The sequence below is a fragment of the Wolffia australiana genome, chromosome 5, assembly GCF_029677425.1.
Source record: "Wolffia australiana isolate 7733 chromosome 5, ASM2967742v1".
Taxonomy (NCBI): Eukaryota; Viridiplantae; Streptophyta; class Magnoliopsida; order Alismatales; family Araceae; genus Wolffia; species Wolffia australiana.
In genome coordinates this window covers 16163333-16235421 of record NC_135839.1, presented here as the reverse complement: position 1 = coordinate 16235421, position 72089 = coordinate 16163333, and the positions used below count along the sequence as shown (strand labels likewise).

The 72089-nt window shown below is 44.0% G+C and overlaps 1 protein-coding gene and 2 pseudogenes across 3 annotated transcripts; 1 reads left to right on the top strand and 2 right to left on the bottom strand.

Annotated features, from left to right (window-relative positions):
- Positions 1 to 40783: 40783 nt before the first annotated feature.
- Positions 40784 to 42215, bottom strand: LOC144703777 (BURP domain-containing protein 3-like). Its single transcript, XM_078576037.1, has 3 exons — positions 42040 to 42215; positions 41851 to 41959; positions 40784 to 41750 (listed from the first exon to the last, which is right to left on the bottom strand). The coding sequence occupies exons 1-3, from the start codon at positions 42073 to 42075 to the stop codon at positions 40933 to 40935; spliced, it is 963 nt and encodes a 320-aa protein (XP_078432163.1). The 5' UTR covers positions 42076 to 42215; the 3' UTR covers positions 40784 to 40932.
- A 3980-nt stretch (positions 42216 to 46195) lies between these two features.
- On the top strand, positions 46196 to 47698 carry LOC144703062 (BURP domain-containing protein 6-like; annotated as a pseudogene). The gene is made up of 3 exons (XR_013581468.1): positions 46196 to 46444; positions 46525 to 46633; positions 46734 to 47698. The product of XR_013581468.1 is annotated as a BURP domain-containing protein 6-like (transcript).
- Positions 47699 to 65138: 17440 nt separating this feature from the next.
- LOC144703414 (BURP domain-containing protein 6-like) lies at positions 65139 to 67149 on the bottom strand (annotated as a pseudogene). Its single transcript, XR_013581527.1, has 5 exons — positions 67104 to 67149; positions 66780 to 66839; positions 66338 to 66429; positions 66150 to 66258; positions 65139 to 66049 (listed from the first exon to the last, which is right to left on the bottom strand). The product of XR_013581527.1 is annotated as a BURP domain-containing protein 6-like (transcript).
- Between the last annotated feature and the right edge of the window lie 4940 nt (positions 67150 to 72089).

The following is a 72089-nucleotide window of genomic DNA, read 5'->3' as shown; positions in this document are numbered from 1 at the left end:
AATCATGCGTGATACCTTTGACATTGCAGTGGGAGCTATTCTAGGCCAAATAATTTACAAGAAGCCGGTTGCCATATACTATGCAAGCAAAACTTTAGGAGGAGCATAGGTAAACTACTCAACAACCGAAAAAAGATTTGCTTGCCATTATTTTTGCCATTGAGAAACTTCAATCTTATCTTTTAAGTAGTAAAATAACTGTTTTTCAGACCATGCTGCTTCAAAGTTTTTACTAAATAAAAAAAACCAAGCCTATATTAATACGGTGAATTTTACTTTTACAATAATTTGATTTAAAAATCAAGGAGAAATGTAGAATAGACAATACAATAGCACATCATCTTTCTAGATTGTCCACAGAATTATCCATGCCTATCCATGATGAATTTCCTGATGAATGCATATTAGAAATTCAAGGTAAAAAGCTTCCACGATATGCTCATAATGTAAACTTTCTTGTCACAAGGTAACTATCTAATGTTTGGGATATTAATGATAGAAAAATGTTTTATAAAGATATTCATTACTATTACTATGATGAACCCAAACATTTTGAACTAGGTGTTGACCATGTGTTTATAAGATGTGTACCCTAGGAAGAACAATGGAGTATATTAGATGCTTGTCATTCTTCTTTATGCGGCGGACATTATGCCCCAAAATTAACTGCATTTAAAATTTTAAAATTGTTGATTCTTTTGGCCAAGCTTATTCTCTGATGCTTTTAAGTTCTGCTCTAGTTTTTTAAAGTTTCAAGCTGTATTAAATATTAAAAAGAAAGATAGAATGCCACAACAGCCCATATTTGAAGTAGAAATCTTTGACCTATGGGGGATTGCCTTTATGGGATAATTTCCAAATTTAGATGGACATGAGCACATCTTGATGGGAGTAGATTATCTATCCAGATGGGTTGAAGCAATACCTACTAGGTCAAATGATCATAAAGTAGTTCTTAAATTCATTCAACAACACATATTTTGTAGGTTTGGCTGTCCTAGAGCAATTATTAGTGATAGGGGAAGTCATTTCAATAATTCTCAATTCAAGACCATGTTAAAGAAATATAGAGTTTAACAAAGAATCACAACCCCATATTATCCACAAACCAATGGTCAAATTGAGAATTCAATAGGGATATTAAGAAAATTGTTAAAAATATTATTCGTCCTAATGGTAAGGATTGGTCAAATAAGCTATATGATGCTCTATAGGCATATACAACTGCTTATAAAACATTCTTCGGGATGTCTCCTTATAGTATTGTTTTTGGTAAGGCTTGTCACATTCTGGTAGAAATAGAACATAGAGCTTATTAGGCAGTAGGGAAACAACGTTTGTTGCAGATGCACAAACTCTAGGAGCTAAGGAATAAAGCTTATGAAAACTCAATAATTTATAAAGGCAGGATAAAGCATTTTCATGACAAGAACATTAGCCGCAAATATTTTCAGCAACATCAAAAGGTATGGCTTTATAATTCTAAGTTGAAGCTTTTTCCAAGAAAGTTAAAATCAAGATGGGATGGAGCGTTTACAATTACTCATATATATGAAAATGGAGCAATATTCATTTGTGTTCCTAAAATAAGGAAGGAGTTCAAAGTAAGTGGCATGCGGTTAAAGCCGTATGATGAAGCGGAAAATCTATCACCACCTACAACAACAACATTGTAATGACCGATTACATCTATTGAATAGGATTCACCAACTTAGGACAAGGATTCTCTATTTTTTCTTTGACTCCACTTTACTTTCGCAAGTAATGGGAACTAACCTAATTCCCCAGTTTTTCATTTTGTTTATTTTGCTTTCACTTTTTAATTTCCAGGAATAAACAAGATGAAGCACGACTCTTACACATGACAACAAGATGTCGGCTCAACATTAGTAAGTTTTCAAAAATCAAGGATAACGCCTACGCAGGTTTGCAATTCTTAACTTTGAATTATGTTTATATTCATATCGATGCATTGAGGACATTGCATATTTTTTTGGGGGGAAGAACATTTCATGCTTTTAGAACTGCAAACCTTTGTTTGGATTGTTACGTCATAATCTAAGCATTGAGGGGGTCTTTGTCTCATAAATCCCATTTACAAATCGAAACCCGCATTTAGGAGATCTTATTCATCCATTAATCTGACTTACATGTGTAGGGAAGTTTCACTTCATAGCGCATCATGATCATGCAAAGATGAAACAAACTGTGATTTTGGATAATGTGGGAGTCAATTTCCAGATGGCTAGGGTATCTAGTGGGTGTGTAGGCGGCAGGAAAATCGAAGGATTGAAGCACTATGACACAAAAAGGTTGAGAGTTGAGTGAATTTAGGATCTCCACCACTTCACTGAGCCAATCCTACTTTAACGTTTTATTCTTTCATTGTGTCAATCCTATTTTAGGGTGGAAGATAGGCATTTCTCAAGTATTAAAGCACAGAATTTGCCTTACCTTGATTCTCCATCCACTTGCTCATTCCATATGCCATACACCTTGACATTTCTTTGAACGTTTTTCTTACCCACAGCCTTTCATGGATGGTAGCCATCTCCCAAGCCACTCTATCTCCCTTTCTACATGATCATCCACATAACATCTTTATCACCACTTCTGTATAATTTTTCTCTTCAACTTATTAGTACCTCCTCTTCTCTTCCATGATTTTACATAATACCCTTACTAGAGTGAATGATTACCCTCTTCTTATACACAATGCTTTAGTATGTTCTTTATCCATTACCAAAAAAAAGAAGAACAAGAAAAGGATCCTCAACTTCGAGAAAAACCTGAGGAGAAAAAAAAGGATTGTTTTGTGGTAGGCATGCTAATACATCAATTTTGATACAAGATATTGCTCATTGAATGTAGTGAGGCATCGTACATGATTTCCTTTCTTTCTATATCCATCTCATTCATCTAAGTCTTGGGAGAAGGCAACATGAAATGATATTTCCATTATGAAACCATTCAGTCCAAATCCATCTCCTTTCCTTGAGGATTCCTTTATTTCCGTTTCTGAAGTAAACCTCATCACACATATCTCCTTAATACAGAATTTGATATTTGGTGCTAAATGGGAGGCGGAGAATGTCTAGTTTTTATCATAAAGTAGGAGGAAACTTAGGGGAGAATTTTAACATAAAGTAACCGCTACCTAAAAGAGAGTGACCTTGATATGAGAGGCGAGAGGTCCACCACTTGAAGAGTGTAGAGAGGAACCCTTAAATCATAGTGTCAAATCTGGAGACAAGTACATCTTTCTATCTCAAACCAAGAGGGATGGCGCACATATTCGTGACAGTGTGGAATCTAAATTGTCAAGGCGAGTTCCTTTTGAGCATGTTATTGATATATCTAACACTTCATGAGGATAAATGAGGATTGATGGATGAAGAAGTCATCTAAAGTAGCAATTGTATATTGCTAAGGGACAAGCAATAATCGAAGGAGGGGGGATATGATGACTTGCAAGTTATAATGTTAAAATGATGTATATTACATTACATACATGTGTTTTATTGGCCAAATTTACATGTTATCATACATAAATGGACATAATTATTTGCACTATGCTTTTATGATTGTTTCTAATTTTTTAGTATTTTTACATCGTATTTAACCTCAGTACATTGAAAAAATATTTTTTATAGGGCATAAAATAATACATAGCTGGAGGTTGCTAAAGGCTATACTAATTTTATGGATTCTTTTTCCATTTTATTTAATAATTGTTTGACCATTATTTAGTCAAGGAATGAATTTTAGAATGAAAATAATATATTTTATGAATCAAATATTATTTCAAAATATGATTTTTAATTAAATTTTAGGAATCCATGTCATTCGCCCAGAAATTTGGGTGAATGATTGGAAACGACAAAATAAATTTTTAAAAGCACATTATGGCATCGTAATGCACGATGCCTTAATGAGTGAATATGTGTTGAATAATATGGCTCGGGCGATGAGGTAAAGGCACTATTTATTTTTTTGTGTTAGCTTTTTCGTGCAATAAATGCACGCAGAGAATCGATCTCCGCATGCATTTATTTAAAAAAACTTTGGCATAGACAATGATGGTGGAATCGATAGCCGCGTGCACTGATTGCATGCGGAAATCGATTCTACAAAAAGTTATAAAAAGTGAAAGATTCCTCTTGTGAGGAATCTATTAGATGCTTGCATTGATTGCACACAGTAATTTTCTTTATTTTAAAGAAACAGGAGTGACGAGGGCGACGTGGCATGTTCTAAGCCGCTGAAAAGGCATCTCCTTTTGGCAATGTGTGCAGCTGTGGAAGCGCACAACGACGTGTGAGAACACGATCCGGGGCCAGAAAAGTCAGGGCAGAGAATAAAAAAAAGGAGCATTTGAACTTCTGCTTGAACATTCTAAAACACAAGACATGGGACTGATGTACATGCCCTTCAAGTTGATTTAAATGGTGATTAGCATTGCATTAGATTTTCATTCAAGATCTGACTTTTAATCCTTAGTTCTATTTTTATTTGCATCCCATTTGGCATTGTAGATCTCTAGATTAGGATCTAATTTCATCTTTAATTCATGTTCCCTCAATTTCTTTTACTTTCTCTCTCTAGGTTAATTCATCTACTTTCTCTGTCTAGATTTAGAAATTGATTGTTTGAAAATTTTTTTGAAAATTCATCAAAAACTTAGTCCATTATAAGTCCAATTCAAAAAATCCCTTTCTTGATTATTAGTTTCCAATTTTAATACATCACAATTCTCTTCCAAAATCATATTGATTGGAATATTGTTAATCTGAATTAATCTGATATGAGAATCAAAATTATCCTATCTAGAGTGTCTTGACCGAAAATATTAGGATCAAAATTAAGCTTCTACTTAATTTTGATTAATTATAAACAAAATTAAACATCATAAAGGTATATTAAATGCCAAAATTAATTAATTTTTAAATTAATTTATTTTAAATCGGATAAAAATTCTTGCTTTGTGCCTCACTTTGGTTTGACCCATTGCATGCTCTATACATAGGCTTAAGTGATTAAGGGTTATTATAAATTTTATTCCGTAAGTCTAAAAGTGAAAATAACGAAATATTTTTGATACACCAAATTTAGGCTTATTAGTAACCCTAGAGTATCCACTTCTATCTTCCATAAAAAAGGAATAAATCCCTAGTACTTCACAATTACTTGATTATACATTTCACTTCTTCCGTGTGTTCCAGTTGAATTTGTACATCATTCCCAATAACTTGAATGTCATCCACAAAATAATCATCGAGTGTTTACATTCCCAGTAGTCTTATTATAGACAAAAGTTTGTGCTTCGTTCTTAATGAATCCATAAATCTGATAGCCTATTCAGATCTATGCATCTTTGCTATTTGGATAGGTTATTTCAAACTTCATTGGGAGCATAACCTTCTAGTTTTATCATATACACTTCATCATTAAGGATTTCATTGCACAACACTATTGACATCCATTTTGTAGATTTCATAGTCATGATTTCAAGGTATGGGAAAAAGTATTACAATTTACCTAATCACGACAAAAATGATAATATTAGAAAATCATCATCTGTTGACATTGAGGATAACATTTCACCACTAATCTCGGCTTGTATGTTTCAGCCTACTCATGAACACTTATTGTTTTTCTAATGACCCATTTACACTTGATGGGTACTGCACCTGCATGAGGGACAACCAAGTACCAACTTTAGTGTGGGTGCATGGAGTAAACTTTTTAATCTATTTTATCTCACTAGTTTCTACCAGTCAGAATCTTGAACAGATGATTGCCACCCTTAAGTTGTAGTCTGGTCTGATGCAAGATGACTAAGGGAATGGACGACTGGGATATGGGTATGACAACGACGGGTGGGATGTAGGACGGGGTGAGGGAAGAAGGATAAAATGAACCGCAAATCCACACGATCGAATTCAAAAACTCAAAGCCGATGAGATAATGGTGGTGCAGCCCCGTTCCTCGTCGAGGGTGGGAGTAGTGTCTTCAACCACCGCGACGATGCTGAAGCACCAAATCCAATACTCGAATTCACGTTCGCGGGGAAATCTCACGAAAACAAGAATTTTGGGAAGTTCCATAATCAAATCAAAATCTGTCGGTGGTGGAAGAACTCCCGCGGAACACTAGACGAAGAACACTTTGACACCAAAGAGTTCAGGCGTACATCGACACCGTAGTGCGTGAAGACGCTGCGGGTAATTCAGTCTGTGACGAGGCTGGGCGATCCGGGCGTTGTATGGCCCACTAGATGAGAAGATTTGGACACTCTAGGCGTTGAGCGGCCCTAGCGAGGAGCGTACCGGTCGAGTGTTGAACGCAGACGGAGGGCGAATGAGCAGAAGCGGCTGAGCGCCTGAGGGCACTGGCGTGTGTGGCACCGGTGGGGCGGGCATGCGCGAGCACCGACAGTGCTGGCACGCGCGAGCGCCAGCAGGGCAAGCTCGCGCGGGCGCCGGTGGGGTGGGCACACAAGGGCGCCTGCGGGGCGGGCGCGCACAGGCGCCAGCAAGGCGGGCGCGCGCAGCGCTGGCGGCCGGCGCAGCGGGCGGCGCCAGCGGCGGCGCCGCAGGCGGGCGTCGCGGGGTTGGTGCGTGCGGCGCGGCAGGCTGGCGCGTGGGTCGGCAGGGCTGGCGCGCATGGGATGCCGGCAAGGTTGCACGCGCGCCAATGGCGGGCTGGCTGGCACGCGGCGCCAGTGGGGCAGGTACGCGCGCGCGCCGGCAGGTTGGCACGCGATGCGCTTAGATGGACTGGCGCGCGCGCGCGGCTGGCGTGCTTGGGCGCCGGCAGCGCTGGCGCGCGTGGGGTGGCAGCAGGAGGGCTGGTGTGCGCGGGCGCCAGCAGGCTGGCTGTTGTGCAGGGGCACCAGCAGGCGGGTGCGCGCGGGCGCTGGCAGGGGCACGCGCATGTGGGCATCAGCAAGGGCACGCGCGCATGGGCACCAGTAGACTGGCACACACGGGAGCCGACGTGAGAAGACGCTAGAGGAAGATATGGAAAGAAAGAAGGAAGAGAGGAAAGGAAAGAGAGGGAAGAAGAAAGAACGAAGGAAGGGAGGGGGAGAGAGGAATGGAAGCGGCTGCCGGCAAGACGTGGCGCAGTCAACGGCGGCGGCGGCGGCAAACTAGAAGAGGGAGGAAGAGGGAGGAAGAGGGAGGCTAGGGCAAGTCCTCCAAGAAGAGTTAAAAGAAAATTCAATTCTTGAACTATGATTTGCCTACCTGTTTCTTGAAACATTAGCCTATACATATAGGCCTTGGAGGAAAGAGAAAATACAGTTAAAAGAAATAAAAATAAAGACGAGTGACGTGACAAGCGACATGGTTTCGTGTCACATCAGGGGGCAATTCTGGATCTGCATTTGGCGACGTGTCAAGACGCATGAAGGGGCGTGCGTGGGTGGAGACGTGCTTGATGCTGGCGTGTTGACTTGATCCGTTGACGATGGCTGCATGTCTTCAGCGGTCCTGTTGACTTCAGATGACGGTGGTGACGCGTCCGGTGTCGATACGTTGACATCGTCGCCACCAATTCCCCCAGGGTGCGAAGAACTTGACTCCGTCGAGTAAGCATCAAAAGACTCCAGCGGGGTCACCAAGTCGGGGCGCAGGCAAGCCAGGTCCTCTTATGTGATCCACGTGTCGTCCGTCGACGATTTGCCCTACCAACGAACAAGAAACTTCCCCACCGTCCCACCTTTGGTGAAGGTGATTACTTCGTCTAGTATAGCCTCGACGTTCTCTTGCCAATCAAAAGGCTGTGAGGGAGGGGGGGACAAGTAAAGCTTACTCACCGAGAAGTGATGACTCTCAAATATGCCATAAATAATTAAGGATTCTCTGAGCATCAAAGTGTCATTTGCATACATTTAATCCATAATAGTCATATTTCATGCACATTATTTTCCCACTTACTAACCCCACTTGATTCTCTGAATCAAGTGGATTAGATCTCACTTATGGGATTTATGAGTTCAGATATGGATCAAGCATCAAGAGGGCTGCATTTGATCAAGAGGAGCTGGCAAAAAACTATAAGGAAGAAAAAGCCCTAAAAAAATCTCCAAGAAGCACAAATGAAAGAAACCTATAAATAGCCTCTTGAGAGTGCATTTTAGGTTGTCCAGAATTTCCACTTGAACAGGCTAGGGCTTGGAGAAGAAGAGTTCTGCACCCTCCAGGAGCTGATGAGCATTGGAGTTGGAGAGATGGAGCAAGCTGAAGAATAACTTGGGCTAGACGACCTCCACCTTGCCGCAAGGATCGTGACACAAGGACGGAGCGATTCTCAAGTTTCAGTAACTGTGTACTTCTCTCCCTATACACAATCTAAGTTGGGTTGGAAGAAACACTCCAGTGATCTTCCAACGATTCCAATTGATCTTGTTTCTTCTTCTAGTTTGATTTTGAGTTTACAGTTTGTTTGAATCGTTTCTTTCTTCTCATCCCTCTTCAAATCCTCAGTTTTCCCATTGCAACTTGTTCACAATTCACCTCATCAGAATCACCTAGGTCGTGCTCAGCAAGACTATGCACACCCAAGCCAGGCACAACCACGGCCGTAGGCAACAAAGCAGCCTACAACCAAAGAAATTCTTCATTGAGGATTCTGCTAAATTGAGTTTTTTTAAAAGACTGCTCTGCAAGATTTTACTGAGAACAATTTAGCTTATTGTCAAAACTGAATATTGAAATCTAAAAGTACAAACTGAATTGAACTGAATTGCTATTGTCTTACCTGCTCTCCGTGGATCGACACCTTACTCGCCCTCAGGCTATGAGGTTAACTTTTATTGTTGAATAGCTCAATTCCTCACACGACTAACCCATAATCAACCAGTAAAAAACCACCATAAATTGAGTCTATCAAGAAGTCCGAGGGTAGACAAGGGTCATTAGATGAAAGAGGTGGGGCTTTAAACATGACTAAATCCGAAATATTGAAAGTGGTGCTTATCCCCCACGTGGAGGGTATGTCGACGGCATAGGCATTTTCCCCTACTCGTTTGAGGATTGGGAACGTCCCGGCACTACGAGCATGAAGCTTAGTAGCCCGCTTGGAAGAGAATCTCTCCGGCCTAACCCTCACCATCACCATGTCACCTTCTTTAAATTCGCAAAAATGACGGTGTAAATCTGCGGCCTCTTTATATGCACTGTTGCTACTCATGATGCGTTTATGAATATCCTCATGCAGACTTCTAATATGATTTGCAAATTCATGACCATAATCTGAGACTCTAGCATGCGGTAACATGGGTATGAGATCGGTTGGTATGCGAGGAGGATGACCATGTACTATCTCAAATGGACTCATGCTGGTACAATTGACGGACGCGTTATAGGCAAACTCAGCACGCGGAATGACAGAATCCCAAGATTTAAGGTTGTCCCCAACCAACGATCATAATAGATTACCAAGGCTTCTATTAACGACCTCAGTCTGTCCATCAGTCTGGGGATGAAAAGTTGTGGAGAATTTAAGTTTTGTTCCCAAGAGATGCCATAGGGTTTTCCAAAAGTAGCTAGTAAATCTGACATCTCTATCCGATACTACACTTTTTGGAAGCCCATGGAGACATACAACTTCTTTGAAATAAAGCTGAGCGACATGAGAAGCATCGGATATTTTAAAACAAGGAATGAAATGGGCCATCTTTGAAAAACGATCTACAACCACCATGATAGAATCATAACGCTTGATTGTTCTCGGAAGCCCTAACACAAAGTCGATGCTCACGTCATCCCAAGGTTTCCAAGGGACCGGTAGAGGGGTATAAAGGCCAGTGTTGTGTTTAACCTGCCTGGCGAGAGCACACACACGACATTGGGAAATGATATTTGCTACATCTTGCTTTAGGGATGGCTAAAAGAACCTATGCTCTACCATGGCAATGGTCTTATCTCTCTTAAAATGACCACTAAGACCTCCAGTATGCATTTCCCATACAAGGAAATCCCTAAGGGAAGACTGTGGAACGCATAGGCGGCGATCATAAAATAAAAATCCATTTCTAAGATATACTCTTGGGTTTTAGAATTCGGGTAATTGCCTATGGTCTGGAGAATGGGAGCAAAGTCTGAGCAGTCGGGATAAAGATCCTTCATCTGTTCAAATCTGATAACTTCTACCTTCATTACGTTTAAGAGGTGGACACGTCTACTAAGGGCATCGGCCACTCGGTTCTCGACTCCCCTCTTATGTTTAAGGACGAAGGTATATGACTGGATGAATTCAACCCATTTGACATGTCTAGAATTTAATTTCTGCTGAGAATGGAGATACTTCAAAGTGATGATGCGACTTGCATCCAGCCCACACGGCAAGCCAAGGCGACGACGCGCGCACCCAGATTCAAATATCCCGGGTAATGACGTGCCATCTTCGGTTCCGTTTACTGTTTTTGCTTTCTACATTTGCATTTTCTTTTGTATTTCCCTTCTTCGTAACAGCGTCGTAGCAAGGGGAAATTCCTGTATGAGGATATTTTCCTCTCCCGTTATTGGGTCCAAACCTCTCTTCCCATTTTCATTTTCATTTTTATTTTGTAGTCTTAAAGGGGGCCCATCCAACTCTCCTCTATAAAGGGAAGGGGTGGGCGCCCTCAAAAAAACACTATTGAATTTTTGTTGAAAGAAAAAATAACGTCAGAAGTTGAAGAGTCACTCGTGAAGGGAGGAAGGAGGAAGAAGGAGGAAAAAGAGGAAGAGGAAGAAGGGAAGATCAACGGGCCCTGTCGCCGCCACCGCCGCCGTTAGACTCGTGCCGCTGCCGCCAGGCTCGCGCCGCTGCCACACCACGCTGCTTCGCCGTGTCTACGCCCCACCGCGCCCGCACTCCGCCGCACCAGCGCTGCCTCCGTGCCTGTGCCATCTCAGCATCCAAGCACGGCGCCGCTTCACCGTGCCCGCGCTCCGTCACGCTTGCACTCCGCCGCACCCACGCTCCGCCGCGCTAGCGCCGCCGTCGCGCCTGCAGCCCCACCCGCAGCCCCACGCGCCCTAACTGCCGTGTCCTGCCCGGCCCCTGGTATCTACATGGCACCCGCAATCCACAGCATGCACCGCGTGCAACAGGGACACGCGCCCAGCAACCATCGGGATTGCAGCCATCCATGCGCGCAATCCCCTTGCCGGCGCCCGTCCATACGATAGCGCGGCCACCCACCTCAGTCGTACTCTTCTGCACTTGCACCCCCCCCTTCAGACTACGTGAGTCACTATTTGCAGTAGCAGCCACCGCCCATGGCCGTACGGTGCGTCCTCATCTCGCCCGTGTGCCTAGCGTCCCGCCCATCATCGCCAGGAAGGCAATAGCCCTCGGCGTGCCAGCAAGCGTCCACATGAATGCGACCATTGGCGCCCGCTCTACTACAGTCAACGATCGCCCCATCGCCGATGAAATCGCAATGAGTGGTACCAAGATAGCTGTCACCGGACGCGACGAAAGGTACCCTACCCTGCTCTTTTCCTCTCTTATCTTTTCTAGTATGCATTCTATTGCCTCCACCGCGCTCGGGTTAGACGTAGGTGAGAGGGACAGATTGAGAAAATGACGAAGAATCAGTCGACAGTCTTACCTGTCCAGTGCGAGTCGGGTTCGCTCGTCCCGTGTCAGCATCAATTGCGGTAAATTCCCTTTTGGCCGCATAGTCGTCCTCGACCCCCCTCGGACAAGGATTGAGAGGCCGGGACTATCCAGCCCTGGCGACCCCATTGAGCCCCGGAAATGGCACTCACCGTCAGTCGGCACTTGCATGTACCACATCTAGACATTTCGCATTCCGTCATATATCATATCTATCTATTAGCATCATCAGACGACGCTCCAAACGTAGTCCAATAGAGCCCTTTTGACACCGAATCATGACCCTTCGGTGACGACCGGACGACGTCTTGATGACGTCTGGCATCACAAAGCTTCATGATCGGAGTAGAGAATGAATTCCTTAGAGAGTAAGTAATGACGCCAATGACGTAAGGATTGGTAAATAGCATAGAACTCTTTGTCATAGGTGAAATATTTGAGCTTGGTATCGTTCAACTTTTCACTTAAAAATGCTATGGGATGATTCCCTTGACTCAGTACTCCGCCAATTCCTAATCCCGATGCATCACAGGCGACCTCAAACACTTTATCGAAATCGGGTAAACGGAGGATGGGGGCTTGTGTCATCTTAAGTTTAATATCATCAAAGGATTTTTGCGCTAAATCAGTCCATTCAAAATGATTTCCCTTTAAGCACTCGGTCAGGGATGCCATTATAGTACTAAAATTAGAGATGAATCACTTATAGAAAGTGGCTAGGCCATGGGAGCTACGTACATCGTGGACGTTCCTAGGAGTCGGCCATTGTGTAATGGCATCTATTTTGGCCGGATCAATAGAAACTCATCGTGCTGAAAGGATAAAACCTAGGAAAGAGACATGATCGAAAAGAAATGAACACTTTTTGGGATGTGCATATAACTGTTCCTTTTTCAGGACCTCACACACTAGATGTAGGTGGTGAACATGGTCGTGTTTGGACTTGCTATAAATGAGGATATCATCAAAATAAACTACGATGAAACTCCCTATGAATGGTCTAAGAATATGATTCACCAAACGCTGGAAGGTACTAGGTGCATTCGACAAACTGAATGGCATCACTTTCCATTCATATAATCTATCCTTGATTTTAAACACGGTTTTCCATTCATCACCAAGACGGATTTGGACTTGATGGTAGCCACTCTTGAGATCTATTTTCGAGAAAATCCTTGAACCAGTCATCATATCAAACATATCATCAATGCGAGGAATGGGAACATAGTTCTCATGCAGTTTTTCCTTCATTTGTGGCCAAGTATCTATGGGTGCCTCTCGACGGTTGTAAATTGAAAATTCAAGGTTTTCCCAAAAGATTTTCGCTTGACCTCCTAGTCTCATCTCGGCGTATTGGACTTTTTGCCACTCAAGCATATTATACCATTTGAAATAGCTATTCAATTTCGACTTCCAATCAAGATACTCTTTAGGGTCCCTAGATCCCTCATAGTACGGAACATTGACTTTGACACTACGTTGGATTTGTTGCCAATGATTGTCATGATCCGCACAGCGGTGATCGCGAGGGGGTGCCACATCCTCGGGTGGATAAGGATCGTTCCTGTCCGGACGATTCCCGTTCCACCCTCGGTGTCTATCATCAGGCGGATAGGGATCATTCCGAGGGGGACGATTCCTATCACACTCTGGGATCCTCTCCTCCGATAGATGGTAATCGTCTCATGGCGGACGATTTCCATCGTGTACTGGGTCTCTATCCATAGGTGGATAGGGATCGTTCCGCGGTGGACAATTCCTATCTTGCCGTGGGGTTCTAGGCTTAGGCGAAAAGTAATCGTCTCGATGATTCTTATCACAGACTAGAGTTCGAACCTCCAGAGGAATCAGATTGTCTCATTTGGGATGATTCTGATTTCGACTCCCGCATCTATTCTCGGGTCGTATAGGATCATCGAAGTCATGATGATTCCTATCATGATCTCGAGGTCTGGGTTCAGGCGGGTAATGGTCTTCACGATCACGACTATTTCAATCACGACCTCAATTCTTGAGTTGATAAGTCCGCTCACTAACCGCATCGATCAAACTGGTTAAATGGTTGTCCATGTTGGTAATTCGTGTATCCACATCACGAAAACCATTCTGGACAGCGTGTAACACGCGGTCGATGTCTACAAGTGAGGAGGTTGATGGGACAGATGAGGACAACTCATGGACACGGACGGACACCTCACGACCATCTTGGGTTTTATCAGTCATTGGAGCGGGAGACTTGTTTGCCTGAACGCAGATGCATGCAATGGAGATGATATATGAATACGTCTACGATGGCAGAAGCGACTAGGCTGACACAGGTTAGGCTCTGATACCAATTCGATGCAGGATGACTAAGGGAATGGACAAGTGGGATATAGGTATGACAACGACGGGTGGGATGTAGGACGGGTTGAGGCTAGAAGGATAAAATGAACCGCAAATCCACATGATCGAATTCAAAAATTCAAAGCCGATGAGATAATGGTGGTGCAGCCCCGTTCCTCGTCGAGGGTGGGAGTAGTGTCTTCAACCACCGCGATGATGCTGAAGCACCAAATCCAATACTCGAATTCACGTTCGCGGGGAAATGTCACGAAAACAAGAATTTTGGGAAGTTCCATAATCAAATCAAAATCTGTCGGTGGTGGAAGAACTCCCGCGGAACACTAGACGAAGAACACTTTGACACCAAAGAGTTCAGGCGTACCTCGGCACCGTAGTGCGTGAAGAGGTTGCGGGTAATTCAGTCTGTGACGAGGCTGGGCGATCCGGGCGTTGTATGCCCATTAGGCGAGAAGATCTGGATGTTCCCGACATTGAGCGGCCCTGGCGAGGAGCGTGAAGGGCAAGCATTGAATGCAGACGGCGGGCGAACGAGCGGAGGTGACCGAGCGCTAGCTTGTGAGGGTGCTAGTGTGTGCGGCGCCAGCAGGGCAGGCACGCGTGGGCACCGACAGGGCGGGCGTGCGCGGGCGTCGGCAGAGCTGGCGCACGCGAGCGCCGGTAGGGCTGGCGCGTGTGGGGCGTTGGCAGGGCTGGCGCGCGTGGGGCGCCGGCATTGCTGGTGCACGCGGGCTGATGGCAGGGCTGGCGCGCGGCGCCGGCGGGGCTGGCGCGCGCAGGCACGCGCGGGCGCACGCGGCGCGCGCCAGGCTGGGCGTGCGTGGGGCGCCGGCAGGGCTGGTGCGCATGGGGCGCCCACATGAGGCCTGGTGCGCGTGGGGCGCCGGCGGGCTGGCTGGTGTGCGTGGGCACCAGGGGGGGTGCACGCGGCGCCAACAGGGGCACGCGCACATGGGCGCTAGCAGACTGGCGCGCAAGGGAGCCGGCGTGAGAAGACACGAGAGGGAGAGATGGAAAGAAAGAAGAGAGGAAAGGAGAGAGAGGGAAGAAGAAAGAACGAAGGAAGGGAAGGGGAGAGAGGAACGGAAGCGGCTGCCGACAAGACCTGGCAGTGTCGACGGCGGCGGCGGCGACAAACTAGAAGAGGGAGGAAGAGGGAAAAAGAGGGAGGCTAGGGCAAGTCCTCAATTCTTGAACTATGACTTGCCTACCTGTTTGTTGAAACATTGGCCTCTACATAGAGGCCTTGGAGGAAAGACAAAGTACAGTTAAAAGAAATAAAAATAAAGATGAGCGACGTGACAAGCGACATGGTTTCGTGTCACGTCAAGGGGCAGTTCTAGATCTGCATTTGGTGACGTGTCAAGACGCGTGAAGGGGCGTGCGTGGGTGGAGACGTGCTTGATGCTGGCATGTTGACTTGATCCGTTGATGATGGCTGCATGTCTTCAACGGTCGTGTTGACTTCAGATGACGGTGGTGACACATCCGGTGTCGATGCGTTGACATCGTCGCCACTATGGTCACTTCACCAAATGCAATATAGCAATCAGATTGCCTCATTCTTTTTCATGACTTATGTGGCCCTTCTGTATGTACTTCAACCTGTTCAGGAACTCAGCCCTTCCATAATGAGATAATATTTATGTTACATCACATAATTTCTTCAAACACAACTTAACTGCCACTATGTGTTAGCACATATTCATCATCTAGCAGCATGGCCTTTTTTACAACCAGAACTGCTTTTTCATCGATGCCAAATAAGATCCATGTGTTTATTTTGAATATTCCAAAATATATATAGCTCAAATGGTCATGCATCTTAACATGACCAAAAAAACATGTGTTCTCTATTCCCATATCTCAAAATAATAAATAAAATATGGTAGCATGATGGGATTCACAACAACCTAATAACCATCATTTAGATCTCAAAAGATGGATAATATCCATATTGAAAGAGTACAACAAGCATCACTTGTGCACTATAATCACTACATTCTACGAATAAACTTGGAATGATATGTAGAATGTCTCCTAAACTTATCAAAGATGTAACACGAAGGATGCTGGGATCAACGGCTCATGTTACACCACAGGGAGGCTGGGGACAGTCAGATTAGGCAACGGAGATAATAATGCGCACAAAAGGCAAATGATTATGCGACGATGAGAAGTATAAACCCGGTGTCAACGGACACCAACGACTACTAGGTTACGGTAATTGTTACCTGGGAATGCCATTAGACTCTTGATGTCCCGGACGACAAGTTGAGGGCTGATAGTGCAAGCACAGCTATTACTGCTAGTGCCTCCACCTTCGACACACCAACCAAGGTTGTACCAATAGAAACCTATCCCACTATACGTTACTCACATCTATCACTACTCTAACCCTAACTGTGCAAAACATTCGGAGGCACTAAAAGAAATAATGTAACACCGAAAGGGTAATTATGAGTATACCTATCTATAGGGGGGGCCACAATCGGTATATCACCTAGCGATAGGGGAAAGCGAGCGGCGCGGGTAGGTGCAACTATGGCACAAATAGGCGCAGTGCCATGGGAAAGCACGACAACATGGGTACACGGTGCTGCATGAGTAGGCACAACAGACGCGATGCTGGGCGCAGTGGTGGGCACGGCAACAAACCTGGCTATAAGCACGGCGGTGCCCATAACAGTGACGGACGCAACGGCAGGGCTCAGTGGTGTAGTGGCGCCAAGGCGCAGCGGCATAGGGCAGCACAACGTGATGGTGTGAGGGCAGCATGGTGCCGCGATAGTAGGAGATGTGTCGGTGACATGACGCGACAGGGCTCAATGGAATAGTGGTCAAGTTGGTGTGACGGTAGAGCGGTCAAGTCACTACGGCAGTGGTGATAGTTGCCCGTGGGCAAGGCCCATGCTGACAAGCACAAAGGTGGCAACTACGGGCGAGCTCGAAGCTTGCAGCCACAAGGACAATGCCCACGCATGAGCCTAAGGCTCCTAGGTGCGAGGGCAATAGACCACAGGAGAGGCTATGGCTGGTAGTCGTGAGGGTGGCGGCTAGGGGCAAGACCCCAACTAGAGGTCTCAAGGACGCCGGCCGTCTTCGGGGCCACAGTTGGTGGCCACGAGGGCGATGGCCGTAGGCAAGCGCCGCACTGTCAAAACCGAGGGCTGCAACTGCAGGCGAGGCTGTGCCTAGTGCCTGTGAGGGTAGTGCCTACAGGTTGCGGCCCCATGCAGATGCAGCTTTGGGCAAGGATGTGAGTTAACGGCGGCAACAACTGCAACAACAACGGTGGTGGTGGCAGCAACATCCATGTTACGGTTTTCAAAGTTCTTTTTCCAAACTCAAAATTGTTGTGGCAATTTCATAAATACTGGGAAAACCTAAAAAACTGAGAAAACACCGAAATAAGGAAAAAAAACTTGAGGGATCACATTTTTTCTCAATTTTCCTCTCTTTTGATTAGTACCCCCTCCCCCCTATAATGGCGGGCAAATATGGGCATTCCTCTTTAGAAATAAAGGGGAGAAGACCCAAAAAAAGGGTGCTAGGGCCCTGTAATAAGAGAGAGGCCCATAAACAGGCACACACAATGGTTGACAAACACACAAATATGTAGGTTTGTATAGCAACCCAAACACGTGCGAACAAACACACACAAACACATATGCAGCCCACATACAAAGCCTACAAACTAAGGAAAAATAAGTGAAAGATAACGTCAAACCTACTTGACCTCTTGACTATGTTGACTGCTTTGAAGGCCAGTCTTGCGCGTCCGCCTTCACTCAACCTACTAGTTGAGTCGGGCTCTTCAAAGCTAGATGGTCCCCCATCAGTCAGCCACGTATATTTCCATCAGTTACGGCCATTAGCGAATTTTTAAGGAGCTTAGGTTGCCTTATTCTACTGTCATGGCTCTTGTACTTATACTTGTGAAGTCACTAGGTTTCATAAGGTTTAATATAACCTCTAAAGTTGATTTAAGGGCTAAATTAATAATACCAAAATCATATAAAATGTATGGAAATAACATCCATTTATCATGTTATCTCCACTATGGACATTGTAAGCACCTTGTATGAATTTGAAACAAGATGGCCCAATCTGAAGGAGACACATTCTTCGTCTTATAAAACAGGACTCTATCACGTGATACATGAAGGGAAGATTACTGTCCCAACCTAGAAATCAGATAAGTACTCTTTATGAATAGTCATTTTCTCATTCTATTCTTTCAAAGAAACAGAACATCTATTACCAAATCCATCAAACTAAAGTGTATAGTGTATTTTTAGTTCATCAGGAATGTCAATGGTGGGACAAAATACTCCTATTTCTATAATAATAAAAGATAGATTATTCCAACTTGATATTGTTTTAGTTAAATTACCAAATTATTTGGTTTGCTCAAATAAGAGGAGATGTGTTGCACAAGATTGTGGTATTTTATGGGATAGAAGGCTGTGACATATTTCTCAAGGAGTGGAAATGAGAGCAAAGGAGGAGTTTCACTTTCATCCATTTGAATAATTTCCACAAATTCATTGACTATATAAAGTCTATATACTTAATGGATTCAACAAAACTACCACTTCAACAAAAGCTAAATCCTACAATATTTGTTTCACACTAACGTTTGGGGATACTTTGACCCTTAGTTTATTATCCAAAAACATTTTGTTCCCTTTATATATGATTACTTCAGATACATGTATTTTTACCTTAAGTGTGATAAATCTGATATTTATCCATCAAATCAATTTAATCTGATAGAGGAAGGAAGTATCGTGGTCGATACATGGGTCAGAAAAAAATGTTATTTCCTTTTTTATATTTTTAAAGAAACATGGCATGGTTCCTTAATATAGCATGCAAGGCACACCCAGTATGAATGGGGTAGCTGAGTAGAAAAATAGGAAATTTCTGGGAATGGTTTGATATTTGATGAATGACTCAACCCCATCTGAATCATTATGGAGTGGTGCTGTGAGAACCAAAATGCATAATTTAAATACAGTTCCTACAGAGTCACTATGACAAATGAACTGCATGTTATGCACAACTAAATTATCTTTTTAAGTTACCTGCATATGCCAAGTTGCATTATTGAACTCATGTTTTACGACCTAATTGAGAGGTGTCCAGATAAGGGAGAGATTGATCACGTTATTCACTATCTAGAGATGTCAAATACTACAGGTTATATTCTCATACACATATGACTAGAGTTCTCGAGTCTAATAGAACCATCTTTAGTCATAAAGGTTGTGTAAGTGTGAATATACTATAGGAATTTATCTTTGAATAGCTGGCAGAAGATACTAGGGAACCTCATCACAGGACATAAGATAGTGGAGATGCCCTCTTAAAGGGACTCATACATACCAATTGTTATTCCAACAATGAGTAGTATTGCACACTTAAGTGTGCAAGTTAATGAACATAAATAAGCACACCTATCAGAGACAACTCAAGCTGATGAACATCTACATCAAGGAGAAGAGGGTATCCTAAGAAGATCTATTTGACAAAGAAGGCCAGCAATTTCATCCGATTATGTGGTATAGTTCTATTTAAAAAATCTGGTTCTACAGTATATTAAGCCTATAACAATTTGATAGTCTTTAAACTCTGCAAATTTTCATCATTAATTTAATAAATGATAGAGGAGATTCAATCGGTGGACTGCAACAAAGTCAAGGAAATTTTGGACTCGTCATTTCAAAAAAAAGTTTTCTGATTGGATCTACAAGACAATGCATAATTCTTATGAAAAATATTAATGGATACAAGATTAGACTTGTTGAGAAAGGGTTTCCACATAGTAAAGGCCTAGATTATTGTGAGACCTTTTCTCCAGTATATACAAATGAATCATTCTTAATAGTAATCTCCATAGTAGCTATGGGGGTGAAAACAGCTTTCCCAACTATTGAGTTAAAGGAGGAAGTATAGATATAGCAACCTAAATATTTTGAAGTCCACGGAAAAAAGCTAATGGTTAAGTAAAAGAGAACATATCATTTCAAATTCACAGAGTTCTTAAACTTAAGAGCTTTCTGAATGCTTATATTTGAGAAGATCTACACCATATTATAGTTTGGTACATTCTCTGAAAGCTTTCTTATGTTCTAGTACCAAGAAGAAGACCACCTTCACATCCACAATGGAAGTAGAGTATGTGGATTATTTCCACACATCTTCATAATCCATATGGCTGTGGATCATCAGCCACATCTTGGAACTCTTTGCCCCAAAGAGGAGCCCATACAAATATATTGTGACAATGAAGCTGTCACAGGTTCTTCAATAACAATAAGAGGTCAAGTGCTTGTAGGCATATGTAGGTATAGTTGTTGGTTGTAAAGGGGAAGATTAGAAATGGATCATTCTCTATTGAGCATACATGGACTGGTTCAATGCTAGCTGACCAAGTCTTTTAGGCACTACAACTTGGTACACTTTGTGAACATTTCTCAAGTATGGGTTTCACTAGCTCCTTTGACTGTTGTGGTGAGAGTTAACTCTCAATATATGTATATATTCACTTGATACCATTCTGTATTTTTGATGGCGATGACGTCAACACGACTTCTGCAAACACGCCGCTACCATCAACCGACCAAGTCAACGCACCGGCATCAAGCACGTCTCCATCTACGCACACCCCATCAAGCATGTCTCCACCTACTCACGCCCCGTCACGCGTCATGACACGTCGTCAACGCCAGATCAAGAACTTCCCTCTAACGTCACATGATATCACGTCGCCTATCTTTACTTTTCTTTTTATCCTTCACATTTTCTCTTTCCTCCAAGGCCTATATACATAGGCCAATGCAGGAAGAAACATTTAGGCAAAGTTATATTCAAGAATTGAGTTTTTTCTCTTCTTGGAGGACTTGCTCTAATCCATCCCTCTTCTCCGGATCGCCGCCGCCACGCCGTCGTCGTCGCCACACGCTGCCGACCGCCGCCCTCTCTCTCTCTTTCTCTCTTCATTTTCATTTCCAGCCCCAAGCACCCGGGTGTCCTAACGCCAGGGTCGTCGCCATTAGCGCCTCAGCGCCGCGCAGACTCAAGAGCGCCGCTAGCTACCGCACGCGCCGCCCGCGCCTGCTGCGTTGTTGCCCAACACTGCCCACACCAAGTGGCTCCGGCGTCCGCCTGGCGGCAGCCAAACCACCGCGCGGGGCGCTGGCGGCCGCGCCGGGCTGGCAAGTCGCCAAGCTGCGCCCGCCGCAGGCCGGCGCCGCCGCCGCCGCGCGCCGCGGCGCGCCCGAGCCGCCGGCCGCCCACGCCCGTCCGTGGCCGCGCCCACACCGCCGCGCTGCAGCCTGCAGCGCGGCAGACACCAGCGCCGGCCACGCCAGCCGCCCGCGCCCGCAACACCGACACCGCGCGTGCACCGCCGCCGCGCCCACGCCCCGGCGACGCCCAATGGATAATTCGACACACGACACCTATTGCGTCAATGTCAAATCCCCGTCACCAACGTCAAATTTCCAGGGCCCTCATCTCGCGCGCCTGCTGTGAGGGTGGTCGCGCAATGCCGATGCGAGCGCAAGCACCCCCCATCGCCGTCGTCGAGGAATTCCCCCCCCCCCCGACACTTCGCGCGGCGCGAGGTACTCTTGAACTCTTGTTCTTCATCCAATGTTCGAGAAGTCTCCCCCAGCCCTCGGATCTGTTTAATTTTCAATGATTTGTGGATTAGGTCTTTCTGGGTTTTCCGCGAATGAGAATTCGATAGTATTGATTTTGGTCTACTACTATTTCATCGGATTTAAGTTTTCGAAATCGATCGTGTGAATTTGTGGTCTGATTTATCCCTCCCATTCCTAAATCAACCCCGTTCCTAGCACTTGTCGTCATTCCTCCCCTCTCATCAGTCATTTTGCATCCATCATCTAGCCTTCCTACGTCAATTATTCATTGAATATATATGAATCATGGCTCGCTTTTAACAAGTTGTTGGAGTCCAACTCGAATCAGTGCCATGAAGAGTATTAGTTTATCCAAAATTTTGCATATTGGCAGTTGATGTATTATGCCTTGAATGTGTATTCCTACTATAACAAGTATTTATGAATGACATTATGATTATATGACGTGTGAAATAATAATGCCCTATTGCGGTTAATATCCATTAGATTGTGCGTGAATGAGGACAAGTGGGAGATTGTTGGATATTGAACTTTGTTGACTAGCCCTGTGTAAGGGTATTACCAGCTTTTTCATCGTGGACAGTTTCATATTATGGTCCATGTCTTTAGAGGGATTTATTATTTGTCCCCAATAAAAGAGAACACATTATGGCTCCTTACATCCTATATTGGAGCTGTTCACAGTGACTTTCATGTCCCTAAGCCATTAAGGATACCATAGGCTTTATAGAACCACTCTAGACTCATCAGAAAATATCCAAGGAGCCTAGAAGGTCTTATTTCACTATCATGTTACCTAAAGGTATGCTCCTTATACCATTTAAAAAATAATAAATCCCACGAAACTGATGAAATGGATGAACCAATACATTTCTCAATGTGGTCACTCATAAAGCTATAATATAAATGCACTAATGGTTACAGATATTCTTTCCGAACATTTGTTTTTTTCACAATGAAGTAAAACATTGGATTACTTATTAAATGATGAGTTCATCCAATACATATTTGATAATATAGTGGCAATTGTGACAACACATACAAACAGCTGCAGATGTTTCCTTGAAGAAAAATAACCAGATAGAATAAATCCAAACCCAAGATACTGTGGTAGGAATGTGGAATCAACGCGAACAAGATAAGTATGTCGCCGCATAGAGACAGATAATAAGAACCTCTTTATGTCACCTGTGTGACATCAATGTCCAAGGCTCTCATTGCAGGGCACTAGCTTCTCATGTGGTGCAGTAGAGCAACTCCTCCTTGAACTCCCAAGCCAAGGGAGTAACCACCAAGGAGTGATGAAGAAAAAAACAAGGGAGAGAGAGAGAGAGGAGTAGGGAGGAAGAGACAAGAAGAATAAACAACAAAATGCACTTGATGGGCGGAAACAGATTAGGGTTCAAAGAGTATGAACACCCCTTAAAGTAAAAGAGAAATGGCCCCCAAATGGGCCCTTTCCTCACAAAGAGTCAATAGGAGAAGGAGCCGCCTCAATTCCTTCGTTCCCTCTCTCAATGGGGCTTTGACCAGTCAAGCCAGCCCTCTCCTGCATTCCCGCGGTGGGGGGACAAACGAATCCCCAACAAACTGCACTTAAGAAGACACCCCAGTCGTACTAGGTGTTATTGTCGCTTCCACATGTCACAAGTGCTCCACCTCCATCAAGGTACCTGCAACATACACCAAGTCCAAACAATGTTTAAACTTCTCCGTTGTGACAACCATCATCAACATATCAGCGACATTCTCCTCCATGTGCACCTTTTGAAGAATAATCTCCTAAGAATACAACTGCTCTTGGATCTTGTGATAACGCACGTCGATGTGCTTCAACTGTGCATGATATACCTGATTCTTTTCCAAGCAAATGGCACTCTGACTGTCGCATAACAGAGGAACTTCGCCTTGAGAAATACCGAGTTCTTTGAACAAACCTTTCAACCACAAGGCCTCCTTAACAGCTTCAGTTGCTGCCATGTACTTTGCCTCCATTGTAACTAATGGAACAAATGACAGAAGTGTCGACTTCTAGCTCATAGGTCCACCAGCCACCATAAACCCATAGCCAGTCATGGATCTTTGATTTTCAATGTCACCTGCAAAATCAGTATCAACATAACCACGTACTACAAGCAAACGCCCTTTGTTGAAGAGAATTCCCATATCAGTTGTGCCCTTCAAATATCGAAGAATCCATTTCATTGTGCTCCAATGCTCCTTCCCCGGATTGCTCATAAACCTGCTCAACAGTCCAACTACATGAGCAATATTTGGCCTTGTGCAGACCATAGCATACATGAGAGAACCAACAGCACTAGCATAGGGATTTGACTTCATTCCAGCGATGTCTTCAGCAGCTTCAGGTCTCTAAGCAATGAACAACCTGAAATTGTTAGCCAGAGGAGTATTCATTACTTTAGCATTCCTTATGCCAAACAGGTCAACAATCTTCTCAATATAGCTCCTCTGACTCAACCATAGACGACCATTCACACGGTCTCTATAAATCTCCATTCCAAGGATCTTCTTTGCAACTCCAAGATCCTTCATTTCAAATTCCCTGCTCAACACTGCCTTCAACCATGGAATCTTATGTAAATGCTTCAAATCAATGAGCATATCATCCACATAGAGCACCCAATATATAGGAGAACCATCGTCACACATCCTCATGTGGACACAACAATCAAATTTGCACCTCGAATAGCCAAAACGCACCACCAATGTGTCAAACTTCTTGTACAGCTGCCTCGATGACTGCTTCAGCCCATACAAGGACTTCCTCAACCTGCACACAAGTTTCCCTTCCCTGGTACAATGAAGCCTGGAGGTTGCCGCATGTAGATCACTTCATTCAAATCATCATGATGGAATGCCGTCTTCACATCCAACTACTCCAACTCCATTTTCTTATGTGCAACAATAGCTAACACCATGCTAATAGATGTGTGTTTCACAACAGGTGAGAATGTCTCATTATAATCAACTCCCTACTTCTAGGCAAAGCCCTTTGTGACTAGCCATGTTTTGTATGATGGCTGCTCTACATCAAAAGAGGCGCCTTCTTCTTAAACACCCACTTGCATCCGATAGTTACTTCCTCGCCGAAAGCTCCACCAGCTCTAATGTTAGGTTATTGTCCAAGGATGCAGCCATCTCTCTTTCCCAGGGCAATTTAGTGCCCCCTTGAAAGATGTTAGTTCTCTATCTCCTGCAAACAAAGAAACAATCACATAATCATCAAGACATGCAGGCGGCCTCGTCTCCTGCCTCACCCGCCTAACAGTAATGCTCTCAGAATTCTCACGGCTGATGTAATATGTAGTCGGCGGGGATCGAACAGCACGTATTACACCAGAAGGAGGCGACAAGTGCAATTATGTCTACATGATATGATGCAAGTTTTGAGATTTAACGACAAGTACAAAGAAAGAACTAGTAAAGTCTAACGATCAATTAAATGATGACGTGCGATTGGGACACAATCGACTTCCCAATGCCCCTTTGGACCAATTAGACGTGACAAGATGAGGGGTAAAATCAATTACCCATCAGCGTCCAAAGTTCCTTAGTAAGCTATTAATTTTTTACCACAAGAAAGTTCCTATCTCTCCCTATTGTGAACTATGGTCTATTCGTTAAGGATGGCCCTAACACTCAAGGCACAGATCACAATTCAACAATACTACAAGGAAATAACTAATCTGCAAGCGAAGGGGAGACGGAGGAACTTGATGGGAGTGATATCCATCTCCTTCACAGTAGAGCCATAGAGGAAGTTCCAAACAGGAGCAAGTGCATGGTAGGGCGCAATGTGTGGGCGGAACGTGAAGCACGGCTAGAATGGTGTGAAATCAGAGCGCCAACCGGCATAGTGCGACGGTGGAGTGCTTGCGGGGGCAGAGCCCGTGCGTGGGCAGGGCGTGAGCGATTGGCGGTGTGGTGCGCTCAGCAGAGATGGGGCATGCAGCAATCGCACGGTAGAGATCAGACGTGCAGCGGGCACAAGCACGGCAGGGAACCGGTGCACCGTGGTGGAAGGCGCGTATGCCAGAGGCTATGCAGCTCAGGCGCGTGCGCGGTGCGGCGTGTGTAGCAGGACGCTGGGCAGGGTGAGCATGACACGGGGGGAGGGGGGGAGGGGCATATGATAAGGCATGCAGAGGAAGTGAGCGAACACCCTCGTTTGGTCCAGCCCACATGCTAGAACTTCAAGAACGGCGTCCTAGCCATGGATGATGTTGGCGATAGAGGAAAGAACAATGATAACCCGGCAATGCGTGATCTCGCAGTGGCGTCAGTGTCTGCTATAGCAGAGATGACTACGACGATGTGGTGAAGAAAACAAATCTAGACGCTGATGCGAAGAAGACTCCAGGAAATCGTGTGTTGGATGGTTCTTGAAATCAGAACAGATCAAGAAAGCTAGATTCTTGACGGTGAGACAACCATCAATAGCGAGTAGGTGATGGCGACGATCCATGGTATTTTCATCGATGTGGAGAGGTGGCCTCGTTTCCCACGATCTACCAAGGAAAGAACTATCTGTGGACTGGAAAGAGGGAAAACTAAAGAAAAGAACTCAACCTTAGTTTTCAATTTCAAATTCCCTCTAAAACATCCTCTTGGGCATGTCGGCCTTTATATAGGGTCGAAGACATGACCAATTGGCCATAATTGGAGGGAACCGTCTCTTGACGAGCGGCCCTCTCAAAACGATGAAAATAAAACTGTTCAAAAAGGACAAGGCCCAAAAAACAATAGGCCATGTCCACAATCCGAAAGGAAATTACAATCAAAATAAACGATAAAATACGAACACGTGCTACCATATTGTCAAGCGGAGTACTTGAATGACAAGTCACGGGCGTTGGCTCGAGCAGCTCAGAGAGGTTGTTGACGTTGTTCTATGCTGGTGGCGAGATGGTCCCCCATCAACGGCCTTATTAATCGATCCTCCATTGTCAACTGAATTGGGTGGAATCTGCCCATTCTCCACCTCCTCCCAACTCCTATCTCGGACATTGCCCTCACCATAGTTCTGATCTCCTTGCTCACTAGAAGGCTTGACCATTTGATTTTCATCAAAAACCACATCCCTTTTGAAAACAATCTTCTATGCTTTCAGATCCCAAAGCTGATAGCCTTTCACTCCGTCACTATACCCCAAGAAGATGCACTTCTTGGACTTTGGATCAAGCTTCGATCTCTCAAAAGCATGTGTAAGGACATAACCGGGACATCCAAATACATGCAACATGGAATAGTCCACAAGTTTTCCAATCCATACCTCTTCAGCCACCTTCCCGTCAAGAGCAAAATTTGACGACCTATTGACCAAATATACCACCATTTGAACTGCCTCTGCCCAAAACTCGTTGGGCAATTCAGCATTCAACCGCAAACACCTTGCTCTCTTTGCAGTGGTGCAGTTCATGCGTTCTAAAATGAAATTCCGCGGAGGGATCTTCTTCATCGTAAAATGATGCCGAATACCATGCCCTACGCATAACAGATCAAATTCAGAATTTTAAAATTCCATACCATTGTCAGTCCTCAAGACCATGATCTTTATCCTCATTTGGTTCTCAACTCTTGCGCACCAAGTCTTTAACCGGGAGAATACATCAGACTTGTTTTTCAAGGAATAAACCTAAACTTTCTTATAAAAATCATCAACATAGGTAAGAAAATACGTAACACCTCCACGGCTCATCAGAACATAGGTCCCAACACATCAGCATGAATCTAATCTGTGACACGGCTTTGCCACCTTGAACGTCATCCTGCCCTGATTGCCCATGACACAATGCTTGAAAAAATCCAATTTGCAAGATCTCACCACGGTTAGCCGTCCTCGTGCATGTAGCTTCTACAGGCCGGTTTCACTCATCTGGCTTCAATGCAAGTGCCACAAGAGTGTGTTGTGTATCATCGGCTCATGTGGTGTAGGAACTGCAGATCTACCTATCACAGTGCTCCGTTCAAGTTTGTAAATATTGGCTCATAGACATGCCCCTTTCATCACAATGAGCGCTCGCTTACAAACTTTCAATACTCCATCAGGGGCCTTGATTGTGAAGCCATTCGCCAAATAGTCGAGGGAAATTCAATTTTATCGTAGCTCCGAATACTCTGATTTCTCCATCAAACATCCAAATCTTCATCATTCCAATGCCAACAACCATGCAATGAGCATTGTTCCCATGGAAATGACTCATTGAGAACTCACATAAGTGTGAAACCAGTCAGCATGACGACATAAATGATAAGAGCAACCAGAATCTAGAATCCACAAGTATACTAATTCATCAGCCGTGGCCAATGTAGACTAGACGTCTCCATTACTAAACTCAACCTTCACGACATTACCAGTGCTCGTCTCAATAACATTCGTCTTCATATTCTTAAACTTTGGACAATCTCTCCTCTTATGTCCTTTCTCATGACACTTGTGACATGTCACGGTCTTCCATGTTCCTTCCCATTCTTCACGTAAAGTGCCTCGCCATGAGTATCTTCAGCTCTTTTCTTCCGCTGATAATACTCCATCAAGGTTATAACAACCTCCTCAAGATCTGACGCTTTGCTTCCATGCAACAAGGTTATCACGAGGTGATCAAGCAACTCGGCAAGAGAAACAAGCAGGAATATCGCTTTGTTTTCATTGGAGAACACCTCCTCAATGTTCATCAAATCTGTAATCAACTGATTAAACAAATCAATATGAATTTAATATTCAGCACATTCAGCCATACTTTGCCTGAACAATCACCTCTTGAACGCCAACTTTCTCATCAAAGGTTTTGATGCAAAGCATTTTACCAACTTATCCCCAAACAATTGAGGGATCTTTGTCGCCAAGAACATGATAAAGAGCACTATCAGATAAACAAGACTGAATGGTGCTCGCGGCCTTCTGCTGATACTTTTGTCAGTCAACTGCCCTAACATTATATGGGTTTGGCACGTCCAAGGTCAACATCAAATCCTGTTGGATCAATAGATTGTACACCCGCTGCTGCCATAGGTTTAAGTTTGACAAACTGTCTAGCTTCTCAACATTAAAATGAGATGAAGACAATGCCATAACAAATCTGAGTAAAACAAACAAATGGCTCTAATACCACTTGTTGAAGAAAAATGACCAGGTGGAATAAATCCAAACCCAAGATGCTATGGTAGAAATGTGGAATCAACACGGACAAGATAAGTATGTTGGCAGATAGAGACAGATAATAAGAACCTCTTTATGTCACTAGCATGACATCAATGTCCAAGGCTCTCACTACAGGGCACTGGCTTCTCATGTGGTTCAGTAGAGCAACTCCTCCTTGAACTACCAAGCCAAGGGAGTAACCACCAAGGAGTGATGAAGATAAAGAGAGAGAGAGAGAGAGAGAGGAGAAGAGAGGAAGAGACAAGAAGAATAAACAACAAAATGCACTTGACGGCTAAAAATGCATTAGGGTTCAAGGGGAATGAACACCCCTTTTAATAAGAGATAAATGGGCCCCAAATGGGCCATTTTCTCACAAAGAGACAAGAGGAGAAGTAGGTGCCTCGATTCCACGCTCCCTCTCTCAAAGGGGCTTTGACTAGTCAAACCACCCCCCTCTCTCACATTCCTGCAGTGTGGGGGCTGACAAATCTCCAACACTCCGAGTGGATATGCCAATAAAAACCATGAAATCTTGAAGAGAGAGAAGAGGGACAAAAATGTATATGACAAACGGGGGAGAGATAAATAGAGTGAGAGTAATAGAGAGACAGAAATAGAGACACAACTACAGATAGAGAAAAGAGAGAGAAATAGAGATAGACAGATAGATGAAGGATATAAAAAGAAAGAATAATAAAGGGAGAGATATTAAAAAATGGAATAGAAAGAGATAGATAGAGAGAGATATAAAGAGAAAGAGGAATAGAGAGTGAGAGAGAGAAAGACATAGGGAGAGATATAAAGAGAAAGAAAAATGGAAAGAGCCATGAAGCGAACGACAAATAGAGAGCAAGAGAGAGAAAGACATCGAGAGAATATAAAGAGAAAGAAAAATGGAAAGAGCCATGAAGCAAAAGACAAATGGAGAGCAAGAGAGAGAAAGACATAGAGAGAGATACAAAGAGAAAGAAAAACAGAAAGAGCCATGAAGCAAACAACAAATAGAGAGCAATCAAAAGAAAGACATGGAAAAGATATAAAGATAAGATATATAGAAAGTGAGAGAGAGAAACACACACAGATAGGTATAAGGAGAAAGAAAATTAGAGAGAGACGCAGACAGACAGAGAGAGAGAGAACACAGAGAGAGGTATAAGGAGAAAGAGAAATAGAGAAAGACAAAGAAAGAGGTATAAACCGAGAGGGAAGTAGAGAGAGCTATAAAGAGAAAAATACATAGAGAGCGAGAAGGAGAAATCCATAGAGAGCGGTATATAAAGAGAAAGAGAATTAGAGAGTGAGATAGGAAAAACCATAGAGAGAGGTATACAGAGAGACAAATAGACAGCAAGAGAGCGAGAGATAGAGAGCCACAAATGAGAAGAGAACGAAAGAGATCAAGAAGCAGATGAAAAGTGAGGGACATAGAGAGAAATAGGAACGAGAGACAAGGAAATAGATAGTGGAATAAGTGATATATAAACAGCGTGAAACATACGTCGAGAGATATAGAGCACGAATGAGAAACAGTTAGAGAGAGACAGACAGAGAATGGGAGGGACAGTGATGGAGGAACATCCTAAGGAGCACATTCAAATTTATCATCAATCACGCCGTGCAGCTCAAGCCGATGCGAGGAATCCACATTTCCGATATCAGGCCTGACGTCGGTCCTCTCGGACAGTTCTATTTTACATGTTCATTTGTTTTGCGAGCGTATAGTTGTTTTATTTATTTCTACCTTTCAGAGGCTCCCCTGTATGTGTTCGGGCCTCCCCATGAATAATGTCTATCTGTTGTCTTATTTATTCACTTGTACCTTTAAGGAGGGGAGTCCATTTGACTTCTTACCCCATGAAGGACCCTTTAGGGGAAAGCCCAATAAGCTTTCCCCTTGAAAGTGCCCACTAGGACGTTGATAGTTGTCCCCCCAACCCCCCCCCCCTTCTTTAAGAAGAGGGGAAGGGTAAACGTGGCGGACAGGCTTGTTGAATTGAAGAATCAGATCTCTTTTTGTTGTTGGTAGTTATTCTTGTCTTTTGAAGAAGAAGATTTCCGTAAAAAAAAATAATAAAAAAAATTATCGCATAAAAAAGAAAATTCGCACCGAGTGTGCGAATTTTTGCATGCACAAAATGCTCTGCGCAGTGTGCTGTGCGCTTTTGTGCGGAAAAGCGCACCGCACAGCGCACTAAATTCGCACATTTAGAAGGATTTAAAAAAAAAATTAATGCAATTTGGAAAATAAAATAACTATATTTAATTCTTAATATAAGTGGTATAATTACTATGTTTAATTATTAATATAATTAATAATTAATAATTAAAAAGAATATGTTTACCCTTCTTCAAAACACAAGGATGACGGCGCCGTGGCGTCGCCCAAACGGCGTCGCGGGAGAAGACGGTGCCGGCGAAGGCGGCGAACGCGGCGGGGGGTGGACGGGGTACCGTGGGCAGAGGAGGGTGGAGAGAAAGGAGGGGGAACGGGGCGGCGCGCGTGGCGGGAAAGGGGAGGGGGGGGGAACGGCCGGAGCGGGCTAGAGGGGGAAGCCGGAGGAGGCCGGAGGGGGCGGGGGCTAGAGGGGGAAGCCGGCGGCGGCGCGGGGTGATGGGGGGGAGGGGGGAGGAGGAGGCAGTCACACTGAAAATTCGCACAACGGCAAATTTTCACACCGCACCGACCCCTGTGCGGTGTGCAGTGCGGTGGGCAGAGGGGGGGGGCGGGGGGCAGCGCGGTGGGGCAGGGAAGGGAACGGGGGTGGGGACGGCCGGAGCGGGCTAGAGGGGGAAGCCGGCAGCGGCGCGGGGTGATGGGGGGGAGGGGGGAGGAGGAGGCAGTCACACTCAAAATTCGCACAACGGCAAATTTTCACACCGCACCGACCCCTGTGCGGTGTGCGAAAATCCTGTGCGATTGACCGCACAATCGCACCGCACATCCGCCCAACCGCACGAGCGGGATTCGCTCACACGGTTTGGACCATATCTAATTTTAGGGTTATCGATCGACCCTTTCTTCTTCCCCTCACAGAGATCGGATTGCTAAAAAAACTTGCAGTTATGATTGAAGTTGTCTCTTGGTTCTAAAGGGTTCCTTCGGTGTCATCCTAGGAGTCTCCCGTTCGTTTGTTCTTTTTTCTGCATCAGGAAAGAGCAGATCGTACTTGCATCCATGATTAACTGGTTCTGTCAGTTCATGGAAGAAAAATCAATCGTGGAAAGTAGTATTTTGTGCAGTTTGACTCTCCAACCTCAGGCACCTCCGATTATTCTCCAATCCAGATCAGCGATATCCTTCGAGGAAGCTGTTGTCTCGCCAGCCGGATCCGATCCAAATCGTGGCAACATACGTCGTAGTCATGTTCCTCTTAAAGCTATTAGCATCTGTAAATTACTACGGATTACCTCTTCGACTTCTAGCCCACCGAGATCGGCCGCATATCAGTTACTTCCATTGCCGTAAATGTTCTATAACCGTCGGAAATTGACCGCTAAGGGATACTCCACAGTCATTCCAACCACGGGATATCCTTATTCGGACTTGTTGTTCCATTCTCGCCAAACCAGGCGATCCTTATTTTGTCAAACTAGTACTTGAGAAGGACAAAACCTATCGCGGATCGACAATCCTTCCCCGTTCTATTTTCTGGAACTTCAAGTTTTATACTTGGACTTTTAGATATCTCCGTCAATATCTACCGAGCACGATCAGCCTCGATTACACGTTATAGCCCACCGTTTCTCTTCTACCTTCTTGGCGTCGGGAAGAGCGGTTCTGCCGTCTGAAGTACCCACTTCCATCATCTATTGGAGCGGTCGAAGATAGCTGGTATCTGATGGTGGCATCTTGTGTCCGTTGAATACTTGCACCGAATCCAGCTGTCGAGATCACTATTGATCTCGTCTGCAGACGAGTTTTACTCGTCTCAAAGAACCAGTACTCGTCTCCGCCGAGCGGAAGCTGTGGAGCCAGCTCGGCAGGCGTCGACTCTTCAGTCAGCCCGTCGACTCTTCACTCAGACCGCCGTTCTTCTGATAGGGACTTAATAAGATTAGTTAGTAAAATTGATATATTTTATATACTCGTTAGAGATTAGATAATAGGATTCAATATAGGTTTGAACATAGAATAGGATTCAATATAGTTAGGATCAAACAGTAGACGCTCAGGATTAAACAATAAGTTTTTATAACGGTCAGGATCAAATATTGATATAGCCGTTATAACCGATGGGTCCATCGCACCGATCAATGGCTGCGATTGGGGCACCCGATCTGTTATAACGGTCAAGATTAGTTCGTTATATAAATGGGTATAAGGCACAGATCAACGGACGAGATCTGTGCCCCCGATTTGTTATAACGGTCAAGATTAGAAGTTGCATTTAAACTTTTATATCCGTTGTAAATCGTTACAACGGATATGTATATGATAACTACTTATTACTAAGTATAAATATACAACCAATGTTCCAGGAAAGACTTGCGGATTAATACAACGATCTTGATCTACTCCTGTCTCTTCTTTCTCTTCTATCTCTCCTTTCTTCTTCTACATTCTTTGCCTTCGCCATTCATTACGGTGATCCAAGAAGATCAAACAATCACTAGTCGAACTTGTTATTTCACTCCTCGTGCCTGTTCATCATCCATATTTTTGCTCAATCGGTGAACATTGCCCGGACCTCATTGGGTGTCTCTGGGACAACTGTGACTAGCCAAGTACTTTGCTGGTCACCAGGTTCATCCAAACTTTCCCCGTTTATATAGCAGTATAATTACAACTTTTAGTGCCGATCTTCGAATGCTCATTGGCTCGAGAGAATTTAAGAGTGTGGACGGATTCACCATCATCTCTAATTAGAGTGGATTCTTTGACGGCGTCTGAATCACTTGTTCACCTCAACGGTGCAGATGCACTTGGACGAAGATCGTTTCTCACCTTGTCGGCTTTCGAGTTGATTACGTGGATCATTGTGAGCCTGGCGTGCCTTGTCCCCTTCATCTCAACAACTGTTTCGACATCCCGAATCGCCGGCCTCCTTGACATACTTCTCATTGATTGTATCGCGCCAATCGCATCAATTGAAGTCGTTGCATCTAGATATTTTTGTCAGTCCCTTGTGGTGTAACACAAGCCGCTCTCTTACGGCCGTCATGTTACATCAGAGATATAGATGGAGAAAGATAAAGAGAAATAGAAAGAGAAAGAGATAGAGAAAGAAAAGGAGAGATAGATAGAGAAAGAGAAAGAGATAGAGAGAGGAAAATAGAGAACGAAAGGGAGAGAAAGAAAGGGATAGATAGAGAACGAGCGAGAAAGAGATAGAGAGAGAAAGATAGTGCAGGGGAGGGAGAGGTAGATAGATAAATAATGAGAAAGAGATACAGAGAGAAAGACAGTGCAGGGGAGGGAGAGGTAGATAGAGAAAGAGTGAGAAAGAGATAGAGAGAGAAAGAGAAAGAAAGGGAGGAAAGATATATAGTGAAAAAGAGAGAAAGAGAAATAGATAGAGACAAAGATAGAGAAAGGGAGGAATAGATAGATAGAGAAAGAGCGAGAAGGACAGATAATGAAATACAAAGACAGAGAACGAGATAGAGAGAGAGAGATAAAGAAAAAGATAGATATATATACATAGAGAAAATAATATAAGTCTTTCGCTTTCTCCCTTTCTCTTTCCCTCTTTTTTTTTCCCTTTCTTTATTTTTATCTCTCCTTCTCAATCTCTCCCTCAATATATCTGTCTATCTCTCTTGGTGTGTTTACATCTTTCTCTTTCTCGCCGTCTCTTTCTCTCTATCTTTTGCTCTCTCCCTGAGTTCTCATCTTCCCTTTTTATGTTGGACGTCGTAGGGGAGGTCGTTCGGTCGACACCGAATATGATGGTTCGGTGGCGGCCAATGATAATGGTATTGGACTACGGCGTGGTGTCGTCCAATCGGAATCCTAATGGGCAAGTATACTACGATGCAATGCAAGATGCACGGTATATGATATGTGCAAGTGCCGACTAGTGAGGAATACTGACGCCCGGGACCGAGGAAGTCGCCCGGCGGTGGAGAGGATAGACCTCTCGAACCTCATCTGAGGGGACGAGGATGGCTACGGTGCCGAATGGAAAAGCTCCGCCGGATGTTGCCCACACATGACGGGCGAACCCAACTCGTACCAAGGAAAGACGCTCAAGACTTACATAGTCCACGCTCAACCTTTCTCTCTCACCTATATCTAACCCGAGTGCGGTGGAGGCAATCAGATAATATACTGTAGAAAATAAGAGACGGGCGGTAGAGAGAGGACGTACCTCATCGGTGTCCGCGTGCTGGACTCTTCTGCATCATCACATCCAATCAAACGTGGGCGGTGTCGATGGTGGGAGGAGCCCAGGAGGGGACCGGCGAGGTATATCAGCCGGTGGTTGGGGTGGATAGACGGAGAGGTTGAGAGGAAGGCAGCAGCTGGATTGCACCCGAGGGATGGAGATTCGACTCGACTGACTACCGCCTAGAGGGAAACAGGAGGACCAGGACAACGGGGTCGCCAGCCGGTGGTCGGTGTCCCATTATCGCCCGTTCAGCGGAATCAACAGCCGACCAGGTCCACGGGATCTTCAACCAAGGTCTCCCCGTTTAACCGGGGCCTCACCCGCTCTTGGGTCGACCAGGAATGCGGTCAACGCCGCTCCCGGTCAACTCGAGGTGATCAAGGTGAGAGTAGGGCCTAGGACTCGCGCTCAATCACGACAGCCCATCGACGCGGTAGAACCGTGCCCGAAGGGTCTCCACGAAATGAGTTCCCGGTTGCACCCGGAAAGCTCACGCGCAGGTGAATCAGGGCCGGTCCCTTCTCGGTCCGAACTCTCACCGTCCGGCGTCGAAGTCGGTGATACGGAGGAAGGGACGACTGCGCCCTGGCACTGCCCGACGCCAATTGATAAGCCAAAAATAGGGGTGAATTTTACAATTTTTAAACCCCTTGTCGTTGTTAATTTTAGCTTATACAATAAATTTATAAAACCCTACTTAAGATGTGTAGTGATAAGTAAAGGGTATCGTCCAAGGGAAGCTAGTAAGTTAATTCAATTGATGATGTAATTGAATAATTTGACACTAATTAAAGTTAATTTGATCTTAAATGAAGATCAAATCACCTAAATTAAATGAGAAATTTAGAAAGGGAGGTAGGAGAGATGAGAGGAATAGAAGAATATGGGGCTCTAAATTGGCTTCTTTGATCAAAAGAAAAGGGTCAAAGGGGTCAATTAGAGATGTTGAGAGGAGAAAATTTTGATTTGTTTCGGTTGTTTCTGTAAGCTTGATAATTCAAAAATAACTACTCTATTGGATAATAAAATGGGAAATTTAATAGTTTTTTTTTAATGTGCACTTGGAATAGCTAGGTAAATCTCTCAATTTATCCTCTCAATCCTAGTAAGGGCTTGTACATGCCGCTCAAGCCAAGCGATTTAGAAGTTCAGACCAGAATCAAGAAGAACAATCAAGAAATTAAACTAACATCATCCAAAATACACCAAAAATTCAAATACAAAGAAGGAAAAAGTACCAAATAGGTTGATCCAAGCTGGAGCTCCTCTCTCTCTTGAAGCTGTGATAGAGAACCATCAAGAATGAGCTCCCTCTCACAAAATTTAGCTTCTATACTTAGGTTATATGGTCACAATTACCATTTTACCCCCAATTAGTAATTAATTTTTATGTATCAATGTAGGCTTGATCTGAATGATCCAATCATACAGATAGAAAGAGGGGATCAAGACAAGCAAATCCATAAAAGAATCATCTCAATCTAACTTCAGGATCGAAAGTTATTAATAAATGAATTTTAAACAAATTTAAGCCATTGGATTTAAATTCATTTATTTATTCATTTCTTTTTTTAACACGCCATGATGTGTCGTCCTCTCATTGGCGGACGAATTTTGAATTCTCCTTTTTGTGGAAAAGTCCTATAGAAAGCTTGGAATTGCTCCTGAACACCGCCGAAGAATAATTGTGTATATGCCCCTTGCGCATTCTCTCTTCTCTGATTTATCATAAAACCATTAAAAAATGGTATATAATTGCAATAAAACCCTGTAACTATTTAAATAATAGACTTACGCCTGCATACACGACCGAGAGCTGTTTCATAATTACAACTGAAATTTATGAAAAGCCCCTAGAAGAGTAGAAATTGCTTTAAAACTCATTTTCTCATTACAAATATATCCTTTTCCTCTTTAAAAATTCATTTCTCACTTAAATAAATCTCAAAAAATCCAATTAAATCCTAAATAAATTCTACAAATTTCCATAAAATTCTATAAAATTCAGTATTTCATCCCCATAAAAATAACTATTTCAAGCTCAAATAAATCTCAAAAATTCACAAAATTAACATGAAATTAGGGAAAATCAGAAATCACTTGGAAACATTATATTTATGTAAATATATGATAACAACCCCATTTTAAGCTCTTTAAATACATAAAATTGTGCTAATAGCATGAAATAAAGACTGAATTGAGGGGGTTATCAGCGGGGAAACAAGAACAGAGGCCGGGAGGAGGTCCACGGCGAACAGGGAAGGGTTGGTGGACGAACAGTGGAACCAGGATTTTGTGGTCCGCCCATCAATCGCAGGTGGCTTCTAGGATTCTCTCTTTTGTCCCCCTTCCTCTTCTCTTCTCCTTCTTCTCCAAGAACGGGAACCTGTGCTTTCTCAAAACAACGATATCTTCAAAAAAACAAGTTCCAGAATGTTAGGGCACCCATCCTTTCCTATTTATAGGGAAGGACATGAATGGGCCCCTAACAAATCAAAAGAGAGGAAATAGGGGGTTTTAAGACCCATTAGGTGAAGAAAAGGGGAGGGGAAAATCCTTATAGAATGGATTTCCCCTCACTACAGCATGAAATTGATAGGGGAAAGAGATAAAAATAAAAGGCGAGAGAGAGATAATACTGGTGATAGAAAATGCAAGAAAATGCGAATAAAAGGTTTGGATGAAAATGACAAAAGAAAACAATGATAGCATGCCCGTTACCTAGGATATTTGAATCTAGGCGTGCACGCCATCGCCTTTGCTTGCCGGGGGCTGAACGCGAACTGGCAGTGATATCAATGACGTTGGCGACGTCTCCAAAGACTTTCCTGGGCGCTCGGGCTGCGTCGCACCATCACTTTTATCTCTACTGCTCTCTTTCTCTTTCTCACTCTCTGTATTTATCTCTGTATTTATCTATTTGAGTCTCTATATTTCTATTTCTTTGACCCCTAAATATTGCTACCCCTTTCTCTTTTTCTTTTAATATCTGCCTCTATTCACACCTCTTACTCTCTATATATTAATTAATAACATGGAATTGTACACCTATACATGGCCATAGTATAATAAATTAATTTTACAAGAAAGAGAGAGTGTGCAATAGAGAGCGGTATACATAAAGAGATACAGAGACGAAAAATATATATATATGTATATATATTATCATTATCTTTGCCTGGTTAGATTAGTGTCTAAATCTATAGGTACATACATGTGTACAATTCCATGGTAGTAACCTATCATTTACCAATCCCAATTAACATGATGTGCATAATTGTAATAATAGGACAAAGATATTTCCAAATGGGCATGATTATTGATATTGAATTTGCAGAGTCTAAAAGTATCCTAATGATAATGATCAGATTCATAAAGGAAGAAAAAGGACAAAATTCTGTATCCCCCACTACATGAGAGATTTCAGATAGTCTTTATGGCCTGACTCAAGACATATTCTCAAGACAGCTTGATTATTACATTTGAGGATGTGATGGATAAGGTATGCTTTGAATTCGTGTACATTCATGTATAATCTTGTTCATCCTTAAGCATGGTCACAAGTTTCTTATGTATCCAACAATTTCTCTTTCTCTCTATACCTCTCTCTATACATGTATACCCGTTTGTCTTTTTGAACTTCCCCACCCACATTTATATCTTTTGTCATTCTTTTGACCCCATCCATCGTTAATGGAAATATATCATTACTTTCTAACATGGGGGATGTTGGGTTCGGTACCTTGGTTTGTCCATGGAAACATGTTTTCCATGGATGCAGAAGCGTGTCGATCGATTCACAATAGATTTTAAAATGAAACATTGAATGTAACTTTTGGGAAACTCATTCCACCCTTGACTTTGCTGCTCCGAGATGGTTTGGAAGCCGTTCACTTGGCGCTTGGATCTCCACGTCTTCTTCTTCGATTCTTCTTAAAAATCTAGAAGATCTCCTAATCATGAAGACACTCTCCCTTGGATGAGTGGAGAAGAGAATGGAGAAAGGGAGGGGCTCTCAAGTCAAGCTTGTATGGGTGCTTGAAATGATACCCCTTTCCCTATTTATATTTCGCTTAAGGTTTTTCTCAAAAACCCTGCAAGGAAAATATATCCAACAATGCCCTTATTACCTTGTGCGTGTGACCCTCTAGGCCCACTTTTTATTCTAGTTAATAACTTTAGTAGCCCAATAACATTTATTAACTAACATTATTAATTAACTATATCAACATATAGATCACTTAAATAATGATCGATTTAACCCAATTGATAGGTTAAGTTTCTAGCCCGTGGGGTGCCAAGCTACACCTTGTGCTTTAGAATATAACAAGTAGTCTCTAACTCTCTCATGGAACCTATACCATCATCAGTCATCATATATGTATAATCCATCCTCCGCGCGAGACTCTCAAACGACTTAGATATGGTTTATTGTCAAACCCTAATTTATTATTCGATTAGTACTAATGTGTAACGGGGATCATTAAAGAATGCCGTCTCCAATATCCTTACTACCCTGGCAAGTGATTTTTCTACATCGTCTTCATTGAGTCAATCTCCTCTTATACCGAGGCCGAATGATCCCCTCTTGACCACTCAATCATTTCTTACTACATCAAATATATAACGTATTTGAATCCCATGATTAGAGGCTCGTAAGTCATAGTCAAAATATAGTCATCTATCTTAGATGTCCTCGGTGTCTCACGTTAGTGGATCACTTATAGAACCCTGACTTGAAACAACTGGATTGACATTTAGGTACAATACCATTCAGGGATTCGTACGGATCAATTCAGTGAATTCTTTCTCCAAAGAGCACCCACTATTCGTCCTTAAGTGTCGTCACACTAATAGCCACATGATCAGCTATAATTATCCTGTAAGCAGGATCAGCTAGTGCTATTCTATCTGGATAATTTGATGTCCATTTCAACTGTCCATCGAATATGAATATTTAGAATACATGTTTAAATACTAGTGGTCACTGTAATATGATCTCATCATAATTCACTAAGTTATTGCACGTATTCATGGACTTCATTATAAACATCACACGGAATAACAATGATTATAATTATTTTATTCAATGAACTTAAATAAACATGGTAGTATGGTTGGTTTGACGAACACATAATATGATAACTTTCAAACATGGGGAGATACATTTTATTGTATACACTTATCCTGCTCATGACTTGGGCGCTTGAATGCAAACAACAGACTTTGTCCCAAACCTCACAGTGGCAACCCAACCTTTAAATCAACTTCTAAATAGGGAATTCTCCAATGATTAAAAACTGCTGGTGATGTGTCAGCCCCGAACGCAGAAATGTGGGAGGGGGCGCGCGGAAACCGAAGTGCGCCCCCCCTCTGTCTTTTCGTTTTGTGTGGAAAGGGTACATTCAGGGCCCATTTCCTTGTTATTTAAAGGGATTTCAGCCCCCCTGAAAGCCCTAATCCATTTTCTACAGCCGTAGAGTATGCTGGTTGCCAACTTATCACTCGATCCATGGGCTGTACACAGATAAGGTTCACGTAGACTACAAAACAGCCTCCGCGAAGATGAGCTGAATGTAAGTCACCTTGAAGACGCAGTTTTTTCTTCGGATCGGTAGCTCGGCCATTGGGAAACCAATATGTGACACATACTGGACGCAATTAAATTCATACCCTTTATTCAATGGCATCTCTTCAGGTCCGGGCATTCCTCCAGCCTTCAGTACCGCGTACAATCACAACGACACGTTACAACATATACTAGTTTAAATGATAGGGGAAATATGTCACGGTGGGCCCAAGTCTAGGCGTCGCGAGCCCATACGACGTGATCGCTGGGCAGGAAATGGCACACGGGCACCGTGCCGGGGCTTACCTTGAGGAGCTGGAAGGCGATGTGTCTGGGGTTCCAGCTCGATGTGTCCGTGTGGCAAACCACCACTGCCTCCACGTTCGTCCCGTCAGTTCCCTTCAGGGACACCACGTACGACTTGGTTGCCCGAGTGGCGTGGCAGTAGTACACGGCATACGGGTAGGGCTCTGCGTGACACGCCACGGCCTTGTTCCCGCCTACCTTCTTCACGCCCGCGGGAGATATGACGTAGGCCTGCTTGGGCGAGTCAGGCTTGCTGACCTCCGTGGAAAGAGCGAGAAGATCGCGGGAGCCGAGGCTGGCCGTGGAGAAGTCCACCATTGACTCCAGAGACGTGGCGCAGTACCTTCTCTCTCCTGCCACGGTGGGCTCCTCGCACCTGCGAAGCGTCTTGCTGATGATGGCGGCCTCCTTGGAGTCGGATCCCACGTTGAGGCTGCTCAGGACGTCGGGCAGCTTGGGTGAGGAAAAGGGCAAGGAGTTGGCCATTGATCGGGAAAGAAAGGCGACGTCGCTCGTGGTTTTGCCGAAGTGAACGGTCATCTTAGAGCCCGGGACGAGATCCTTCTCCAAGAAGAACAGGGCCGAGCCGGTTTTGTCGTGAACCTGCGTCTCTGTAGCGGCATACCCGTAACTGAATGGACCGACGTCGACTACGACACCAGGCCCAGGGGTTCCAACCGTCACCCCAACTCCAGGGCCTACGGTCACCCCGACTGCAAGGCTGGATCCCACGTTACCTTGATCATCTGGCGAGGAAGCAGAGATGAGGAGAAAAAGTTTAAGGTATCAGCAACTCAGAGGACAATAGCCGTCACGTACTCAGCGTCTCTAAGAGGAAGTAAAGACCTTTTGGAAGACGCCGGCTCAAAGCACCAGGGATGGGCGTGCGAGGCAAGACAATGTGCCAATAGTTCAGAGGCGTCAAAACCCCGGCCGATGCTCCGACGACTGCCATCTGCCAAAGGGACGATTTTTAGTAACGACTAAAAGTACCTAAGATTTGGAAGGTCACGTCGGAGTAGACTCGTCAGTTACCATGACAATGGCGAGAGTGCAAATGGATCGCGCCATGTAGAAAGACGGGGCGGCGTTGGCCTGCTGCGGAATGTTAATCGCCAGACCGATGTTCTCACCCGTAAGGTCGTGACACGATGCCTTCGAGAGCAAAGGTGACAGGGTTTTATAGGAGCTTTGTGACAGCTTGAGCAGATGAATTATTTGTTCGCGGTGGGTTCGTCTCTGGCTCATTATTGACCAGTTACCTGCAAAACGTCCCCCTTGCCGGCCTATTAAGAATTCTCGCCGTAGTGGTCTTACCCGTGTTCAGAGGACACCTTCCCGTCAACGTGAAAGGGTTTCGGAAAGCATGAAGTCTCCTAAAAGACGTAATGTTCGTAGTTCTTCCACGACTCAAAATATTTATTTTCGTGACCCCCTATACTTTCTAATCGTGTAGCTACAATCCGGCATCAGGGTCATCTCGCCCTATGTGTTCTCGTTCTGTGGGACTGCATAAGCGTCCAGCCTAAGCTTGCGCAAACTGTCGTTCATATCACTCGTATGATTTTCGTAATTTTCTTCAAATAAGTGTTCGGCACTTTTTTTACAAAATAAATGTTGGTAAGGATACGACTTCGCACTGAAAAATTTTGTTCTTAACGTGGTTTCTTTGACCAGTCTTGAGCATTCAGGTTGTCGCATTCTCTACTTTCGAAGCCCGATGCTAGGTGATAATAATAGAACCAAACCTTCTTATGATCATACTGGGCCCAAAATCAATTTCCGGAACTTGTAGGTATTCTTGTTCTTCTGACGTGTCAGCCCAACTCGAAAGCCTGTAGAATTGATTCTTCTTCTGAACTCAGGACGTGGCTCCTGCGATCAACGCCACCGTCGCTGGCAAGCTAAGATATTGTCCATCATGGGTCTGCAGAGGAATTAATTGTTAATTAGCTCAACTTATTATGAATCCAACCTATATTCCAATTATCGAGCTACGAACCTGCCGCAAATTGTAGTTTCTGGAATCTAGCGAGTCTGTTTCGCGAAAGCCCCGAGAGGTGTAATCCCCATATAAGACATGTATTCTGCGCATCTATTATGATTGAGCGCTGATTTAAATATATGTTTAGCTTTCATGGCCGTCCATTATTCTACGTGGCACAGTCAAACTTCGACCATGTATCTGAACGAAGAGTTCGAGTCGTCCACGAGAGGATGGCCGCACAAATAAAGTTTGCGGCTGTCAGAAAGCATGCGTTAATGTCGTTGCCACATCTGCCGCCATGGCTCCTTCGGTTGATGGCGACCAAGAAGATGCAGTCGAGATGTCGCGCTAGCGCCGCGTGGGAGTCGTAATCCATTTAGTACTCAGGATAAAGAATCTGGGCTGGCCCTAATAGGCCGACTATTGATGGATAAACCTGCCGGCGGCAGTGAAGCGGCAACGAATTAAAGTAGAGTCCTGCATCGACTAGAGCAGCTGTGTTTTTGGCATATGTAACGGTTTCCTGAGCAAGTTGCGATCTTGTATGATTTTATATCACGAACATCGAAAGTAGCCTTTCCGAGCGGTGTTCCAAGACGCTATTTGATAGAATCTGTACTGACCTATATCAATGGAAAAGAAGTGGATGAGAAAAAACAACCACAAACTCTTCAGCATATTTCTAAAAGAGTTTATTGTACTAGTAGTGAGTTATCATTTGCACGGAAAAAAATTACCGTTGCTCATGCGGAAACTATGCGCAACGGTAACACTGCACACAGCACAGGAAAAAACGAAAAACACGCAAATGATACAATAGAGTTCCCCATTTTGGAGCGGGGACCGGTCAGACCAGGAGCGGGGACCGGTCCGCCATTTCTGGGTTGACCGGATATGGTGAAATCGATTTATCATTAGAGGCGTTCATAACTCCAACAAAAACATTCAGGATCAATTAAGGGTTATTTTCTTGCCACGTCGTCTGAACTCTGACACATTCAAATATACATTAAAGGGCAGAAAAAATATAAAAATGTGGAAGTCAACAAATTAATTTTTTTTTCCATCAGACATCTAATAGGGCCATCATCCTGATGAAATGGCCAACTATAAAGGAGTTCAACTCTTCTGACTTCTGAGTCGTCACATCATTATTGTTCTCGATTAACAGTAACTATCTTGATGTTGGACTATTAAAAATAACCACGTACAGTAACTATCTTGATGTTGGACTATTAAAAATAACCACGTAGCTGATAATTGTTATTTCAATTAGCGGTGAGGGCCCAATATAGGTTTAGACATTGTTAGGATGAAAGACACAGCATTAAATATCGAAAAGATGAAAGATAGACCGCCAGGATTAAAGCTAGACAGGATAAAAGATAGAGTTCCAGGATGAAAACTAAACAGGTCTGCTATGCCTTACTATGTTTTATTATCAATAGAAATGAACTAGTATGATGATGATTTTTTTAATACAATCGTAGTTGAAAATTTTTCTAGGTGCCTGTAAAACTTGTTTCTTCTCTTCTCCCTTCTCCTTTATGAATTCTTTGAAGTATCGTGTTGGAACACCTTCGGGAAAGGCTACTTCTGATGCTCAAGAAATGAAATCGTCCACGATCTCAACTTGCTCGGGAAGCCCCGGGATATGCAAAAGGGACACCCATTCTGATCGATGGAGGACATCTCCACATAAATTATTAGCTTTTTCTCTGCCGCCGGATTGTTTGTCCATTGCCGGCCGATTATGGCCAGCCAGATTCTTTCATTTTGTCAAGGTCACATTAAATTTATGATGGAAATTGATTGCTAATGGATTAAGACTACCACACGCTGCTACGGGGCCATCTCGACTGCATCTTCTTCGTCACCATCAACTGCAGGCAACAGATTTTCGAAGGAGCCAAGGCGGCAGAATGTGGCTACGAAATTATCACATGGCAGTTGGCAGCCACAAATTTTAGTATGCTGCCGTCCCCTTTGGATGACTCTTCGCTCTTGGCTCAGACACCAGATCGGAGTTTCAGTTTGCCTTCTGGCAATAGAATGTGCAACGTGTAGGAAATGGGGGGCCAAAAATATCTTTAAAATGGCGCTCCATCATAATGAATACATTGAAGAACTTTAAATGTCTAATAAAGTGATTAGACTTTCGGGATATAGTGAAATGCAGGAGAGATAATGAATCCCTGAAAGAGTTGCATCAGTCGGCTACGAGTTTTCAAAGCCATAAACTGTCGCAGCCTCCAATGGTCATTAAATCTGGAACTTTCAGTTTAACAATGTCAAGAAGAAGACCACGTAGGACGAGAACCCAGAACTGTCAGGCATCCGGTCGAAAAAACAAGAATGCCTACAAGTCCCGACACTTGATTTTGGGCCAAGTATGAACACAGAAACAATTGGGATTTAATAATGGGACCATTAACATGTCACTTCTTGTTTAGACGTAAGAGAATAGGGCCACTTCAATCATCAAGAATGATCATGGACCGGTAAGAAGTCGTACCCTTAACCATGTTTATTTTGTAAAAAGAATGCCGAACACTCATTGGAAGAAAACTACATAAATCAAGAGATAAAGGTTGATCCTTTATCTCTTAATGTATACTTGAGAATAAATCTAAATTATCGTGATTTGTATCCAAATCGTCAGTCTTCATAAACACTTTGAACCATATCGAATCACGAAGCATAATTTTTTTCGAGTTTTTTCAGTTCTTCCAAGAAAATGAGTATCAGCAAAGGGATCCATGGATGATGGATGAATATAAAAAGTTTATTTCTAGTCGTAACAAAATCTTCAATTTTTATATTAAGGGATTGGAGCCAAATAGCTCGAAAATAATGGCTTTGGTTTACTAGAGCCATCAGCATATTTTTCAGCTCGGTAGAAAACAAAATCTTTTTTTCGAAAATCATACGAGTGATATGAACGACAGTTTGCGCAAGCTTAGGCTGGACGCTTATGCAGTCCCACAGAACGAGAACACATAGGGCGAGATGACCCTGATGCCGGATTGTAGCTACACGATTAGAAAATATAGGGGGTCACGAAAATAAATATTTTGAGTCGTGGAAGAACTACGAACATTACGTCTTTTAGGAGACTTCATGCTTTCCGAAACCCTTTCACGTTGACGGGAAGGTGTCCTCTGAACACGGGTAAGACCACTACGGCGAGAATTCTTAATAGGCCGGCAAGGGGGACGTTTTGCAGGTAACTGGTCAATAATGAGCCAGAGACGAACCCACCGCGAACAAATAATTCATCTGCTCAAGCTGTCACAAAGCTCCTATAAAACCCTGTCACCTTTGCTCTCGAAGGCATCGTGTCACGACCTTACGGGTGAGAACATCGGTCTGGCGATTAACATTCCGCAGCAGGCCAACGCCGCCCCGTCTTTCTACATGGCGCGATCCATTTGCACTCTCGCCATTGTCATGGTAACTGACGAGTCTACTCCGACGTGACCTTCCAAATCTTAGGTACTTTTAGTCGTTACTAAAAATCGTCCCTTTGGCAGATGGCAGTCGTCGGAGCATCGGCCGGGGTTCTGACGCCTCTGAACTATTGGCACATTGTCTTGCCTCGCACGCCCATCCCTGGTGCTTTGAGCCGGCGTCTTCCAAAAGGTCTTTACTTCCTCTTAGAGACGCTGAGTACGTGACGGCTATTGTCCTCTGAGTTGCTGATACCTTAAACTTTTTCTCCTCATCTCTGCTTCCTCGCCAGATGATCAAGGTAACGTGGGATCCAGCCTTGCAGTCGGGGTGACCGTAGGCCCTGGAGTTGGGGTGACGGTTGGAACCCCTGGGCCTGGTGTCGTAGTCGACGTCGGTCCATTCAGTTACGGGTATGCCGCTACAGAGACGCAGGTTCACGACAAAACCGGCTCGGCCCTGTTCTTCTTGGAGAAGGATCTCGTCCCGGGCTCTAAGATGACCGTTCACTTCGGCAAAACCACGAGCGACGTCGCCTTTCTTTCCCGATCAATGGCCAACTCCTTGCCCTTTTCCTCACCCAAGCTGCCCGACGTCCTGAGCAGCCTCAACGTGGATCCGACTCCAGGAGGCCGCCATCATCAGCAAGACGCTTCGCAGGTGCGAGGAGCCCACCGTGGCAGGAGAGAGAAGGTACTGCGCCACGTCTCTGGAGTCAATGGTGGACTTCTCCACGGCCAGCCTCGGCTCCCGCGATCTTCTCGCTCTTTCCACGGAGGTCAGCAAGCCTGACTCGCCCAAGCAGGCCTACGTCATAGCTCCCGCGGGCGTGAAGAAGGTAGGCGGGAACAAGGCCGTGGCGTGTCACGCAGAGCCCTACCCGTATGCCGTGTACTACTGCCACGCCACTCGGGCAACCAAGTCGTACGTGGTGTCCCTGAAGGGAACTGACGGGACGAACGTGGAGGCAGTGGTGGTTTGCCACACGGACACATCGAGCTGGAACCCCAGACACATCGCCTTCCAGCTCCTCAAGGTAAGCCCCGGCACGGTGCCCGTGTGCCATTTCCTGCCCAGCGATCACGTCGTATGGGCTCGCGACGCCTAGACTTGGGCCCACCGTGACATATTTCCCCTATCATTTAAACTAGTATATGTTGTAACGTGTCGTTGTGATTGTACGCGGTACTGAAGGCTGGAGGAATGCCCGGACCTGAAGAGATGCCATTGAATAAAGGGTATGAATTTAATTGCGTCCAGTATGTGTCACATATTGGTTTCCCAATGGCCGAGCTACCGATCCGAAGAAAAAACTGCGTCTTCAAGGTGACTTACATTCAGCTCATCTTCGCGGAGGCTGTTTTGTAGTCTACGTGAACCTTATCTGTGTACAGCCCATGGATCGAGTGATAAGTTGGCAACCAGCATACTCTACGGCTGTAGAAAATGGATTAGGGCTTTCAGGGGGGCTGAAATCCCTTTAAATAACAAGGAAATGGGCCCTGAATGTACCCTTTCCACACAAAACGAAAAGACAGAGGGGGGGCGCACTTCGGTTTCCGCGCGCCCCCTCCCACATTTCTGCGTTCGGGGCTGACACATCACCAGCAGTTTTTAATCATTGGAGAATTCCCTATTTAGAAGTTGATTTAAAGGTTGGGTTGCCACTGTGAGGTTTGGGACAAAGTCTGTTGTTTGCATTCAAGCGCCCAAGTCATGAGCAGGATAAGAGCTGGAAGGCGATGTGTCTGGGGTTCCAGCTCGATGTGTCCGTGTGGCAAACCACCACTGCCTCCACGTTCGTCCCGTCAGTTCCCTTCAGGGACACCACGTACGACTTGGTTGCCCGAGTGGCGTGGCAGTAGTACACGACAAAGTCTGTTGTTTGCATTCAAGCGCCCAAGTCATGAGCAGGATAAGAGTATACAATAAAATGTATCTCCCACGTCGGAAAGTGATGATATATTTCCATTACCGACATAAGGGGTCAAAAGAGGGACGAAAGATACAACCGTGGGAGGGGGAGTTCAAAAAAGAGATAGACTGACTGATACACTTACAGGGAGAGAGAGAGAGAGAGAGAGAGAGAGAGAGAGAGAGACAGAGACAGAGACAGAGACAGAGACAGAGACAGAGACAGAGATATGTTAGATCCACAAGAAACTTGCGACCATGCTTAGTGATGAACAATATTATACATGAATCTGGGTCAACGCAAAATATACATCATCCATCGCATCTTTAAATGTAATAATAAAGTGATTTGAGGATATATCTTGGGGTCAGGGCAGAATGGCTGTCTGAAATCTCTCTACGTAGTGGGTGATAGCCAACCGTGGGAGGGCTGGTTTGTAGTCTGCTTGCACCTTATCTGTGTACAGCCCCTGGATCAAGTCACAAGTTGGCAACAAACTAGGTTTTTGTTGAGAGAAATCCCAATATGATATGGTAAAATGCTGAATATATGAAAAGTCCAAATTTAGGGGGTTTAATGTTGTTGTTTCAAATCAGACTTAACCAACAATATTTATGAAAATTTTCGCTTAAATACTCTATAACGAATATAGGGCAAGTAAGAAGTTGACCCACCGAGAGGCAGAAATTTAATTTCGGAATTTCTCTGAAGCTTAAAATGATGGAATTGAGTTTAAAGCTGAGAGATATAACTTCTGGGATTTTTCTGGATGTTTAGTTAATTTATGTAATTTTCTATGGTTTAAATTGAAGCATAAATACAAGGAAAACACTAAAAATATTTTACATTATTTTCCTAGTTTTAATTAACACAAAAAATTTAAAATAATTATTTTTAGAAATTCCAGGAATATAATTTACACCAAGAACCACTAGAAATATTAAAAATGGGAGTTATCAATGTTTTTTAGAATTTGTTTAGATGTTTATATCACTATAAATTTATTATATCAATTTTAGAGAATTTTTCTGATCTTGAAAATTTTAAATGCAGAAAAAAAAATTCCTATGTTTTCTAATTTTTTAATCCAAAAAGTATAAATGTTACCTTTTTTGGCGATCTCTGGCAGCGGCACCGGCGGAATAAGAATTTTGAGAATATTTAATTCTAAGAAAATATTTTTTATTTTTCATTTTTTGCCTCCGGTGTGACTCTCACCACCACACGGCAAAAGCAGCGATGAGAGATAATCAAATTTTTTTAATGCATAATGGTTTTTTAATGCATTTTTATTTTGGAAAATTGGGAAGATAAATGAGGAAGGATATAGAGAGAGATTTGGACAGATTTTAGAAAGATAAAGTACTTACTTACAGAGAGAAAATAAAAATGAAGAGATAGAGAGAGAAAATGAAGAAGGTGTGTAAAAGGTGTTTGAGAGGGACGTTGAAGGTGCAAATGAAGGAGATTTTTATGAAATTTTAAGAAGATGAATTAGTGATATCGATGAGGTTTTAGAGATAAAAGTCAATTATAGAGAGAGAAAGTAGGAAGAAAAGAGTGTTTAGGGTGAGAAATTAATGGTTTTAAGGAGGAAATGGATAAATAATAATGGGAAATGTAAATCTAAGCTCCTAAAACCTCAATGCAAGCTTAATGAGCCTTTTATGACTCCTCTATGTTTTGCCAAGATCAAGCATTTTTTGATGCAATCAAAATTTTAGATTGAATGAAAACTTCAATAAACATACATCAAGCAAGTTGAACAACCTGGATTTTGAAATATGATTTGCCCTGCTGGCCAACCACTTTCTCGAGCATGTTCTGCTGGCCAACCAGGATTCTAAATATCTCTTTCTCCTCATCCTCGTCAGTGCCGTCGTAATACTTGTCAGATTTGGCTTGATTAGGGCCTTAAATGCAATCGATGGCTGAGATAGCTGATGTCCATCTTCAAAAGTACAAGATATAAGTATAACAATATAACATTATAATATTCAGATTCATATAACAACGACGATATGTGTATGATGTGGCAGTGCATCAGTGCGTGCCATGTCAACATGTGTTATAAAATAAACCAATTAAATTAGGAAACATGTGTACTGTGTGAATATGTGGTGCCACGTCCTGTGGCATTTCTCAAAAATTATTTTTTCTCATAATATGACGTCATCAAAATCCCTAAAATACTGAAAATACATAAAATTCAAAACATCATTCAAAAGTGGATTTAATCATTGTAGGCTTGCAACGAAATATATATATAGCCAAATTAATTTGAATAAACATTTAAATTTTGTCATACTAACCTCTTAATACTGATTTTTATCAGTAACTTGAGGGTCCTCGTGACATTTGATACACAATGGTAACACACCGATAAATCACTTAATCGTTTATTATTTTATTCCACAAGGAATGCTTCAGTTTGAGTAAACCCAGAGAGACTTGGACGCGTATTAAATGGAAATGAATTCCAGTGTTCATGATCCTCTTAGGAAGAAATGTAAGTTTGTTCATGTATCTAAAAAAATCATAAATTAAAAAATTAAATAATCTATTATAATTCTGATCATAACAGTTTGTTTATAATGATATTATGTGATAATGGATTCTACTTATCAAGATAATAAATTCGTATATTCATGATTTATCGGCATCCACGGAATTGCTCTTGAGCCAAATTTGGAAATAAAACCAAATATGATTTTTATATAATCACGTAATCCCTGCACAATAACTATTGATGAATACAACCAATTTAAAACCAGAAACGTTTTTATAGGCAATTCCATAATCAAAACTACCATAAATATATTCAAGTAGTCTCTTTGCTGCTCAAGTTGACAAGTAGATGGGCAATGCATGAATCTGTGATGCATGCTTTCGAGTAGATTATATTTTATTTCATACGAGTCCTATAGTAAACATCCCTTGTAACACGTTTATTGACCCTTTTGTATACCTGGTGGCGACGACATCAATGCACCAACTTTGGACGCGCCGCCAACGTCATCCGAGATGCCTCACATCCAGACTCGTCATCAACATCAACTGAAGAACCGCCAGGATGACGACCAAGTCAATGCACCGGCATCAGTCACGTCTCTACCTACACACGCCCCGTCACGCATCATGAAACGGCGTCAACGACAAATCCAGAATTGCCCTTTGACGTGACACGATTACACGTCGTCCACTTTTATTTTATGCCATTTCTTGTATTTTCTCTTTCCTCGAAGGCCTATATGTAGGCCAATGTTGCAAGAAACATTTGGTAAATTTATTTTCAAGAATCAAAGTTCTCTTCTTGGAAGATTTGCCCTAGCCCTATCACTCCTCGAACCGCCGCTACCGTCGCTGCCGATGCCGCTGCCATTGTCGCCAGAGGATCCCCTTGTTCATTTCCCTAGGTTCCTACATCCGCACCAGTCGCCCGCACCAGCCGCCATGCTGGCCGCCCGCACAGGCACTGCCCGTGCAAGCCGCCACGCCGGACGCCCCCACTGGCACCGCCCGCGCAGGGCGTCACACCGGTCGCCCGCATAGGCATCGCCCGCGCAGGCCGCCACGCCAGCCGCCTACACAGGCACCGCCCACGCAGGCTGCCACGCCAGCCTCCCGCACAGGCACCGCCCGTGCAGATCGCCATGTCGGCCGCCTGCACAGGCACTGCCCACTTAGGCCGCCACGCCAGCCGCCCGCACATGCACTGCCCACTCAGGCCGCCATGTCGGCTGCCCGCACAGGCACTGCCCACTCAGGCTGCCACGCCAGCTTCCCACACAAGCACTGCCCACGCAGGCCGTCACATCGGTCGCCCGGGCAGGCCGCCACGCCAGCCTCCCGCACTGGCACCACCCGCGTAGGCCGCCCGTGCCCCCCGACGCCCTCGCAGCTACTTGCCGCGGTGCATATCGTTTAGGTTTTGGGGAGCTGCCCGAACCTCGCAAGGGGGCGACTCCCCCCTTGACCCCCCCCCCCCAACTGACGCGCAATGGGATCCGTGACATCCTATCAAAGCGCACGCCAATCGTTCCGCCAACGACGCACGTCAATCCTCTACTTAATAATATGTTCAAAGGTGCTTCATGACACCCCCTTGGGCATTTTGCGAGCTTATATATTATTGCAAGAGTCTGACCCTAGCAGATCATATTCCCTGTCTTCATAGAGATTAAATTGTACATTAACTACATAAATTTGTAATTACATCTTAAAAAATATTCAGATAATTAACAAAAAGCCAAAACAACTACCTCATTTTCAGTTGTTTTTGTAGCTCGTCCAATTATGAATAAATATATTATGATGTTAGATAATATAAATAATGAATAGTTTTAAAAACAGAGCTATTCCATTAGGAATTAACCCCTATCCATAGGGGTCTGTCCACTCTCAGAGGTATGCTTGACACTTCTTGCACGATTCACTGTGTCATTACTACTGAACCATCAATCGTCCAACATGACTAGGACACATGTGATGGGACTAATAAAGGCAATCGAGAATAAGACAAGACAGAAATGTATAATGCTCAAATAAAACCTTTTTTTATAAGATAATAAACTTTGTGATTCCCTTTAATTTTGTAAATGGGAACAATTAAAGTACTACAAACTCGTCACTTTAAAAAGGTCAAAATTCAAAATTACAAGATATACTACATGAATATGAAAATCTACCTCAGCAACGTATTCTAGTAAAATCATTGCCTATGTGATTGGCCAAAAATTACGGGGGAATTATGGAATCTTACATTTCATTATCCTTGCTGATTTCAGCCTATACAAATAAAATTTATAAAACCTTAACTTAAGATGTATAACGTCAAGTATAGGTATCGTCCAAGGGAAGCTAGTAAGGTAATTCAATTGTGATGTGTGTGTATAATTTGACCCTACCTAGGATTAGTTTAATCTTTAATGAAGATCAAATCACCCTAATTTGATGAAGACTTTAGAAAGGGTGGTATAAATGATGGGAAGAATAAAAGAAGTAGAGCTCTAGATTAACTTCTTTGATCCAATAAAAAGGATCAAAGGATTCCAGTAGAGAGTTTCAGAAGGAGATTTCATTTTGGTTGTTTTGGGGCAATCAGGTATTCAAGTTCACTAAGTACCATCTAATAAACACAATCTAATCTTCCTAGAAATTAAATTTTTTATAATTTTTTTTCTCAGTTGGCAATTGGAATCGTTAAATAAATTTGATGATCACTCCTCTCAATTATAGTAAGTACGTGAACATTTTGATCAAGCCTAGTGATTTAGCAATGCAAGATCAAGAAGAATAATTAACAAAATCATCAAAATTACTCTAAAAATTCAATTAGGGTTGATACAATGAAATAGAAAGTGCCAATTAGGGTTGATCTAGGCTTTTTACCCACTCTATCTACCCCTGTGAAAGAGCCCCTTCCAGAATGGCCTCCTCAACTGGAAAATCTTATTTTATACTTAGGTTAAATGGTAGAAGTGACCGTTTTATGCCCAATAAGTAATTAATTTTTATCCATCGATGTAGGCTTGATCTGAATGATCCAACATATAAATGGAAGGAGGAGGTTGCGACAAGCAAACCCATAAAAAATTATCTCAATCAAACTTTAGGATCAAAAGTTATTAAAAAATGAATTTTGACCAATCAATATTCATTTATTTGATAATCTTTTTTCTTCACACGCAATCACATGTCAACTGCTGACTAGCTGGCAAAATTTTAACTTCATTTGTTGAGTTCTTTATCGGCGCGCATGTACCCTGTGGCTGAAATAAGAACAAATAAACATAATGCATAGTGATTTGCATGTAGCTGTATGTTTGTAGCACCGCTATCCAATCATGTGCCGCCATGTCACCTCCCGTGCATGCACATTGTATGCGTAGCACAGGCGATGAACATAACATCCATAAAGAAGACTTTCCGCTGACGCATCTTGGCTGTCGTATTCTCTTCTGACGACCGAAATTTTGCACCGTGGCCACCCAATACTCATCCCTTGGGCTTTTGTGCTTAAGTCCATGCTAAAATTTGCATGCCAAGATTGACGCCGACCAGAAAATAATTACGTATATGGCCCTACGCTTTCTTTCTCCTCTATATTTCCTAGCAAACCATACAAAAATCATAGAAATGTTCTGAATAATTCAATAAAACCCTAGAAATAGTTTTATTGGATATTTACACCTGCAATGGATGACCTAGAGCTGTTTTAATGACATAATCGCAATACAAATTTAACAAAAACCACTCTGACTTTAGAAATTGCTTTAAGACTTCTTATTTTCTTATAATCTATCCTTTTTCTATTTCAATATTAATTTATTTCTGGAATAAATTGCAAAAAATCCAATAAATTATAGAAAAAAATCTTGAAAATTCAATAATTTGTCTCCAGTTTAATTAACATCAAAACTAAATTTTAAACCTGCAATTCCAATCTATATAGAGCTATTACAAGCTTTTAAAATTTTCATAAAATTCATAATTCAACAGAAAATCAGGGAAAAATTATATTTTACTTGGAAAAGTAATTATGGAGATATATGATAACAGCCCTATTTTAAACACTTTAAAAACATAGAATTGTGCAAATTAATTGAATTAAATACCAAATGTAGGGTGTTATCACGTTGCATGAACACACAAATAGGCATCAGTTATGGAAGTAGCGATAAATCAGAAATGACAAGTAAACATGAGCTGCTACCATACTGTGATAGGCTTGTGCATTCGTTTCAGGTTTATATTAAAGGGTGGCCGATAAGATAGTGTTCATGAGCCAATATGAGCATCATACAATGTCATGTTGATGTCGGACGTCGTTAGAGACGTCGTTTGGGCCAACACCGAATAAGATGGTTCAGTGCCGGTGGGTGATAATGGTATCAGACTACGACAGTGGCGTCGTCCGAGCGGAAATCCTAAATGGAAGATATACCACGATGCAATGCAAGATGCGACAAATTTGGTACGTGCAAGTGCCGACTAGCAAGGACTATCAACACCCTGGACCAACGGAGTCGCCCGGCGGTGGAAGGGTACACCTCTCGAGCCTCGTCCGAAGGGACGAGGACGACTATGGCGCCGAACGGAGTAACTCCACTGGATGTTGCCCACACGTGATTGGCAGACCCGATTCGTACCAAGAACAGACGCTCAAGCAAGACGTAGTTCACGCTCAACCTGTCTCGCTCACCTATATCTAACCCGAGCGCGGTGGAGGCAATTCAAAAAATGCACTACAGAAAATAAGAGACGGGTGGGCAGAGGGATGACGTACCTCGTCGAAGTCTGCGAGCTGATATTCGTCTACTTCGTGCATTCAGACCAAGCGCGAGTGGCGTCGGGGTGAGAGGTGATGGAGAAGGGGTCTGGGAGGTGTGATAGTGACAGGGCTGGAGCGGAAAAGGATTGGGTAGGGGGTGGAGGCAACAGCTGGGCTGTGGCAGGTCGCCGAGGCCGTGCTTTGGATGAGAGTGTCCCAACCAGACAAACCTGCCCTTGGCAAGGACTTGGTCAGGGGACGATGGCTGATCAGGCGAGCAGATCGTCCATTACTCTCGCTATGGCAGCCGGGACGGCCGCAAGCAAGACCTAAGCCTCTCCCGAGCTAGCACGGTGGTCTCGCCAGCGCCAGGGGTCGGCCAAGGTTGGACAATGCGTGCACAGGCCTGAACGATCACTGACAGAGACCACTGACATGTTAGGGGCTAGTCAAGGTGACCACACTCTACGAGGTCGTCGGTCGAACCAGTCGTCGTGACCCGATCAACAAACTGGCTGCCAGAAGACGAAGGGGTCACGATGTACCAGCGAGCCGGCACAGCGCCTGAAGGATCGCACGTGAGCGCGACGCCCTCAGGCCTTAGGGCGGTCAGGGATCCACGCGTCGGTGAGCTCGACTCACGCCAGAAGCCGGAGGGTCACCGCGGCGGCGAGCTTCCTAGGGGTGATGAGTGATTGCACCGCGATGGTGGATGGCTTTGTGCAGAGGTAAAAGGGACGTGCGATGGGAAAAATGGATTAGAGAAGAAATTTGAACCTAATTTAAAAATCTAAAATTGCAAAATGGATCCAAATCAATGTAAAACTAAAGATTAAAATTCAGATCTTGAATCAAAACCAAAATGCAATGCTAATTTCATTTCAAATCAACTTCAAGGGCATGTGCATTTCGCCCATGCCATGGCCTTTTAGAACTTCTAAAGCAACTCATGTATCCAAATTAGAAATTTGAAACTTACAACTTTCAATGATGAATCAGGATCTGTCGACTTCCAAAGCAACTCATGTATCCTTGCTGGCCAAATCCTTGGGACGACCTTCAAAAAGTGAATTTTGCCTTCTTCCCAGCCTCTATTTAAAAATCCAACCGTACAAATCGTAGAAGGGGAAAAGAAAAATATGCCCTCAAAATTTGGGCACAATCGGACAGCTAGATCTCAATATATCGCAGATTTACTGGCGTTTAACCATGGCCGTTGGATAATTTTATCTCTCTTCCATATATCTAAAAAATGGCATTTTCTGATTGGCTAATACATTTTTCTTGCTTTCAACACCCTCGGGTCTTGCGCTGCCACATTTTTGCGCTTCCAAAGGCCACAATCATTGCTCAATAATGCTGCATTTTAAGTGGTTAAGAAAGCGCCACGTTCTCTTCCTCATCATCCTAATCATCCTATATATTTTTGCGCTTTCCTAAATATATATTAATATTCTTCCCAATCATCTTCTGAGATTCCTTCCACATTGTCCTATTTGGAATTCAACTACAATACTAATAAAATTGCTTATTAGTACTAACATTCTAGAGTCCCTTCTCTCTATTCAATGGCTCATTTGGTAATTCTACCTCAAAGATCCCATCCCTGTGGAGACGACCTTACGCGTGCTATACGTCTTTGAGAAAGATTAAAATTTCATAAATATTACTTGATAGGAGTAAAGTAATAACAATGACATAAATACCCCATTTTTGCTGTTATCAATTTAACCCTAACTTCAATGAAAGTATGGATACATGACTTGTAAAAAATCATTTGTGGGATGGAATGACGGCAAGTCCGATGTAAGTCCAAATATTGTGAAACGTGGAAAGTATCACGAGATTGAATAATCTTAAAAACTGTATTTCGCGGATAAAACAAGGCAATGATTGTAATGCTACCAAATTTAAGAAGATAGTTTGACATTATATCCATCAAGCCCATAGGAAGTTCAAGAGTATTTCTCGCGTACTTCTACTGCCATTACTAAAATTCGGAGCTTCGAAGAGAATAGGCCTGAAAAGAGAAATAAGGGTAAAACTTTATGAAGCCTTCCGCCGAACTTTGATTGTAATGCTGTCGTGAGTGAAGAGTGAAATGAATTTTCAACAAATCGTGATAATGAGTTACTTGAATCGTTGGTGGCACATAACGCCGAAATATAAATCCCAGTTAATGTTTGGAACCAGCATTTCAACATAAAGCTGGTACTTGTCCCGGCAATTTTTTTGTGTCGGTAATTGTCGTTTATGATTGTTCGGTAGTGTTCGGGAAATGAATCCTCCGACGGATAAGACTCCCTACTGGAAGTGTTCTTCTTATAGTCGTCTCCGTGACCACTATTGATTACTCAAGTTTCATAAGCCGCATCTTACATGTTAATGGTCCCATCGCTAGGCCCAAACACAAATCATAAACTCCCTACTGGAAGTGTTCTTCTTACTTGAAACTCAAGTTTCGGTTAATCCCAGACTTTTCTGTGTTGATGCTAGGCCCAAACACAAATCCTTGGAATTGTAGACCCTTTTCTGCTTCGGATAGGATTGCTGACGTGTCTGCTCGACATTTATGGATTTACGGGTTTAATCTTGGCCCTTGGAGGACAACTGACAGTTATGGCTTTCAGGGATTAACCGAGAGATGCAACTTTTTCAGGGATTCCAAAAGTATCGACGGCATTTAATTCGCGGAATCTCCGCCGTGTAATCTCCTTATTAGACATTTGAAGTTCTTTCGTGTACTTATTTTGATTCGGCGCCGATTGAAAGTTATTGACAGCTTTACTGGCCATCTATCTTCTACCTGGCAGAAGCTAGAGCGGGAAAACCGAAGTCAAACTCCAAATGTCTGTCTGAGCGAAGAGTTGGAGTTATTCAAGAGTAACGGCGGAATAAAAAGAGCGGCAGCCACTTGCCGTACGTTTATTTTGCCGTCGTGGCTCTTTCGAAAATCTGTTGCTTCCGGTTGATGGCGACGATGAAGATGCAGTCGAGATGTCGCGCTAGCGCCGTATCGGAGTCGTAATCCAACACGAACCAACTACATTCCTCCATTTAGTGAGATCTGGACAAGATAAACCAGGCTGGGGTCACCCTTACTTGGCCGCCAATAAATAGACAGCGGCCCGGCGGCAAATTATTCAGTAAGATGAGTCCTCCGTCGAAAAGTTTTCCGTCAACTTAAATGTCTTGCGAGAGATAGCTCATCAATTCGTGAATTTCTGCGAATGCTCCGATCACTTTCAATTCGAGAATATTTACGAAAGTTCTGGTGAGATTGCAGTTAATGGAGCTGCATGTGCAGCTGGAATTGGAAGGGACATCAGATGATCAGAATCATGGAAAACTCTGGAGCTGACCTTGACGCCAAATGGAAGGTGGGTTGGGGCATTTTCATTTCGTGCAACGGGTCTTACAAACCATGTATTCCACCGCTCTTCGAGACATTTTATCCGGCTCTCTTGTTGCTTCGATGGAACGGGACTTCTTCTCTCCGGAATAGGACCTCGTGGTGCCGAATATACTATTTGTGTATATATCTCTCTCTGTCTCTCTCTCAAAATATACATATATATGTAGAGAGAGAGAGATAGAGATAGAAAGGGAGACAGCGAGGGAGGAGAGAGAGAGTCGCTGATGGAATTTTTTCCGCTACTACTTCGTTCTGCAGCGAATGGCCGGACCACACTATATGCGTTAACTAGAGTTTAGTTTTTTCTCTAACCGTATTGACATTAGTGACCGTATTACATTTTATTTCGGGATGACCCATCATCGTGTCATCTTCAAAATGTATTCAGAGTAGGTGAGAGTAGGAGTGCGCAATGCAACGGAGGCGTCGCCGTCCGTCGGTGGCTAATGCCAAGGACAAATCGATGCGTTGGGTAAGTAGTTCTTGAAGACAAAGATCCAGACTCCATCAGCAATCGGCGATGATCCAAGTTCCCAACGAGAAGTCCGTTGTAACACCCCGTGCTTAGTTCGTTATTTCTGTTTCAGGTTCGATCGCGACCGTCCATCGTCGTGAATTATAACGGCGATCTGAGCTCCACGTTGGATGCCAACTCATACCCCGGGAGGCCGCTGCAACAACCTTTGGGCACCACGTGGGACGCCAGCTCATGGTTCGGGAGACCGTTACGACTGCTCTTTCTTTTGAATTTTCTTCTTTGATACTTGCTCTATAAATAAGAGCCATGTGTTCGATGTAATGACATGCTGGACGTTTTCGTATATTCACGTTTCACCTTTGTTTTTCTTGATCATCCTGGGTGCGCTGCGATCAGAGTAAGGCACGAGGAATCCTTGAAGAGTCAACAAGTGGTATCAGAGCAACTGGGAGATCAAGAAACTTACCGATGGCGAAGAGGAACGGAGAATCGAGTTCTGGCGGCGAACTATCTTTTTCATTGCCCACTCTCAAGCTGACTCGAACAAACTATCGGATCTGGTCCATGTCAATGGAAGTATATCTGGATTCTCATGATCTTTGGCAGGCTGTAGTTGGGGAAAATGTCACCAAGAAGAAGGATCGTATGGCATTGTCGGCTATCATGAGTGCTGTTTCTGAGGAGCAGCTGCTGATGCTGGATGCTAAGAAGACGGCGAAGGAAAATTGGGAGATTCTCAGGCAAAGAAATCTCAGAGTAGAGAGAGTCATTCAATCTCGCATACAGGCCCTGAAGCGAGAATATGAATTGCTCAATATGTCCAATACCGATTCGATTGATGATTTTGCTATGAAGTTTACTCGGATTGTCTCAGATCTGAGAAATCTCGGGGAGGCGATGGCGGAGAAAGACGTGGTAAGGCGATTTCTGAGAGCAATGCCTTCCAAGTTCGATGCACTCACCTTGTCTTTGGAGCAATACGGAGATCTAGACAAAGTAAGTCTGGATGAAGTGATAGGTTCACTTACCATGCATGAAATGCGCCTCAGGGATAGGGAATCCCGAGAGGAAGAGCAGGCCTTACCGGCCAAAGCAATGAGCAAAGCCAGAATTGGCAATGAGGAAGAGTTTTCATCAGGAGGAAGAAGAAGAGGCCGCGGACGAAGCAGAGGCCGAGGTAGAAATATGCTCTCTGATGAGAGAGATAAGAAACCTTTTGACAAATCCAAAATTCAGTGTTATAACTGTCAAAGGTACGGTCATTTTTCCTATGAATGTCGAAATGAAAAGAGGGAAAGAGGTGATAGTGCCTATCTAGGTGAATCTCTGGCGATAGCAGAGGAAGAAGAGACATCAGCACTGCTGATGGCATTTGAAGAAGAAAGAATTGATCTTCTGCTCCAAGGATCCGAAGTGGAGCACCCAAATTCCGACTTATGGTATCTAGACACTAGCGCCACCAATCATATGACTGGGAATCGAGATTTCTTCTCAAAACTGGATGACTCGACTGAAGGATTCGTGAAGTTTGGGGACAACTCGTGAGTGAAGATAGAAGGGAAGGGAAGTATCTCTATTCTGCGAAAAGATGGGGAAGCTATGATACTAAAGAATGTGCTTTTTGTTCCCAAACTTTGTGCTAACATTCTCAGCTTGGGAAGGTTGGATGAAGAAGGCTACAAGGTGCTTATGCAAGAAGGATGTCTTACAATCCATGACCGTGAATGCAATCTGCTCATCAAAGTCAATCGCACGTGTGGAAGACTATACCTCTTGAAGCAGCAAGTAACTGGTGACTGTTTGCTCTCAAAGGAAGAAGACCAAACAAGTCAGCTATGGCATTTAAGGTACGGTCACCTTAACTTTCATTCCTTGAAAGATATGGGTGATAATGGTTCAATAGAGGGACTCCCACAAATCAAGCTGCCTAGCTATGTCTGTCGAAGTTTTTTGGAAGGAAAACAGATTCGCATTTGCCGTTCCCAAAAAATCTGAGTTCAAAACCAAGAATCCACTAGAACTTGTGCATATGGACCTCTGTGGACCTATCAGTCCAAACACTTTGGGAGGAAGCAGGTATTTTCTTCTAATCGTGGATGACTATTCAAGGCTAATGTGGGTTGCTTTTCTGAAGCAGAAATCGGATGTCTTGTATCAGTTCAAGAAATTCAAGAATCTACCCCAGGAACTGTGGGAGAAGCTGTGAATACTGCGGTTTATCTGCTCAATCGGTCATCCATGTCGTCTCTACAGGGTGCGACACCCTATGAAAAATGGACAGGGAGAATACCCTCAGTAGCACATCTTCGGATTTTTGGGTCCATAGTACATGTAAAATGTACTAAACTACCACAGAGGAAGTTGGAGGATCGAAGTACCCCTATGATCTTTGTGGGATATGAACTGGGCTCCAAAGCCTATCGGTGTTTTGATCCAGTCAACGGTTCCATTCATATCAGTCGAGATACTATCTTTGAAGAGGACTCAAAGTGGGATTGGAAAAACAAAGGTAACCAATTACCTACTCTCACTTTCTATCCAGTTTCTTTCAGTAATGAGACATAAGAAGAGGAACACCATTTGGAAAATGAGGAGCAAGGAGAAGACCGGCAACCTATCGAAGTTACCTCGGACCAAAGCTCGACATCTGAGGTGTCTGAAAATCAAAAATACAAGTCCTCTCTCAGCTATATGAAGATACCAGTCCTCAAAGTATGGAAGAACATGAATGCCTTGCATGCGCTGAAGAACCTATGTCATACAAAGCGTCACAAGAAGAAGTCTGGAGATTGGCCATGGAGGAAGAGATGAAGGCCATTATCAAGAACTCTACTTGGAGCTTGGTGGAACCACCGGAAGGGTGTAGACCAATATGTCTAAAATGGATCTTCAAAATCAAGAAAGATGCAGTTGGGAATATTCTGAGACACAAAGCAGGACTGGTGGTAAAAGGCTATTCTCAAAAACAAGGAATAGACTATGGAGAGGTGTTTGCACCAGTGGTAAGATTTGAATCCATACGAGTTTTGATTGCTATAGTGCTAAAAGGGGTTGGATTTTGCACCATCTCGACGTCAAATCAGCCTTTCTAAATGGAGATGTGGAAGAAGATCTCTATGTGAAGCAACCAGAAGGCTTCGTGGTTCGAGGAAAAGAAAGTCATGTTCTCAAACTAAGAAAAGCCTTGTATGGCCCCAAACAGGCCCCTCGAGCATGGTACTTCAAGCTGCACAAATGTCTGATGTCTTTGGGGTTCATAAGAAGCAAGTATGAACAGGCCATTTATTACAAGATCACTGCAGAATCCCACCTGATAATTGGCGTCTATGTTGATGATCTTCTACTCACGGGAAATGAAGAAAGAGACATCAATAGTTTCAAAAGGCAGATGAAGGATCACTTCGACATGAGTGACCTTGGCAGCTTAAGTTGCTATCTGGGGATCAGAGTTAGTCAAGAAGAGGAGTGCATAACTCTGTCTCAAAAGACATACTCCGAGAATATCCTCAAACATGCCAAGATGATGGATTGCAATGCCATACATACTCCAACTGAAACAAGACTCAAGTTCAATAATCTAAGTGCATCCAGCATTGATCCAACAATCTTCCGAAGTATCATAGGAAGTCTGAGGTATGTTACACACACACGACCAGACTTGTCCTACGCTGTTGGATACTTGAGTCGATTTATGGACAAACATACGTCAGAGCACTTTTCAGCACTTAAGAGAGTCCTAAGGTACTTAAAGGGCACCCTTGAATATGGACTGGTGTATGCGAAGGGGGACAAAAAGGAAGGCTTAGTTGGATACAGTGACAGTGACTTTGCAGGTGACGAGCACGATCGGAAGAGCACTTCAGGAGAAGTTTTTTTCTACAATACTGCCTTGATCAGTTGGTCATCACATAAGCAGAAGACAGTCTCTCTCTCTTCATGTGAAGCAGAATATATGGCTGCTACTTCGGCTGCATGCCAAGGTGTGTGGTTAAGGAGAATTATTGGGGAACTATGTGGAGAAGAAATAGAAGCGGCAAAGCTCTACCTGGATAATAAATCGGCCATCATTCTAAGTAAAAACCCTGTGCAGCACAGCCGAACCAAGCATATTGATACAATATATCACTTTATCAGGGAATGTGTGGAGGAAAAAGGATTTCCGTGGACTATGTGAGAACGGAAGATCAACTTGCGGACATTCTTAGAAAAGGGCTTGGGCGAGTAAATTTCTTGGACATGAGAAGGCGTCTTGGAGTTGTAAACGTTCATGATAGGAGTCTGAATCATGGGGGAAATTGAAGACAAAGATCCAGACTCCATCAGCAATCGGCGATGATCCAAGTTCCCAACGAGAAGTCCGTTGTAACACCCCGTGCTTAGTTCGTTATTTCTGTTTCAGGTTCGATCGCGACCGTCCATCGTCGTGAATTATAACGGCGATCTGAGCTCCACGTTGGATGCCAACTCATACCCCGGGAGGCCGCTGCAACAACCTTTGGGCACCACGTGGGACGCCAGCTCATGGTTCGGGAGACCGTTACGACTGCTCTTTCTTTTGAATTTTCTTCTTTGATACTTGCTCTATAAATAAGAGCCATGTGTTCGATGTAATGACATGCTGGACGTTTTCGTATATTCACGTTTCACCTTTGTTTTCTTGATCATCCTGGGTGCGCTGCGATCAGAGTAAGGCACGAGGAATCCTTGAAGAGTCAACAGTTCTGTTACTACGTCCCAGAGGACTTAATTCGTCCCAGCTATCCCGACTCCCCAAAGCCCATTACTCCGCCATTGGGCTTGGTTAATTCCACTCTCGTTTTACGCCCTCTGTTTCAATTTATGTCTACGTAGATATCAATCACTCTGTCTGGATATCGATATCCACATCCCTTGATGAACTCTTCTCATAGGGTCGTAAGTTGAATGTGTTTCGACGTTCTCTATCCCGCATTCTTCATCGCACTCAAATCAGCGGTGTCGTCCAGCTGAACCACAGAGGCTTTGATATCATTTCCCGCGGATGTAGGCAATATCTAGAAAAGAACGACCCTGCCGCCGCCGAAATCGAAAGTCCGCCGGCCTGCAAATTGTGAAAAACTCTATGGAACAGCCTGGATACAATTCCTGCTACTCTAGCGTTTTGGATTGGCTTCCTGAGTAAGACAGATGTAGTGAAAATCTATTCCCGCTGCCTAACTATTGAGAGAGATCCACAACATAAGACACGATTATCCCTCTCGTTGACTAAGCCCGTGAATCCAGACCACTTACAAGACAACAGACCTCCTACTGTCCCCTAATTATTAACTCAACTTCAAGGGAGGCAACCCCCGACTCTCAAGTCATTTGAAGCCTTGTCCAATGCGATATCGACACTCTAGGTACACTCGCTGAACACACAGTAGGTAGCGGCAGATGGACTGCAAAACCGGCGTCCACGAAGATGAGCTGAAATATAATCCAACTTCACAACTAGGCATGTTTTTATTGGGAACCGTAACCTGGCCATTGGCGACTGGCGAGTCAACACAAGAGACGCACTAACCCTCGGCGAAATTCATTCACTTTATGCGGCGGCAGTTCTAGAGGTCGGACCTTTTCTCCCGCCATCAGTCGAGCGCACAAATGACCACTAAAGATTACAAGATAATCAGGTTTACATTGACGTTATGGAAGTGTCAAGGGACAATTATTTCGTAGCTGCGCAGGTTTAGGCGTCGCGAGCCCAGACGACGTGATCGCTGGGCAGGAAATGGCACACGGGCACCGTGCCGGGGCTAACCTTGAGGAGCTGGAAGGCGATGTGTCTAGGGTTCCAGCTCGAGGTGTCCGTGTGGCAAACCACCACTGCCTCCACGTTCGTCCCGTCAGTCCCCGTCAGGGACACCACGTACGACTTGGTTGCCCGCGTGGCGTGGCAGTAGTACACGGCATACGGGTAGGGCTCTGCGTGACACGCCACGACCTTGTTCCCGCCTACCTTCTTCACGCCCGCGGGAGCTATGACGTAGGCCTGCTTGGGCGAGTCAGGCTTGCTGACCTCCGTGGAAAGAGCGAGAAGATCGCGAGAGCCGAGGATGGCCGTGGAGAAGTCCACCATTGACTCCAGAGACGTGGCGCAGTACCTTCTCTCTCCTGCCACGGCGGGCTCCTCGCACCTGCGAAGCGTCTTGCTGATGATGGCAGCCTCCTTGGAGTCGGATCCCACGTTGAGGCTGCTCAGGACGTCGGGCAGCTTGGATGAGGAAAAGGGCAAGGAGTTGGCCATTGATCGGGAAAGAAAGGCGACGTCGGTCGTGGTTTTGGCGAAGTGAACGGTCATCCTGGAGCCCGGGACGAGGTCCTTCTCCAAGAAGAAGAGAGCTGAGCCGGCGTTGCCGTGGACCTGCGTATCGGTGGCCGCGTACTGGTAGAGGAATGGATTGACGTTGACTACGACACCAGGCCCAGGGGTTCAACGGTCACCCCAACTCCAGGACCAACGGTCACCCTGACTGCTAGTCTGGATCCGATGTTAACCTGATCATCTGGGGAGGGGTTACAGATGAAACGAAAAACGTTAAGGCATCAGCAACCCGGAGGACAATGGCCCTTAGTTACTCGGTGTGGGTATGAGGGAGGAAAAACCTTCTGGAAGACGCCGGCTCAAAGCACTAGGGATGGGCGTGTTGGGCAGGACAGCGTGCCAATAGTTCTGAGGCGTCAAAACCGCAGCCGATGCTCCCACGACCGCCATCTGTCAAAGGGACGATTTAAATTAGAGACTTCAAATAGTTGAAATTTGAGGGGTCACCTCCAGTAGACTCGTCAGTTACCATGAGAATGGCGACGGTGCACATGGATCGCACCATGATCGAAAACGGGGTTGAGTTGGCCTGGAGCGGAATGTTGATCTCCAGACAGATGCCTTTGAGATCAAAGGTTTGGCAGGGTTTTATAGGAGCCCCGTGACAGATTGAGCAAATGAATTATTTTTTGATAGTGGGGTCGGCGTTGGCTCATTATTGCGCGGTTAACTGCACTATGACCCCTTTGCCGGCTTATTGACATGTCGCCGTTGTATTCCAACGAGTGTTCAGAGGACGCCTTTCCGTCCTTGTCGAAGTGAAGGGGGGGACTGTACATTTCTTTCGTGTTGTTCTTTCTAGAATCAAACTAGTGTTTATCTCCACCTACTCCCCTATCTAATCGTGTGCCTGCATGCGGCCGTCAGGGTAATATCGTCCTATGTGTTATTCTTCTGTAGGACTGGCTAACCGTCCAGCGTAAGCTTGCGGAAGCTTTGGTTAACGTTATTCGAATGACCCTCGTAGTTTGCTTCAAATGAAAAATCGGCACTCCTTTCAGAAAATGAATTTTTTTATAGACAAGACTTAATACGGGAAGTTTGGTTCTCAAAGTCGTCTCCTTGACCGCTCTCGATCATTAAAATTGTTACATTATCCGGCGTCTTAGCCTGATATTACATGTTAATGGTTTCATCTTAATCCCAAACTTTTCTTTGTCGATACTGGACCCGAACTCAAGTTTCGGAAATTGTAGGCCCGTCTGTTCTCTGGATCGGATCTCTGGCGTACTTACTTCGATCGTAGGACTGCCACGGACCAGCTATGATGTCGTCCTGCATGGCTTTGGTGTTCAATTGTGCGAGCTTGAGACTTTGCGCTAGAGAGAGAAGTGGGGAAGAAGAAAAGAAGAGAGGAAGAGCGCACAAGAAGGAGAAACGGCCTACTGGATCCCAAACTTTTCTTTGTCGATACTGGACCCGAACTCAAGTTTCGGAAATTGTAGGCCCGTCTGTTCTCTGGATCGGATCTCTGGCGTGTCTTCCTGACCATATTTGGTTTAAATAGATCTGTTACACGGATGACGGATCGTCATCCGGCCGCGCAAAAACCTTCTTCCTTCTTCGTTCGGATGAGTGAACGAAGTACCTTTAGCCATCCGTCAATAGTCATCCGGATGAGTGAGCGAAACGGATGACGTTTCGGTAACGGAAATATTTCTTTCAATCGCTTCGTCTCCCCCTCTTTCTCGATCCTCCCTCTCTTTCTCTCGATTACTCTTATCTCCTTCTCCCTCTCTCTCTTAATCGCTTACTCTCCTCCCTCTCTCCTTCACTCTCTCTCTCTCTCTCTCTCTCTCCCTCTCCCCCACCCTCTCTCTCTCTCTCTCTCTCTCTCTCTCTCTCTCTCTCTCGATGACTCCATCTTCTTCTCCCTCTCTCTCTCGATCACTCCCTTTTCCTCTCTCTCTCTCGATCACTCCCTTTTCCTCTCTCTCTCTCTCTCGATGACTCCATCTCCTTCTCCCTCTCTCTCTCGATCGCTCCCTCTCCTTCTCCCTCTCTCTCGATCACCCCCTCTTCCTCCCTCTCTCTCGATCGCTCCAGCTCCTACTCCCTCTCCTTCTCCCTCTCTCTCTCTCTATCGCTCTCTCTCCTCCCTCTCTCTCTCTCTCCTTGTCCCTCTCTCTCGCTCTCTCCCTTTTCCTCTCTCTCTCTCTCTCTCCTTCTCCCTCTCTCTCGATCACTTCCTTTTCCTCTCTCTCTCTCTCTCTCGTTCGCTCCATCTCCTTCTCCCTCTCTCTCTCGATCGCTCCCTCTCCTTCTCCCTCTCTCTCGATCACCCCCTTTTTTCCCCTCTCTCTCTCTCTCTCTCTCTCTCTCTCTCACGATGTCTCTCGATTTCTCTCTCCGCCCTCTCAGTGTACTTCGTCATCTATCGTCATGGCTCTTTCGAAATTCTGTTGCTTTCCGTCGATGGCGACGCCGAAGATGCAGACAAGATGTTGCCTAGCGCCGCGTGGGCGTCGTAATCCGATGTCAATCAATTTACATCACCAATTTATTGTGACCTTGACAAATAAAAAGAATTTGGGCTGCCCATCATCGGCCGGCAATGGACTTGCCAACAACCCGGCGGCAGAGCTCATCGACGAATTCAAGTGGAGCAGTCCATCAAATAAAAGTTGTAACTGTTAAACTGAGTCAAGTCTGTCTAGTGGAATGAGGTTGTCTCCACAGGGACTAGCCTCTAAAGATCGATATTATACTTCAGTTAGGATTAGGAAATTAAGATGATAAGGTGAAGAACAAGAAATATTAGTTACATAGCAACATTTCTTTATTTAAATTTATTTTTTGAATTCTGCCCTGAAAAATGCACAAGAACAAACTTGAGAGGGAATGAAACCCATTAAAAATAAATTTGTTACATATGTTGAAAGAAAACTGATATGCTTGTAAATTATCTAATAATTATATTTATAAAGTGTCTTTGGTATCCACTGGCCCAATTAATGCGTGGACTGACATGCCAAATCAAAATGCAGATAATATCAATGAAATGATTGGAAAATGCTTCTATAATATGTAGGTGTTATCCTCATTTTGCATTCATCACAACAATGGATGGCTGGGAAAAGGTCAATCATTTTGATTTGTTGCTTTTCAAATTTCTTTATATTATGTTATTGGAAATTTTCCAGTTTTTTACCTTATTGTAAATAACACCTTATCATTAAAAATTAGTTGCGCACAAGTACTTTAATACTTTTTAGATGATGGCACCATGTAGTGCCCTAATCACATATAGTATTTTGCGACATGTAAATTTTACGGTAGCATAAATACCTGTCGTCGAGAAATTGTTACAAATATTGTAATAACGTGCCAAATGCCAAACATATACATTAGAAGGAAGAATAATGTGCGCCAGTCTGAGAGAAGTCTGACCCATTTTATAGTGGGCCAAAGTAAGTGCGATATTAAAAGTGAAAGATGAATTGACCCATCACAGAAAATTATACAAGAAACAGTATATGTGACTCACAATTGCTTAGTTACACATTAACAGTTAATTAAAATATATTTTGAATTCGTATATCAGAGATCAAAAAAACCGATATCCGACGTCGATATCGAATTGCTTCATCCAACCTTTGAGATCAGGATGGATGCCAATGTCAGGATGGATACTGGTATCAGCTATGTTTACTGTAGCTACCAAGATTCGATAGCGCCATCCGGTTTTGGGATATCGGTATGGATGGATATCCGAAAGCCCATTTCTGAGATTCAGCTCACCATCCATCCTAATAGCGGCCCTGATATCGGAATTGGGATGGACAAACTGATGGAGCGCCAGCTTACTCCATCAGAGATGTCGTCAGAGCCATCATCATCGTCATCGACAGCCTCGGTTGGCATCCAACCCGACCAGCACGCCAAGGCGTAGGTGAAACACCCGGTTTGAATACCCCGGATAAAGCACGTCCGTGTATTCGACCGTTTTGATTTTTGTTTGGCATGTGCTACTTATGTTCGGTGTTTTATCGCATTCATGTGTTTGTGTTCGTCATGTCCGTGTTTGTCGTGTCATGTCCATATCATTGTCACTTGTGTCATTTCGTGTTTTCGCGTTCGTGTTGTCGAACCGTGTCAAAATACTTTAATTTTTGTATTAAGGGGGGTCCTATGTATAAGACCTCCCCCCCCAGTAAGGTCACTAGAGCCCTTGCTAAGGGCTCTCCTGCCCTTACTAAGGGCCATCATGCCCATGCATAAGGGAGCATGAAGGACCCCTAGAATCAGACCTGGAATTCGCGTTCTCTGCAGCGATCAACGAGTTACGTACGTGCATGCAGCCGAGAGTTTGCTGGCACGCTTCGCGGTCTACAACTCAGTGTGGGCTCCTCCAAGCTCAGTCATACCACTGGTCGCCCAAGCCTCCAAAATGGTCGTGTGACTGGCCCTCACACCGTGCTGTTTGATCTGCCTACGACCTCAGTCGCACCTCTACATCATCCCACAATCGTGTCGGCTGCCACTCCAGATGACGCCGCCGGTGTTGTTTGAACAACCCTCGGCTGATTTTACAATCTGCGTTGCCTGTGACGGCAGCCACTGCCGCCTTGGTCCGCCGCCGCTATAGCTGCTCCACACGCGTGTCACCCCATGCTTTGCGCCCGCGACTGCACCTACGTAAGGATCCACCGTTGCCCAAGTCATCGTCGCCCCTACGCACGCACGCTGCTATTACCCACGCACGCGCTCTGCCCGTGTCACCTTGTGATGTCATATTTGGGTGTCGCCTCTACCGCGCCCTTGCCCAAGAGCTGCGACTTCACGCCAGGTTTGCTTCCTATTTACGCATCGATTCCATTGTGCCAACAGACCACCCTAGTCGTGCCCGCCGAGCCACAGTCCCCTGTCCCAGCTACCTACGCCGCTCCTCCTTGTGGCTTCATCCTTGACTATCTCTGACTATTGCTCCAGCGCTACGCCACAGCCGCCTGTCGAGCTACACCATGCTCATCCCCGACACCTCTCCACTATGCTGGTCTGTACCAGCTCGCGTTGACAAAGACACCGATATGAGCGATACCGCCGATGAGGTACATTGTACCCCTTGCTCGTTTGTTATATTACATCTTTCAGTGTATTTTTGGCTGTACTCCATCGCGCTTGGGTTAGTTTAGGTAAGAGATTTTATTGAGAAAATTATGTCACAAATGAATTCTTCGATATGGGTCGAGCACGTCTGTTACATGCGAGCGTAAATGAAAGTATTCCGTCCCATGTAGTAGTCATTGTGGTCACTTTGACGAGGGTCAGAAAGTCGCCCGTCACCATCACTGGTCGTCCGCCTGGACATTGGAGCTCGGCAAATCCCCGAGTCGGGCCTGCACATACATCCACCTAGGATTCATCACATCAGGTAGTTACATTCCCCTTAGGGAGTTACTTGTCAGACGACATCATTGATGACGTCCGACTTCATATTGGTATCCAAGCATCGTCTCGATATCCGACCTGATGACGTCCCTAACGACGCCTGGCGTCTGGCATCACAAACACTATTCCTAAGTTTGATTTGATGTTTATTTTCCAGCTTCTGGACCCCAGGTCCCAAATTATATAATCGGCGGGCATTAGGACAAATGTGATGCACTCAGGCCACCAATGCTTGGGAACAAATCTTATGGAGTGCAAAAAATGGGAGGAAAAGCATCAATATATTTGTCTCTAATGTTTAGAGACCTTGGATCTGATTTCAGGGATTAGAAGCTGGGTTGCCGAATCATGGCTCTCACAGCATCAAGAAGTACATTCAAGAAGAATTAATGAAGGAGAAGGGGGATATAAGAAACAAGTCAAAGAGAAAAAGCAAGAAAAGATTATAACGACTACTGCATTCAAAAAATCATCATCATACTTGTTGGTTTCTATTTATGATAAAATAAACTTAGTGATAGCATACCTCTCTAGCTTTTATCTTATGCTTGTATATTTGATCATGTATAGTTTTAATCTAGGCAGTCTATCTTCATATTTTCTATATTTAATTATGGTCAAGTATATTTCTTCCTAACTATGCATGAACCTATAATGGATCCTTACTACTAATCCTCAAAACTATTATAATGGAACCTATAATGGATCCTTACTACTAATCCTCAAAACTATTATAATGGAACCTATAATGGATCCTTACTACTAATCCTCAAAACTATTATAATGGAACCTATAATGTTTACTTTCTCATAGTCTAAGATCAAGATAAT

Bases quoted from the DNA above. Each gene is read 5' to 3' on its own strand.
- LOC144703777 (XM_078576037.1), bottom strand. From the start codon at position 42,075: ATGGCGCGATCCATTTGCACTCTCGCCATTGTCATG. The intron at 41,960-42,039 runs GTAACTGACGAG...TCCCTTTGGCAG, and splicing joins GCACTCTCGCCATTGTCATG to ATGGCAGTCGTCGGAGCATC. The intron at 41,751-41,850 runs GTCTTTACTTCC...CTTCCTCGCCAG, and splicing joins GAGCCGGCGTCTTCCAAAAG to ATGATCAAGGTAACGTGGGA.